The sequence below is a fragment of the Ixodes scapularis genome, unplaced genomic scaffold, assembly GCF_016920785.2.
Source record: "Ixodes scapularis isolate PalLabHiFi unplaced genomic scaffold, ASM1692078v2 PGA_scaffold3__209_contigs__length_174095766, whole genome shotgun sequence".
Lineage (NCBI taxonomy): Eukaryota > Metazoa > Arthropoda > Arachnida > Ixodida > Ixodidae > Ixodes > Ixodes scapularis.
Window position 1 is genome coordinate 28,094,132 of NW_024609868.1, and position 72,089 is coordinate 28,166,220.

The 72,089-nt window shown below is 43.3% G+C and overlaps 1 protein-coding gene and 2 pseudogenes across 3 annotated transcripts; all 3 read left to right on the forward strand.

Moving 5' to 3' along the window:
- The first annotated feature begins 19,440 nt into the window (after positions 1-19,440).
- On the forward strand, positions 19,441-21,528 carry LOC120848331 (annotated as a pseudogene).
- A 5,549-nt stretch (positions 21,529-27,077) lies between these two features.
- Positions 27,078-28,566, forward strand: LOC120848330 (annotated as a pseudogene).
- A 1,738-nt stretch (positions 28,567-30,304) lies between these two features.
- Positions 30,305-33,709, forward strand: LOC120848329. Of its 3 annotated transcripts, XR_005717681.3 has the most exons (6): positions 30,305-32,188; positions 32,257-32,289; positions 32,353-32,423; positions 32,745-32,811; positions 33,160-33,267; positions 33,554-33,709. XR_005717681.3 is itself a non-coding variant. In XM_040220331.3 (5 exons), exons 1-4 carry the CDS (start codon positions 30,355-30,357, stop codon positions 32,796-32,798), a joined length of 1,992 nt encoding a protein of 663 aa, XP_040076265.1. In that variant the 5' UTR covers positions 30,305-30,354; the 3' UTR covers positions 32,799-32,811; positions 33,160-33,709. The 3 variants fall into 3 exon arrangements, 2 of the variants coding, with proteins under 2 accessions (XP_040076265.1, XP_040076266.1); XM_040220331.3 differs by having other exon boundaries at positions 33,160-33,709; XM_040220332.3 differs by lacking the exon at positions 32,745-32,811 and having other exon boundaries at positions 33,160-33,709.
- Positions 33,710-72,089: the final 38,380 nt, after the last annotated feature.

Here is a 72,089-nt window from a genome sequence, read left to right on the forward strand (position 1 = left end):
GAACGCAAAACGGGCGTGTTTTGATGTCCGTTTTTTTTTTTTTTCTTTTCAGATTGTTTCTTGGTGCGCTTCTTGCAGGAAGATTATTGGTTTTTTTTAGATAGAATTACGCCGTACGATTTTTCACAGACATGCTCAGACGTATCAGGCACCCAAATATAGAGTTTTTGAAATACGAACATTTGAGCGATATTTGCGACTTCACGTGCCGCGTCCACCTTTAATTAAAGCTTTATTTTAGGCTGACCTGAAACACAACCTGGACTAAACTTTCCGCAAAGCTGGTTCTTTTTTTATATCTATAAACTAGATTACTTAACACAAACTTTTCTCTCCTTTTTGTTTTTCGTTTTTTGGGTTAATTGCTAAGCAATCGGGTCGTCCGTAGCTCCAAGGAGGTTCGGGAAATCACGGCACTGTTCGGTCTTCGTCAACGTAAGAACTGAAAAACGCATCTTTTTTGCTCCATAACAGATATATTTACAACGAAAACACCGAATATTATGGAAAAACTCAACCCCTAAAAAGCACCTCGAATCGGAAGCGAAAATAAGCCCTGAAAACAAGCCAAAAAAAAACGTCTTTCCGGATCCGAGAAGTGAACGCTCCTGTGTAGGATACTCTGCCTCAAAGATACTCTTATAGAGGCAAAGCCGACCGCGCGTCAGAGCAGGAGCTTAAACTTTCCAGTGAAACGTGTGTTTCGCGTTAGCCTTCACAGTTGGTAGTTTGTTTTTAAACGAAGCAGTCGAGTGTGACACAAAATAAATCTCGTTTCCTTTTGTATAAAAAGAGCACAATACTTGCCTTTCAAATTTAAAGTTTTCAAAAGATTCTGCACACAATTTCAGTGACACCGGTCCTTGCGAACCTTTTCTAGTTCTTTGTTTTTATTCGCTGGCGCGATTTCGACGTCTTTTACTAATTATAACGACGAAGAAAATAATGCGCGATATGCATTAGGTGATTGGAAATTAATGTAGTCACACAATTCGACTAGCTTCGAAACAAAAACGGGATCAGCGGTTTTCTCAGGTCGATTTTGAAAAGTAATTATCGCTTTTTGCGCTCGGATATTTGGGGAGAGTGTTAATGTTACTTGAACATTATCACTTCCAGGAGCACAGGTCAAGATTTTTTTATTATTCTTTTAAATTTCCTTTTTAATAACGCAACATAATTAAAAATTATGCAGATTAATTAGCAACACCATCGAAGGTACCGAAAGACAAAATCTGAGGTAGCGCCGGGATTCAACTTTGGGTTTCTCGATTGCCAGTCCGACATGCTAATTAATGCACCTTTTTTTCCTGGGTCTTGCGTTTTTACAGATAAATAATAGCCGCAATTCTGGTTGGAATATAAGCGACCTCTACTTCTAGACAGGCAATTTTATGCACGCGTCGATATTCCACGAAGAGATTTATTAGGGCCTAAACATTTTATGAACGCGCGAAAAAATAAAAAAGTATACATTTATTTATTTATTTTATACGTGGCAATAATGAAAAACCCAATTAGAGTCCCATTAAAACAGGGCCGTCCTATGGAAAATAAGTCCCCCACCAAAAAGCTCGTTATTATTCGGAGCACGCTACACCGCACAACCGGGGCAACCTATTCGATCGGCATTGCTGTCCTACCTTGTGATGCGAGTAAGAGGAAAACCATTAGACGTAAAAGAAGACAAGAGAAACGGTTTCAATTCAGCGTTCCAAATGACTCCAAGTAACTTTCCTGCAACATTCGGTGGTCTTTGAAGACGCTTAGAGAGATTGTTGTATTGGAACGATCCGTTCATGGGGAGAGTGACCCTCTACGCCGGGTTGACGGATTCCGAGTGAGTGGTGGAGTTTCGATCTTTAAGGCCCCAATAAAGGCTATGCTTGGTAAGCCACCTCTTCTTCGCTGCGAGAGAAAGGAGAAAATAAGAGATCTGAAGATAATTAGCTGTGACAAAACCTGGATACCTGGTGTGGCGTAACACAGAGCAACACACGAGCGAATGGAGAGGAATGCAACGGAGAGAACATACTTAAAGAGCTCCTTTTGGGCTCTACGAAAATGAAGCGTTCGGTAAAGCGTTCGCATCCGGCGTGAGACGGAATTCCTTTTCGCGAGGACCATCTCCAGGGTCGTTCAAAGGACAACAATGATATGACGTAAGCTTGACCTAGATTGAAGGCAAAAATAATTTCGCTAAGCGACGCGCAAGTTAAGACTAATGAAGTGTAGGTAAAGTAATTGATCATTTAAGCCTAACCCTTTAACATAAAACGGGGGTAGTTCTGAATCCAAGAAAGTAAAGTTAATTGTATCGGTACGCTTACAGCGGGGTGCTCGTGTTTCTTGAAATATGGTAACCCTTTCCGTTGTAGTTGCGTACGTAACCTACGCAGTAATTTCGTTATACACAGAAGTGACAATACATTGGCTTGCAGCAAAAACGATTAATTATTAGATAGCAAAAAAACTGAGAGAAGAAAAGAAACAAAAAAATATAATAGAGAAATAGTGATTTCTACGCGAGAACACGCCTAACATGTTAACTACATTTACGGACAAGAGATGAGCATGGCGCCTAAAATGTTCCTAAAGCAAGATGCATCGCAACTACGAGTCATTATTATTCGCGGTAATAAAAAAGGTATAATCATCTCATAAGTGTTCTGAAGATGTAAACTGCACGCAACGGAAGTTATATAAAGGGAGGCAATACTTTTTTTTTAACGTTTACTGGTTTTGTACTGCAACACTGCTGTCGTAGGCAAATATACGTATGTGGGGGGTCGACTTAAACCATACAGTCTGCTTACCGACACTAAACTGTACAAGTAAAATGGAAAAAAAGCGCCAAATTCGCTCTAGCGGGGTCATGGAGTGTAGATCTTCTAGTTGCATAATCTTAGGACCCACATATAATTCTCAGACAAGAACACAAATATACAAATAGGGCTCTTATTCAGCTGGACCATTCATCTTTATATGAGAAACAATCTTTTTGCCCGCCACTTGCAGGCGCTTTTTCCTCATCGGTCAAGCCGCGTCTTCCTGAACATCGTAAATTATGAGAAAAGCCAGCTAAACAAAAAAGATTACAGCACAAATTTCTCAACTGGACACCGTCGTTGAAACAAGACCCGGAAGCTGAAGATTTTGAAGCAGCGTAAAATTGTCAAAATTTCGCAGAGGCTTACGGGATTCGGGGAAGTAGCTGCAATTTATCTTTAATAACCGAAAGCATCAACAACAACCTAGGCGACTCAGTGCCGGAAGGGCTTTTGGTTGTGTAACTTCAGTTCGCTTTGCGGTGATTTGACATTTTCGCAATCAAATGCCGGAAGTTTCTGTGAAGAATGTCCAGCAGGTAAAATAGCGAACTAAACAGCACTGTGACTGAAAACAAATCACCGAAAGGGTTTTTTTTCTTTTTTTTTCATCGGTTTGTTTGCAAAACCAGGAATTATAGAGAAAACGCTGCGAATTTCACAACGTCATAGAAACCTGAAAGCGTACAAAACTGGAAGCTCCACTTAAAAAATTGAGCTTCCCGTTAACAACCTGTAGACGAGTTTGAAACTAGTAAGTCGTTAAGCGTGCTCTGGTGGATATTAGAAGCCGAATGATTACCTACTTTTTTATGTAAGAGCAGTATCACGTTCACACCTTGAGAAAAATAAAGACGTTGAAGGGATACATCGTTCATAAAACCATTAACCTTAAATGTCAAAAAAGGTCGCAATTATTCGTTCAAGCGCTAAAATAGCAAGCAAGGTTTGCTTCTTTTCTTTGTGTGTGTGAAGATCCAAGGACCTGTAACGATATATAGACTCCATAATCTTCATAAAGATTAAGGAGGAAATTACGTCTTCAACATATTTCTTCACTTCTATAAGTAAAACGATATTCTACTTCACTTGTTGCTTACTAGATGGGCATATCATAAAATCAGCGCAAAAAAATCCAGACTTCACACTCCAACTCGATCGAAGCTTAGGAGCGTGCTCGGCCGGTATTCATGCAATATACCTTCTGGGCAGAAGTTTTTCTACAAAACAATGTAAGAAATACGAACTATTTTTATAAGTTTCTCACTTGACAGTTCATTGAACGCTTTGTAGAATATAAATTTCTTACTACATTTATAGTGTATTGTAACTCATCAGGGACGTCAACGCACTTTTGCGCTCGCGTTGACGAAGACAACATTGACCAATAATCAACCATTAGCGGCGAAGCTGAGTTTATGCTTGGTGGTAAAAGACAGAATGAGCTATCAAACGTTTTGGTAGCTAAATAATGCTGCTCGTTTGTATTAGGTATTTTGAAATAATCTGTGGTCGGGTCCATTGTGTGTAACGCATTCTGCGACTCTGTTTGTCGTGTATGCTTGTCTGCCTTAGCTCCGGGTTGTTCTACAAACAAAGCAGTGTGCACGCACAAACAGGATTAAGAAAAAGCACGAATAGCTACAGGAGTTACCATACCCGGTACCCGGTGTAAACGCCGCTGAAGTGAGGAATGAAAACAAAGCAGTGGAATAAAGGAATGTTATTCTAAAAGCAACCCTCTCCGCCTGTCTTGAGAGGGAGCTATAAATGAAGCTTGAGCCGGCAAGGGTAATGCCCCTAGAAAACAATTTCGTCCGCTGCCCCTCGGTGTGCCATTGGGATGTAGGTCCAAGGCTGCTCCATCAACATCAGACCCGAGACGAAAATTGCTACTTCTAGGAGAACAGCGGCATTTGCCCAGCGGCATTCTGCACTCAGGTCTCCGCACACAATGGAAGGCCCAAGGAATCTATTACAAGAGGAAAAAAGCTTAGATCCGAGCGACAAGATTGCACCCACATTGGGCTTTGCCCAACTTTGCGAGATTCGAATTGTTTTATGCTCAGAGTAATTGTTCATTTATTCGATGCGTATGAACAAATTATTGCTGAGGAACCCTCAGAGGAAAAAAACAAACCAAAGCCTGTATCTTCTGTAGTTTGATACTTCTTTTTACCCTTAGTTTCAATATAAAAAAATAATAAAATGTGAAGGAAACATTGACCAAAACCAAATTAAATGCTTCTTTGGTTGACGAACACAATAAAACGCATACCTCAACTTCAACGCTGTGCTTCGCGCACGAAATACGAAATTTGAGTGATTTCATGCCAACAAAAGCGAACACGTTGCGTAGCCTTGCCTCGAATGAACTAGAGGTCTTCAGTGATAGCAACTTGCTCGCTGTCGGCGAGAAGGCCTATACTTCGGAATTTCCCTTATTGCCGATTCACACAACGGACTGGTCCGCGGACGGCTTGATCACGTGACGACATGTCCGCGGTTCCTCAGCCTCCCAAGCCCATCCACACGAGGGAGACCACGAGCAGACACCTGCGAGGGCGGACCGAACCTGTTCGCACCCCGACGTTTGCTACTGCAATCGACGTTTGCTACTGCAATAAAAAATTGTACGCCGCTGTTACATACAGATCGATACAAAACACCGGGATAGGCCTCGTGCGAAGCGCCACTAACTTTACTAACCCAAAGCATGACAGTGACACAAGCGTGGTCCTGCTCGAGAAGGGTTCGGCGCAGAAGCGACGAAGTTCTGGGCTCGCGGAGGGGCGTTTGGAGATGCCTCTACGCACTCCGCGCTCGTGCACAACACTCAAGTAACCCACAGCCACAAGAGAGGTCTTGCTCAGTGAAATCTTGTTTGGAGGTGCACGAATATTTGCGGCGTGCTAGACAAGTTATGACAGGAGCTTCTTGACACGGACCCAGTGGGGTACCGGAACCTTCGTCGCGTCAGCCGGACTAAGTTTCTGCAGTTCCTTTCACGCGTGGAACCAAGAATCTCGCGACAAAATGAACCAGCGAACACACAGAACACAATAATGCGCCATTATTGTTTTAATTGTCCACAAGCAGTAACCCAAGAATACCATGTACCGCTGCAAGACAAAACGCTTTTCAAGTAAATCTCCCGCCCAAAATCCGCGAGTGAAAAAGGCGCTCGACTTCATCAGTCCGCGCGTCCGCGGACGAAGAGCAGATCCCAGGAATCGAGGACGTGCCGCCGGTCACGTGGTACACGGCCCCCGGACGAGAATCGCGATTGGGTTCGTCGTGTGAATCGCCTATTAACGGCGTACACAGACACCACAATAACGGGCACTCCTAGCACAAAGGATAAAACGCAAAAATAAAGCAATACCACCAAAAGAAAGCCAACCCGCTCATCGGCTGGCTGCTGTACATTTCCGTTGTAGATTCCCGTTCCTCGTACAACCTGCTGTACATTTCCGTTAGTCGTACATAAAGTTATTTTCTCCCCATCATCAACTGACTCGACCGCAACATCATCAGCGAAGTCACCACAAATCCGTGGTGCCTCACAAAAAAAAAAGGACCACCATTAACATTATCGCAAGCTTTGTTCGTTTTCAATTCATAAAAAAACAATTATGCGCATGTTCCCCATTCTAAAATTTGAAAAACCCCTCGATAAATATGGCCCGACAAGACACAAACAACATGCGCTTTCGATTGAAAAAAAGGAATTACAGCGGGACACTTAAAACTGCTAACGTGTAGAAATGCCAAAGCATTCGTATACGTGGCGTATTCCTACACGCTGCGCGCCCCGCTATCCTCTGCGGACGCCGGCGGGCCGGGTTCTAGGGAGCGCCGGGTGTGCGCTGCTGCGGCGGTGCGCGGGAGCAGCGCCACTCTGTGGGGTGGTGTTCTTTGGAACTATCCAGCGCGCCGCCCGCGTCGCAGCCATTTTAAGAGCCGTTCCGCGGAGGGAATTTTTCTGCCCTTTTTCGCTGTTACGAATAATGCCGGCTCCGCTCAATGAAACACTTAATGCTCTCGCATTAAAAACAATTGTTACGCGAGCCGCGTGGTGACACGAGATTCACTCTTGGTATACCCTGCGTAGGATGTTCTGGGGGCGCACTTCTATCGTGGCCCCCCGTAAAGAGACCAATAACGTGTATAAAACCATCAAAATAAAAGCTCTTTAAACAAGAATACACAGTTTGAAGTTATCAAGCGTCCCTTAAGACTGGTTACACTGCTAATACATCGATACAAAAAACAGCCAGCAGACAGTGTCTGACGCATGCTTCTTCCTTTAATGACAGTCTTGTCACATTGGCCATGCAAGAACCGTCCGCAGAGATACAGAAATCATAAAACAAGCATGTATCGAACACCGCTTGATGCGTGTCCGCAGGTAATTATGGCATCGTGTCCGCAGTGGCACCCTGTCTTTTTCTGTGACGTATACGAGCACAGCGAATGCACGGCTTTATGTGGGTGTTTTCAATGCGGCGGGCGTCAACACCTTCTAGTGCCAAATTCCATCCGCTCCGGGTCAATTTGAAATTGTGTCGACGACAGTCGCGACGTTCACACTCGTTTCGTGCTGATTAGAACCGCATATAAAAACCTGCTGACGCGCGTTTTCGCAGACCTCGACAAAGTTTACCCTTTCGACGGTGTGCCCGGATTTCTACTGACACGCTTTGTGGAACCAGAACGATGGGACGTATGCGGGTACAAATTATGTGGGCGTGGGGAGTCGTGTTTTAAGGATAATCGCCATTCAAACCATCGGCAGCATCGGGGGAGGGGGGGGGGGGGGTAAGGGCGGTGCTGTTTGTTCAGAAATCGAGTACTATAGTTTACTAGTTTCCCCAGTCGGTACGAGCAATGCGATAACGCACACCCTTTCAGCTCTGCCAGGAAATCGAATTCGGCATTTGAGTCATTCGCCATCGGACTGAGACCGATTGGATGTGTCAAGCTCAGCCGCCTAGCTGTGGTCTTTTGTTTAGTTCGTGGCATTTAATTCTTTCGACAAAAAAGAAGCAAAAAAAGAAGAGAGAACAACGTCCAACACTCGCGAGTGATTCGCCGACGTAAATGCAACGCAAGCAGCCGTTATGACAAAACCTGAAACAAAAAGAAAAAAAATCTGGTGTGCCTAGATTGAGAGCGTCTTCAACTGCTCAATTGAGGTCACGTGATGTTTGGTTCACCTTTGCAATACCAGGTGCGAGGAGAAGACGAATACGTCGGTCGTCTGCTAGCGACTCCAGCTTTTGCTCAGCCTCCATCCTCTTCGCCAAGCAGCAACACACTCATACGCACGGGGATCCAATCCACGGCCGAGGTGTCCACCATTAAATTCCGAAGGCTTCAAGGCTTTGAGATGTTCCCTATTTTAAATCTAGCCTCTCTGAAGAAAATATGACCCTCCTGTCACCCTTTGAAGATTCCGACGACAGGAACAGAAAAAAATAGAAATTAAATAATAATAATAATAATAATAATAATAATAATAATAATATTATTATTATTATTATTATTATTATTATTATTATTATTATTATTATTATTATTATTATTATTATTATTATTATTATTATTATTATTATTATTATTATTATTATTATTATTATTATTATTATTATTATTATTATTATTATTATTATTATTATTATTGAATGGTGCCGGGAGAATGACCTAAAGATAAATAGCTCTAAAACGAAAGTCGTGTCGTACACTCGTAAGACACATAACATTGTATTCCCATATGTTATTCAGACAGACCTTTTGGAACGTATGAACAGAATCAAAGATCTTGGCGTAGTGTTTGACAGCACCTTAATCTTCTCCAGTCATGTGGATCACATCGTGAACGCAGCTCTACGCACGCTCGGGAGTGCGTGCCGCATCACTAAAGAGTTTATTAACCCCTGCACATTTCTTATACTCTACAGTGCATTGTGTCGACCACAGCTTGAATACGCTTCTGTTGTATGGAATGGAATTTGTGCCACAAATTCCTCGAAAATAGAACGGGTTCAGAACAAGTTTCTTTCCATCTATAGACATCGTTGCTCAGCGCGCATTGTGCCCACCACTACTGATGTCCCTGTCCCTGTTCAGCGTAGCGTGGCACTACCTACCCTGCTTCGTAGGAGAGAACTTGCCGATATCTTATTTTTATACAAACTTGTCCACGCCGTCACTGATTGCACGGTATTGACGTCAAGAGTACTCTTAAAAATTCCTCTAAAAACAACAAGGCAAAATGCGTCCTTCTGCAACAGGCGTCTACTCAACCTCCACGATCCTGTGTCCAGACTTGGGCATACTTATAATTCTTCTTTTTCTGAAACACTCGACATATTTAACAATAACACGCTGCAGTTTGTAAAAACGTTAAAGGCCATCACTTAAATTTGAACTGTATGCACTAACTTGCGGCGTTCACGCCGAAATTCCCCACTTTTAATGCATTTTTTTCTTTCTTTCTAGCAATTGGTGTTGGCGGTAGTACCATTAAGCTTATCGTGTGTTGTGACTTTGTGTTTACTTTTTATAATTTTTAAGTGTATTTTTCTAGGGCTTGTCCGTTGTTTGTGTTGTCCGTACTATTGCTTTATACCCTGTTCTGCCTTACATGTTAACACAGTGCACCTGTACCAAGACCGCAAGGTTGTTCCCGGGCACGAATAAAAACATTGATTGATTGATTGATTGATTATTATTATTATTATTATTGTGCAGATGCGGCCCCCACTGTCAAGCGGAACCAAAGACACTTCAATTATATCTAGAACACAGCCTTTGTGGAGGCACCACTCTGAATTGCAACATCGAGAGTGCAAAGCAGAAGTGGTGACCGTGCCGTCTGCGAGTTCAACTGCGAATCGACGATGCAGGAATATCTTTGCGAGCCAACTAAGGCGCCGCAGTGTTACATTTCTGGGAGAGAAAAAAATATAGGTTTTTTGTTTCTATTTATAAACTTTATCTTTATGTAGTCTAGCGCCAACAAAAGTTTCATAGTGAACGTGACTTGAACGTTGCTACGTGGCGGTCTCTCGCCCTTCTTTTGACCTCCCAGAACCTCAAGGTCAATGTTCGCAGTAAACAATTTTAGACGTCGTAAATACACCTTCTGGCAGCTGTCGTCCGGAATATTTTGTGTGTTTGGTACGTGTTTTCATTTATTTGCCGCAAATGTGAGCTTGTATTGCTGGACATTTCACTCGAACTCTACAATGTTCTTCCTTTTTTTTTAACTGTTCAATTGTGGTAACAAGATAGCAACAACTGCTATAAACACCACAGCAAGTATAAAATATTAATAAATCTGAACGCCATGTCCTTTTTGAACACAGGGGACATTAGAAAAAGATAAGAAAAATATATTTGATAGTTTAGTTTAAAATAAATACAAAAACGTTGCCGCCGATCAACTTACATAGTAATGTTAAAATTGAATATGCTCCTACTTTGAAATTCTTGGAGTCGAAAGTTTATAACAAAAGAATACAACGTCAGGTAATGGGGGAAAAACAAAAGACAGCATTGAACAGTGAAAACTATCCAGATGGAAAAGAAAATTTTGAAAGATTGATTGATTGATTGATTGATTGATTTTCCATACTATTAGTCCTGTGTTTAGGACTGTTATAGGAGTGGGAAATGAATACTTCATACGAAATATGCAGAGGTAAGACAACAAAGTCACTTGAATTAGTACATACAGATCTAAATTTCAGAAAGCGCGCTCAAAGTAGAAAAGCATTCCTTAGATTGGCTGCAAGACACAACACTTTCGCGCAGTGCATTCCACTCGCGTGTTGTGCACTCTCTATTGTGTATGTATTTTGTAGATGCCGACTGTGCTTATTTCTTGAAAGTCTAGACTGGTGTGGTGTAACATATGACGCAGTGTTGACATAAAAAAATATCAGTAAGAAGCACATAAAGAAGTTTTAGACGCTTAGTTTTTCTCCTACTGGCAAGCAACGGTAGACCGGCTTGAGAACAAAGCTGTGTGGGGGACTGAAGTCGGTGGTATCTCGAGGATATAAAGCACATAGCAATGCGTTGAACACTTTCCGATTCCTGTTCAAGATTTATTACGTAAGGGTCCCATACCTCGTTTCAATGGATGCATGTCAAAGGGATCTACAGAGAAAACCCAACCTACTATAAGCCTTTTTAACTATATTACGGACGTGCGTATTCCATCCAAGATCGTTTGCTATAGTGAGACTTAGGTATTTATATTCTTTAACACGAGTTGTCAAGGTACCATTAAGACTGTAAAGAGACACTAGCGGCTGACCTTTGTGGATGATGGTCATGCACACTGTCTTTTTAAGCTTCAAAGACATTTGCCACATGGCATACCATTCATCTAGTTTGGCCAGAGAACGATTTAGGTCTTGATCGGAATCCGTCTAGACTTCAATAAGTACTAAACAATCATCTGCAAACTGTCTAGCCTGCACATCTTCACCACATATGAAGTCGTCTTAAAATAATAAAAACAGTAATAGCCCCACCACGGACCCTTGGCAACCCCTGATGTCACGTCACACGCGTCAGAGTTGGCGTTCTGAATACTAACAATATGTCCACGTTTATTCAAAAATTAATCAAACGACCCAAGCCGGGGCTGCATTTCTTTAAAATCAATCAAAATTTGATTATTAACTTTTGATGGCTTATTTTATTGAAGGATTTCTTGAATTCTAGATAGACGACATCCACCCGATCTCTGGCGTCTAAAATAATGTACGACTTCACTTAACTGCGTCACAGTGGATAGGCTCTTTCTAAATTCATGTTGCCTATTATTGAGTATAGAATGATTAGCTAAAAAGGTTTTAATGTATGCTTCTAAACTATCTGTTCAAGACGTTTGCTGCAGCTTCAGGTTAGTGAAATCGGCCGATAGTTCGATACATCCTACCCATCACTTGACTCTAAGATTGAAGGATAAGGAAATGTTTGTTGGTGAGGAAATAACGCTTGCTTATCCTCCATTTGATGAGTGGCGATTATTCATCAATATCGAAGGCACGGATGCTGGATCGCGTCATTCAGAATGTCGGTACTTCTTTGGCACGAACACTTCCGAAACAGAACCACAAGCTAAAGTTCACACTAAAAAAATCCCCGGAGACGAGGGGACATAAAAAAGGAACAAAACAACACCATTTTAAAATAAATAAAATACACACAGGAAAACAGGTTCTAAAATATTTTTGGACAGGACGCGGTCATTTTAATGTGTTAGTTATATTTTTATAAACGTGTTTTTTTGTATTTTTTTATTTTTGTGAAGCTAAGATAACGTGTTGTATTTGTCCCTTTTTTTTTTTTGTGAAGCTATACGGGGTTATTTTCTATTTCCCGGAACGCTACGCCAAACCGTTCAGATTAGGCATTGGGCCAAACTCATAGGCGCTGACCTTTTGGCGTGAATACATAAAGCAGTTCGGGTAACCGCACTCCCACCCGATTCTCCGACACGTACTATCCAAAAGCAGCACAAATAAAAACGATTTACAAGATTCACTTACGTTAACACAACAGACCCTCAAAGTAGACCTATAAAAAATAATTAGGAACTGGACGGACTGAGAAGATTCGGGTGACACTTCCTTTAAACGAGCTCCTCGATCTTGACAAGACATGGGACAAAGAATGCCGCGCGCCAAAATATTATATTAGACCTACACTTAGCGAATGAAGAGTAGTAAGAAAGACATTGGAAACACGCTCACACCAATCTACTGAAGAAGGGAGGGCGCTATCGCTCAAAGACCAATCAATTTACGACAAATTTCAACCTTTGCGCACTTTTATTCGAATTTAGATAACGCCCTTGTTAAGGACGTCACGACGTACATCACAGACACGGTCGGGCGTCGTTTCTTCGCGTCGATAAGGCCTACCAAAGACGAGCCTGTGGCAGCTCCGCTGGCGGACGCTATAATCAAATCACACGGTGGTTGTCGCATGTTTGTGGGGATAAGATAATTAATGTAATTCACTTTTCCGGTATCTTCGAGAGGTATGCCTTTTACTCCGTCGTTCGTTTATTTGAAAACACGGCTAAAGCAACCGGTACTTGTAATTGAATAACAACCTGCGGTAAACAAACCTGGACTACGCTTCCTCTAGGTCGGCAGACCTGTTTTGTTGAATTCGCAAACACGGAGACGACGCGAAAACATTGACCCGTAAGCGCCATTCGTGTACGTCTGATTCAGTTAGGATGTGCTTCAGAGCGGAGGGTGATAAAAAAAAAAATGTAAGCCATACAGTTTATGAAATGCCTGCGCGTCTATTTTCCCGCTAAACACTTCAAGGGCCAATCTCTGAGATCTACGAAATCAGCTCAGCGAATGATGAGGCGAAACATCTGCTTAGACCTCAAATTAAGTCTGCTCTGTGGCATTACGCAACGCAAGTGTGGCGCTTTGCATTGCACAGTGCCAGAGCGCGGACTTCATTTTTAGGTACAAACGGATATTCCGCCTCATCATTCGCTGAGCTGATCTCGTAAATCGCAAAGGTTGGCCCTTCGAGTGTTTTGCGGGTAAGTAGACGCGCACGCATTTCTTAGAGTGTATTGTAGAAATCTTCCCCAACTCGACCGCTATCAAAAAGGCTGCAACTCAACCCTCTATTTGACTGGAAGAGTGGTAAAATTGATAAGCTGGTCCATGTATCTTTAGTGTCATTCAACCAAGAAAGACAGGCTGGAAGATAATAAAATGTATCGCCTTAATTTTTAATATATAATGCGCAAACTATAATTATAAGCCCTCGCCTGTCGTAGGGCCCCTGTATAAGCAAGGTAGCACATCATCACCCTCCTCCTCTGACGGGCAAACTTTTTATCTTTATTTTTTTTTTTTTTTTTACTTTCACACTTACGCATGGACGGTAGCGCCGCCTGAATCGCTCCAGGGTAGAGATGTATCCGCGGACTAAACAGCACTGTCACGGTACGCCCTCTGCGTTCAAGTCGATGAACCGCAAAGAATATACTCGAAGAAAGACGATGGAAGCCGTGACGTTACACTTTTGGCGTTATTTGATTGGAAGGCAACTCCTACTTCCCCGTGCACGCTCCTTTATCTTAATTTTTTGCTCTTTCGCACTTTCGCGCGTCGACGGTAGCGCCGCCTGGATAGCTCCAAGATAGCAGACGGCGTTCTTCAAAGGATGTCGCTACTTTTTCATATAAAGGAGCTTTAGTCTGTTGTTGCGGGGAGCTGAAATTAATAATGTTAGGTTTCACTTTTTAGTATGGAATTGATATTTTCCCAAGAAAAGGCAATTAGAATAAAGAAATTATTCCTTTGGAACAACGGTACCCAAAACGCAGACATTTGACGTGAGAACTATAGCAAGATAACTAGGCAACATGCGCTCATTATTCTGCAAACATACTGGGCATGACGTATGATCATAATAAAGGCTACAGCGCAGACTCCTTTCATTTAAGGTCTATACATAGTTTCAGCACCGCCATTCGCCGAACTTCTACAATAGACAAAGGCACTGACAACTCTGAGTTTCGTTACGGGAATGTAGACGCTCCAGGTTTTGTTTACGCGGAGCGCAATTTTGTACGCTTTTCTTACAGGGGTTGTGGTGACGTCAGAACGCCCAGCTCCGATTGGCGTTCTGACGTCATCACAACCCGTGCAAACGTTGCAGACAAACTTGGACTCCGGATAGTGTGGAATAAATTTTGAGCAATGGACATCTGTCGAAGGCATTTTCCAAAAATTCTTGATACAGATTCGCGCCAAAGCGTACCTTGAAGTCGTGGGCACCGATAAAATAGCTTTGCACAAGGGGTGTGCAAATTCCGGGTTCGAATAGAATATAGCACTGCGTCATTCATAACCTTGACAGTGGAAGCTAAAGCCACAAAAACCGGTTTTCTTAACAGCGTCAAAACTAGGGACGACTCTGGGCTATTCCTTATAAACAGGTACTGGGACACCTCTACGTATTACAGATGAAAACTGGGTAGTGACACAAACGAAATTTGAAGACGAGACAAAAATATGGGCGCGTTTTTTTTTTTTTTTTAACATAAAGGCACAAGTTCGTAGTTTTAAGATACACTAAGACCGGACGTATAGACATGTTTAGGCAGCTCTGCATTGGAACAGCCATAACTCAATTTGACTTTTTATTTCCTTTATTCATTTTGATGCACCCAATAACTAAGGTGTCTTGACAAGTTCTTGTTTTACTACAAGTCTGAAGGCTCTCGCTACAAACGCGAAACTTTTGAGGTATCCAGTCACACATTTTAGTGACTGGTTAGTCTCCGAGGAAGCTTCTCTTAATTGAGGCTCTTCTTTTGAAGCAGAACATTATAGCACGCTTGACTCTGCCGTCCGAATTGAGCGACAGCTGTGAAATCAGTCGACCAGATATGAAGAAAATATTGACGCACAACATTTAGCTTATCTTGGCGTTTTTCTTTTTCTTTTATACGGTACATTCTCACCAAACAAAATCGCCTCGAAAACCAAACCAAAAAAAAAAAAATCTTCGTCGATTTTTTAGTTACACATTTCACAAAATTATTATGTACTAATAGCAAAAGTGTTAAAGTTACATCCAGCCTTTATTTGTACAGTAGTCCTTAAAAAAAGTACAAATTTTAATATATAATATTTTTGTGCGTGTCTTTTTGGGGAGGGGGGAGCGGAGGGGAAGGGGCAGGAGGGGGGGGGGGGGGGACTGCACACTCATCGAGATAAAGCTGGAATGAGGAAACCACAAATCCCCAACTTCAAAAAGTTTCAATTATATTAAACGACAGGCGCCGTTAAAAGTGGTCATTTACATTGTCATGTTCCCGCCGCTCTCACGTTGTGCCTGTGAGTAACGAAGGCAATGAACCTGCCTCGACAATCCGAGAAACGAAATGCCGAGACAGAAGCGTTCGCTTTCTTTCCTCAGACCTAACCCCTTGCGAGCGCGCACTTTTGTATTTCCGGCACGCGACAAAAACTAAATCGCACAAGCGCACACATTTAGGAGGTTTTCACTGGACGCCATGCTTGAGTGCACTGTACACTGCGCGTGCTCAGAACAAACTCACATTAACAGGCTACTAAGGCAGGCAATATTAATGCTGTGGACTCAGCATGCGCTTATCAGCCGCGGTCATCAATGACTTCAGTCACTGAATCCCGGGAACGTAGCGCCAAGCTCCCCATATATGGTCATCATTGTGGTCCATGGAATGAAGAGTTTCTCTTTGGCCCGTTTATTCTTGATGATCCGATTCGAATTCCCGGTGGCATGTAGTAAACGCATGTCTTGTATGCCAAGATTTTGTTATCCACCGACCGGCGAAACAAGTGTGCCATTCGCACCGCCACCACGGGAAGCGTCCGTAGTCAAAGTCATTGCAAACTAATTTAAGTACGCAAGAATAACAATATCATTGTAAGATATGTGTGAATATAATCATGTTTGATGAATTTTTACATGCATAGTCTCAAAGACAGTATGCATTCGGGGAGCGCTTTCTGTACAATGACGTTCCATATTGATATTCGCGCGACTGGTACAGAACCATAGAATTATCATAATGTACACTAGAGTTTTAACTGGCGCTAGTGTCGATGCGACTTCCATGACGCAAATTGAAGCAGACAGCAACCAGTCTACTTTTGCGGTGCTCCTGTGCATTCCTATGGGAAAACGCGCGTGCATTTTGTCTCTTCGCGAGATAATAAGACGAAACACTTTGGTTATTTGGGGCGTATATAGTATGTACCTTGATTAATATTGTAAAAGTGTAATTGCTTTAGTTAGCGCATTTTTCTTTGTCAGTGAACGATGTTTAACTTCGCTACATTTCAATCCCAAACGTGTGTTCCGCAGCACATATGTAAAAACAAGCGTCGATTCAAAGCAAAAATTACAATCGAAAAGAGTATAGAGTGTGTTCAAGGCTCGCGAGAATTCTGATGACGCTTATATATTGCTAATATGCCAGTCCTGTCACTATATCAAAATGACCCCGTCGTGCATGAGCGGATAAAAGCATTCAAATCGCAAAGAATAAAGTCCGCGGGCTATGAAAAGTGCCTATATGCATTGTTTTCTCTGCCGGGCAGCTTTTATCAAGCACTTGTTCTGAAATATTGCGAGCGTGCGGGTGATATTTTGAACGTAGAACAAGCAGCTTCGCTCAGAACAGAAAGAATAAAGCGGTACCTACTTATTTAAAATCGGAATAGATTACGTGGTTTATTCTGAGCGTAAATGCACAAGTACTTACTGATCCAGTGTTACTGCGGCGTTCTTGCCGTGTCCCTTAATTTCCAGATGTTCTTCATTCGTTTGGCATGTATATCCCTCATGCTGAAAAGCGCCGACGTCGTGTTCGCGCTAACGGTGTCCGACGGTGCACATAAATACACGTACGAAGCTGTTTCAGCACCATTTTTAATGCGATTAATTTAAAAGAAAAACGCCGTAACTGACCAATTATTTCGTCGGCCTGACTGAAAAAAATTTATCAAGCTACTTAGTGCGTACGAAGTATTCGAGCTACTTGCTCTTATAATTGAGCGCAGGGAGAAAATGCACTCACTTTTCCCCATAGAAATGCGTTACCGGAAGTAAATTTTCGACTGGCTGCTCTCTGCTTCAATATGCGTCAGCACAATAGCGCCACTTGAAACTCTGGCGTAAATTATAATAACTATATGTACAAAAACCTTTTCGAAGCTCCGAAAATTTAAAAGGGACGACATCGCAATTGTAATGGCGACAAAGACCGACCAGCCAATCTTTTTGCGAGGTTTTGGTTGCCTCAATGTATTAGTATCTCTGTGCGTAAGGCTAGCAGGCAGGGAAGGCCATGGCACTGCTTTCCCAGGATCTAGTGTCTTAATTTAGCCATGACCGACAATAATAACTTTCTATAGCCCTTTGTTTAATAACTTAACTTCCTGATAATTACTTTCATTTTTCTTTAATTTTATTGAAAAAAACAAGACCCCCAAAGGCTCTCAGCAGCGCCATCTAAACAATCAAATAAAATGAAAAATTACTTTTTTCCCTCTTTTTCTCTCTCCTCCATATGAACGCGAGTCCTCCCACGCGCTATAAATGTTATCAGAACTTGCACGTGCGCAGTATTTACGCAAATATTTAACGGGTGATTGCATATTTCGGCCTGAAGAATAAAATATAATATTACTGAGAAACAAAAAGTAACGTTGAAATCGGGAAGCCGTGTTTTCCTTTGGTAGATAGTGATGTTCATAAGCAAACACCAGTCTATGTGAAAGGGAAATAAAAACTCTAAGAACTGACTGTTTCAGAAAAGCAGAAAAAGGGTGATTATCTTTTCGTTTCTTGATTCAGAGTTTGTTCTTCAGTATCGGCTAATGCCACAGTCTCAGTCACTGGGGAGCAATAACAAGATGCCCAAAGTTTCTCGAAGGGGGTACTCTGCCGTTTTCTTTGTAGTCCCCGATTTGCCTGAAAATTTATTAAAAAGGCCGACAAACATCGCTGAAATGTTAATTATCCCAAATAATTGGCCCAGAATAATTTATTTTCGAAAATTAATTCCATTTGCCAATTTTGGCCGTCACCGTGTCTTTGTTTAAGTGAAACTTTCTACTGGCAAGAGTAAAACAAAGTGACGTCAGCGGAAGGCAGGGTTCACGCTTTGGACTGTGGAGTGTGTTTCCAACCGATTATAAGCGGTTTTGGGGTGTCGAATGAAGGCTTTGGAAGCTCGCTTCAACACCCGCGCAGCAGCACAAAACAAATGACTCAACAGAGTCCGTTTTGAGGCTGACTCCTCGACCTGCAAGCCTGCCTTCCGCTAACGTCAGGGCTCTGAAAATCGCAGGTTTAACTCAATGCTGGTTTTCGGCGTCATTTTCACTTGCCAATTTAACAAGTACTATTCTGAATGTCGCGATACAAAATTGCACAGCGGAAAGGGCAAAGGCCGGTGACTCCGGAAGATATGGTTTGTTGGAAAAGCTGAGAAAACCGCAAGAGCACCACTTCGAGCCGTCACCCAAACGTTTTTCTTTGCTTAAAATTGTCAGAGATTACCTATGCTCGTGTAATGAGTATCACAAGGCAAATTATAGGGAGTTGTAAGTAATTCGTTTTATTCAATATTAAAAACCATCGAGTAAAGCGCATTCTTTGTGACTCTCGCCAATCTGCATTCCAATTCCCGTTATTCAAACATAGATAGAACGCTGATAACCCTGAAGACGCCGGGTGTGACCTGTTTTACGAAATAATCTTGCTTCCTAACCGTTCTTCGGCTTTCTTATAGTCTAATGCAGCAATCTCATCAGCTAAGAAGCAATGCTGTATCCTTTAGGATTACCTATAGCGTTGCTTTGTAATGCTCTATGTACATATACTGTGTTTTTCTTAGGTAGAGTTTCTTTTTTTTTTTTTTACTACGAAACTTGTTTATTTGAGTTTGTTCATTATGCGTAGGATTTAATAGGGAAGTTCGCTATGTGGTTTTAATTGTTTTTTCAATGCAATTCTAGTTTTAGTATAGATCTCAATTAGCTTCATAATGCTTTTATTTTTGATGCTTTACGGAGGATTATTACGTTTCTATTGTGTCAAATACGTCTGCTTTTCGCGCTCCGAACCAAGATGGGGCAAAGGCCTCGTGAGGCAGCACATACGCTTTTTTTTTTCCCTGTGCGTTCATTTCCCCGTAAGTCCAGACTCAGCGAAATCAACGAGCTGATGGGACAAATCAGACAGTATCACGAGGGCAACATCATATGGTATTTGTCATATTTCTGTATGTGTTCTATCATCGCTGAACCAATTGTAAACAAAACAAAGACCCAGTGACTTGCACTTTTGATGCTGCACGATTGGTCTCATTCGTTCATAGAGTCGGCTGCGTCTGGACCTAAAATAAAACCAGAAATAGTCGAAATAAAAAATAAAAAAAAAACTTGGAGGACGCTTAAGCTTCGCCTTTAAGCGTGGAACACAATATCGTTATCGGGCCGCGTTCGCATCGCCTTCTCATTCGCTCCTCGTGCTCTCCCTGCTAGTGAGCAGGAAGTGGGGCGAACATGGCCTGGTCAGTGGCGACATTCTGCTTCGGGCGCTTGCACCGTACGACGGACGCAGAAACGAAGTACAGGCCCCCCTCTGCGCTTCTGTACCACCGCAACAAATAAAGAAAAAAGAGTCGTCATTGAGCCCATTCTGCCGGTGCAATAAAAAGGAGAGGTTCTTATTTTGAATTCGTAACTTGAAAATAAAAATTATATCACAATTCAGAAAGACAACAATAACGGCCGAACTACTTTTGTGTGTCAACGCTCCCGAGTAAAACAGTAAAACAGTAAAATACGCATCTTAAGCCATAGGTAATTGAGAACGTAACTGAGATGAAATTTCGTTGGGATTTTGATTTGATGGAATAACTGTTTCTGTAACAAGGAAGCCAGACGCGAGGATGGATGAACGGATGCACACGGGTTAACCATTTTAACCTGGAGGCAGCTCACCCCACCTAATTAGTGTTTTGAATTCGACGGGTAACATATACCGGATATTAGAGTACATTAAGCTTAAGTCCTTAAATTTTACTCATATAAAAATATATAATTCCAATAACGTAAGCGCCTCTACGCAACCCGGCAAGCTATGAAGAAAAATAATATTACGAAAAAATGTATCTTCTGAGTCAGGTAAGCTCGCCTTGGTTTATTTTCAATTTCCGGAGGCATCATTTTATCTCGCGCCACATGAACCTCAATGCTTTTCCTAAATCAGTCGCCTAATCAGTAACTTTTTTTTCACGTTTTGTTTCCAGTCATCTGTGTAGATGTCCGGTACGCGATGTAGTCTGTAGGCGAAAACGCGCGTACTATAGTGCTTGCATCCGGAAAGCTGCCTCCATCGATTTCGTATGAGGCAGAATTGGGACTCAAGTTTAAACACAAGATAATGGGCAAAGACTTGGCGGTGCAGGAAAACATTTACGCATTTTTCATTCTCAAGAAGGTAAAAGTCCGTTACATCTAACGTACAACGCTTACGACGATTTTTACGTCGTCTGCGCCATTGGATAGTTGTTGGTTCAAGTGTCCGAGGCAATCAAAACGAACGAAGAGTACACTGGGTGGTGGTGGTGTATTGCTTTTTTTTTTTTTCTTCCTACCAGGCGATGCAAATGTGTGTGGACGTTTGGAAAAACAAGTCCAGTGTTTGGCGCCACCGACGGATGCGTGTACCTGGGAGATTCGCAAGGCGACGTCACAACCGTATCGTCGTCCGCGGAATCGATTGGCTGCGGTGAAGTGTCTCTTTTGTGCGCAGTGCATTGCGGGCGGATAAGGGAGGGCATGGACTTTGCCGACAACCTTCCACGGGTTTCTATCGAAGTCCCTTTTCCGTCCATGGTGCACGACGACATTCGCCTCAAGATGAAATTCATCGACGCTCATCAACACTGGAGGGTCGAGGTCGGAACCAGGTCCAAGCCATGCGTGCGTTGAATCAAGCGGTGGGTCGTTGCATCCGGCAGTCCAAGGACTGGGGAGGCATGCTGCTCATAGATCATCGCTTGTTTCAACACTATATTTGGAAAGACATGTCCGATTGGATCAAAGAACAAGAAGACAAACACTGATGAAGCGCAGACTTTTATCGCTGAATTAACAAACCACACTCCAATTGAGGCGCCCCTCCACTTCCTCAAGGAAGGCGTGAGGACTTGCACCGTCCAATCGTCACAACGTATAGGCGGCCTATAGGCTGCTTAGCCGGCGTCGCGATTGGCCAACGCCAGCCCTTGCACCTTCCTTAGTGAAGTGGAGGGGCGAATAAATTGGAGTGAGGTTTCTGAATTTGGTGGTTAGTACACGTAGCAGTGTGTGTTGCAAAAGCGAGATCAAGGCGAACTCCGCTGTCTCACTAAAACTGTGCATTGCAGCCAAGCTGCATCGTATTCTTCAAAGTCCTCGGACGGTAGATCTAAAAAATACATTTCGTACAAACAGAACGCCCTAACCCCCCGCTATGAGGAGTTCTGCATCGCAAGATTTGCATTGTCCGTGATAAAGTGCAATGGCTTCGGGCGAAGCGTACGGTACCGTGCTTTTAAAAGTACGAACGCGTTTGTTGGTGAGATGAACGTCACTCCAATCGATGACAGTACGTTTCATCTTGTCGTCTATCACAGCGGTTTCCGCCTTTATATCGCAGTGATAAACATTACATTGTTTACCCGCGTCGTAGAGTATCGTGAATACATGACGAAATACGTTTCGAATGTCCAATTGTACGTTGGAATTTATTTATTTATTTATTTATTTATTTATTTATTTAGTATACCCTCAGGGCCAAAGGCATTAGAGAGGGGAGTGGTTACAATCAAGAAGAAATTAAACAAACAGAGTACAGCAAAAATGGTAATACAAATAAACAAAAAATGGCATATAATCATACAATGTTAGCTAAGGCGTTCTTGAAGTGATGGGAGTCTTCGATAGTGGCTATTGAAGCAGGAAGGCGATTCCACTCGTCAGATGTGCGTGGCAGAAATGACTGAAAGAAAGCGTTAGTTCTGGCTGATGGAATTCCAACCTTATTAGCATGATCAAACCGAGATGAGATGTACTGAGGAGGTAAAATAAGTTCGTCGTGCAGATGTGAATGGTAAAACAATTTATGAAAGAGACTGAGAAGAAAAGCTTTACGGCGAGATGCGAGAGATGGCAGGCTGAGGCTAGACTTCATTGAACTTATGCTCGCGGTTCGGTTATAGTTAGAAAGTATAAAACGAACAGAATTATTTTGGACCATTTCGAGTGAGTTTATTAGGTTTTCTTGGCTGGGATCCCAAACTGACGCGGCGTATTCCAATTTAGAGCGAATTAGTGTGGTGTAAAGCAGTAGTTTTAATGACGAAGATGCTCGGGCAAAGTTACGTCGAAGGTATCCCAACATCCGGTTAGCATTATTAATCACGTATGTGGTATGGGCGGTCCAAGTCAGACCATGTGAAATATGAATGTCAAGATATTTCTATGAGGATACAGGGTCAAGGGGTATGTTATTAAGGCAGTATTTTGGCAATTGGCAAGGTTTTCTGGACACATGCATTAGTTTACACTTGTTAATATTTAATTCCATGCGCCATGCTTCGCACCAGACAGAGATAGCGTTAAGGTCAGATTGAAGGCAGATCATGTCATTATCGCAAGTTATTTCACGAAAAAGTACGCAGTCATCAGCAAACAAGTGAATGTGGGAGGAAACAGTTGACGCGAGATCATTAATGTAAATAAGAAAAAGAAGAGGACCAAGCACCGAGCCTTGCGGTACACCAGAGTGGACACTGCGCGGCTCGGATGTTAGATCGTTAGCTGAAACAAATTGTGAACGGTTAATAAGAAAGAATTCAAGCCACGTGAGAAGTTTGTGATCAAGGTTTAGTTGACGCAGTTTATAGAGCAGCAGCTTATGACAGACCTTATCGAATGCTTTGGAAAAATCTAAAAATATGCAATCTGCTGATGATGAGTGGTCGAGGATGATATTCATTTTATGCATGAAGGACACCGGTTGTGTTTCACCGGAGTAAGTTTTTCGAAAACCATGTTGCGCGAATGTAAAAAATGAATTCGATTCGAGAAAGTTAGCAAGATTGGAAAACAGAATATGTTCAAGAATTTTACAAGGGATACTGGTGAGTGATATGGGTCGGTAGTTGAGTGCAGAGGTCTTGTTACCTGATTTGTGGAGTGGAATCACCTTCCCGACTTTCCATTCCGCGGGTAGAAAACCATTGTCGAGTGACTGCTGAAAGATCTTTGTTAGTATGATAGAGGAATAAACACTTGTGCTTTTTAAGAATTTTGGATTAACTAGATCGCAACCAGGGGCAGAAGAAGGCTTTAATGATCTAAGTAGGTGTTCTACCCCAGCTGGCTCAATCAATATGGGAAACATTACTGCGCAATCGTACGAATGAACGAAGGGTAGAGAGGGATACGCAGATTCTGAAAAGTTGCGTATAAAACATTCATTAAGAGTGGACGCGCACAGGTTAGATGGGATTACATTATCAGTATCATCGATGAGGATTATTTTATTATCATCTTTCGGATTTATAACGCGCCAGAACTTTTTAGTGTCGGTTGTTAGCATTAAAGGTAACGTTTGCTGTTGAAATTCTTCCTTGGCTTTTTTTACTGCTGAGACATATTCGTCGGCAGCCTGTTTGTAAGGTATCCAGCGGTCATCATTTGAAGATCGCTTGGCTGATTTAAAAAGACGTTTTTCTTTTGTTTGACAAACGCTTGATGTGAAGATTGTACCATTGTGCGTTACGATTATGACGAACAGTATAAGTAGGGATGTATTTATTGGTTAGCTCGTTAACTTTCGCCAAATATAGTTTCCAGTTAGCTTGTACGCTACGAAGATTGAAATCCTCCAAAAATATGTCAAGGAAAGCTGATAGTTCATTATTGATAGCTTCAAAATTAGCTTTTTTATAGTTTCGAAAAGTTTTCGACTTTTTAGGAGCTGAAGGTCTCGACAGGTTAACGTGAAATGAAAGGAGGGCATGGTCGCTTAAACCAGGCAAATAAGTAATGTCCGAAATGAAATCAGATCTAGAGGACAATACGAGGTCAAGGGTGTTAGCTGCCGACTGGGTGATTCTCGTAGGCTGCTTGACAACTTGTGTAAATGAAAAAACAGAGCAAAAGTCTAAAAACTCCTTCGCTAGAGAGGAGACAGGGTGCATCAGGGGTGGTTCACTGTTCCATGTTATGTTCGGGATGTTAAAATCGCCAAGCAAAAATAAAGGTAACGTGGGAAAGCGCGATGAAACAATGTTTGTTGCGTCGTGAAGCTCATTCACAAATGTGGAGGACTAAGTGGGGGGACGATAACACGCACCAACAATTAATTTTTGATGAGTTAGCTCAATGAGAGCCCACACAATTTCAAGGTTACTGGAAATATGAATGCATTGCGATGGGAAGTCTTTGGAAATGGCCAGAAGGACGCCACCGCCCTGACGAAAGGTGCGGTCGCAACGATAAATGAAAAAATTATTAGCGCTCGAAAAAATTTCACAATACCGAACATACGAGTGCAGCCACGTCTCGGTTAAAACTATTACGTCAGCATTGCAGGTGTCTATGGCAGAGGTTAAGGAATCGTGCTTGTTAACAATGCTGCGAACGTTAGAAAAAAGAAATGATACAGACGCTAAGTTTTGTCCACTGCCCCTCGCGTTTCCCTACGTGGTGGCACGTGCCGCGGTGCTTGGATGACGGTTCACTTGTGCCAGTAGTGGCGCATGCTCGATTACGCTATCACTCAGCAGATGGTAGACGTAATGCTTGTTGTTGATGATAACTTTGTTGTAACGCAGCGGAAGGTGGGTGCGCCCGGTTGGTTTTTCGCAAACGCGATTAGCTTCTTATGCGCGTGTCGCGTGGCGGGCGAGAAGTCTTCACTGACCGTTACGTTTGTTGCTTTCAATTTTGTACGCGCGGAAAGTATATTCCCCTTTATTTTATAACTTGAAAATTTGACTATGATAGGACGGCATTTACTCGGCGAGTGGGTACCGAGACGATGAGCCCGTTCGATTACATTGTCAGGTAGGACGTCAAATAGGCATGTTGAAACGCTTTTTATCTTCGCCTCGGACTGTTCCCATGACTCATGAGAATCAGGAATACCCCAAAAAAGCAGGTTGTCTCGCCGTGATTGGTCCTCCAGCTCATCGAGGCGTGATTGCAAAAGGTTCTGCTGAGTGGTCATGGTCTCCACTGAACCATGGAAGCTGGACATATTTTGGCCAAAATCGTCAAAGGCGTTAGTTTTTTCTTCAACGGCATCTAGTCGTTTCTGAATGCAGCCAATTTTGGTTTCAATATTTTTTTGCCAGCCTTAATTGACTTTACGTCCGCAACCAACTCAGCTTGACTCTTTGCAGATTGCACTGACCGCGCGTGAAGGTCTTTCAGAAGGTGAAAAGGACAGCCATTTGTTCTGAGGGCTCATCAGGCAACGAATCTAACTCAAGCAAAGCCTCAGAACGGGTGACGGGTCCCGGGTTCATCTCTACGTCCCCAGAGCACAGTAACAATAACATCATTGAGTAACATTCGCCAAGAGTTTCACACATGACCCGTGGGCACGGGAGCAGAAATAAAAAACGGTTGTCGTTTTTTTTAGCAAGGAATGGTATAGAACATTCTGTAACAACGTACTATTTGTGGCCAAAAATGCTACGCACGCAAAATCTTTATTAGACCAATTTTTCAAACAAATTGTAATTCCTTCTCTACGACACTTTGATATTATTTTCAAAATAACGCAAATTCCAGACGGCGATTTATTACTAACTTTGAGAATGATGCTGTTATCTTTCGAAACCCAAACCCTGAAATCCTTAGCCCTATAGAGCGGCGTCCTAAAAGAAATTACGTGATATCGCCAACCGTCACCATCCTCCTTTTTTTTTTCGAACGAGTACATAAATACCCGAGATCCAGCTACATTGACACACACTCATATTATAAGCGTTTGTTTAAAATGACTACCAAGTTACTTGCAACTCTCGAAGTCGACGACGATTTTGCGAATAATTTAACCAAAGAATTTCAAAATAAAATAACCAAAATCGTTTCAATTTTTCGAACGTCGATCGTTCCATTGATTGAGCTTTCCAAGGACGTTTCTGAAAAATACGAAGACTTAATGATAGCTGTAGATAATCACGTGTCGCACGACCTGGTCTATAAGCCTCGCGAAAAGATAGTTCCGGACGACGCTAGATTGGTAGTGGACGTGATGAATTGGTTCAAAACGAATATAGCTGGTGAGACTAGGAGAAGTAAAATGACAATCTGTACGGCAATAAAGCCTGTGTTTATTCTTTTTTTTGTCCGTAGAGAATGAGAATTGTGTCTCTGTTACCAAACGTGATCGGAATCCATCATCAAATTCGAATTACATATTCTATGAGTAAAACTGGTGGCGATGTAAATAAACTTTTAAATGAAGCCCAATTCTAGAACGTAACACTAGAACGTAGAATAGATGAAAACGCGGTTAAAAAAAACTCCTCTTCAAGATTTATTCGTTTCCAAAGATATAGCTCGGGCGTATGAACTGTTCTAACAGCAAGACAACCGTAAAAAATAGTGAATGTCAGCCGCATTTGAATAGGCTCTCCTACATCGAGGCTATGACGTGCCCATCACAAGTAAGTTGGGGGAAGGCGGTTTCGGCATCGTGTATGCTGCTGCACGTCTGGACGATGAATCCCGGACAAAAGCTCACCCATTTTTTAACAGACCCGTACAAAAGCTCACCAGGAGAAAATTTCACGTTGGTCTTATAGAGATACCAAGTTTAGAGAAATCAAGTTTAGAGAAAAAGGCGATGAGCCTCCTTTTAGCGAATTCGTCCACCGCAAAGCGGCGTGTACGGATAAGTCACGTGAGTTAACATTTTTGTAATGAGCCGCCGCGGACTGCCGTCGCGAAGCGGCGGGAGCGCAGCAGGGGTCTTGGGTTAGCGCGCGCACCAGTGATTCACGCGCGAAGTAGAAAAGCCTTTTTTTTTAAATAGCGTCTCCTTTTCGATAAACGGCATTTCTCTAAACTGAGGCTCTGCTTTCTCTAATTCGTGCTTCAATAAAACGTGCCTGTTCTCTAAAACGTGTTTCGACGAAATGGCATTCGATCAACCGTAGTAAACCCTTGCGTGGGATGGGGTACAAGATCACCTAAACATGTTGAAATTTCCATCGCATCCGCATTTGATTTCAGCCCGTGTTTCACCCGGGTAGTAAAAAAAAAATGAGGTGAGCTTTTGTTCGGGTCTGTGAAAAAACAGGTGACCTTTTGGCCGGTGAGCTTCTGTCCGGTTAGCTTTTGTCCGGTGAGCTTTTGTCCAGTTACCCTGAACGATAACAATCCGATAGCCGTGAAGCACATTTATTGTAAAGGCATGTGGAGGTAGCACACCGTTAAAAATCCTTCGTATAAGATACCGATGAAGATACACATAATGAATAGAGTGAAAGACATTGACGGTACAATTAAGTTAAACGATTGGTTTAAATTGATTGATTTGATTTGATTTGAATTGATTTCAGCCCGTTTACGTTTTGATCACAGAACGATCAATAAAGAGCATCTTTTTTATTTCTATTTGATGTCGAACGTTTCGAGCGAAAAAAAAGTCATTCACATATTCAAACGACTCTTCCAAATCATCCACGACTGTTCGGTGAGGTGCGCAACCGTCCATTGTGATTGAAAGGAAAATAACATCTTGATCAACAAAGAAACAATGTCCAGAAAACATCTCGAATTTCGATTTCGCCATCGATTGTTCGAAACGTGCTAGAAGAACGTACGCTGGGATACTATCGTATGCGCCACATGAATGGTATAAAATTGGTTTATATTATCCAGAATGTACTGTAGTATGGTCCTTGGCTGTGATATTACTCAAACTATTGTTCAAAGAAAGTCCGTTCAAGACAGTGGCGGATATTAAGAATTTCGAAAGCTTGGATCCCATTGCAATGTTTGAGACAAGAAAAGCCGAGTTCGCTACAAATGTCATTGTATTGTTAAGTTCCCTCATGAAAAAGAAAATGCAAGATAGGCCTGTTATAGCATAGTGTACAATTCCGCGCTGAGTCTTTGACACAACAGTGGGATGTAATAAATCTTGTCAAAATAAACAAACAAATCCCAAGTCAACTCTACGTTTTTTTTTTTCTCCACAAGCAAGGTACCCAGCAACAACTCTCTAAATGCTACCATGCAAAAAAAAGACACCTTGAAAACAATATTTCTCGGTTACTATGCGATTTCGGACATGTTCACTTGTGAGTAGAAATTCTGAGAATCATTCGGGTGAAGAGAAAGCGTCTGAGTAAAAAGGTTTTTCCTTAGCTGAGACCCAAAAAATAAGCCTCTTACTGGGCTCATCTTTTTCTCTAGATGCAGTGCATAGTAGGGGGCACGTCTATTGAAGGGGTGTGCATTAGAGATGGAGTGTTCGCTGCAACAAATAAAGAAAGGTTCGGTGAAACCAGTTAAAGAAACTCCTTGGAATAAACTGTAAAACGAATGGCTAATTTGTCAATTTAGTCAGTCTTCAATAAGTGGTTTTTCTTAGAAACGATTTCTTTCCACATACAATGTATACAACCGTGAAAGTCTCTAAGCCCCCCCACTTTATGGGGGCTTTATTTATTTTTTCTCTCTCTAAAGCTCAAAAATGAAGAAAAAAAAATACCCCGAGCGAGATGGTCGAGGATAAGCTCCCCTCCTAGTATACAGCGTTTGACAAGGTCACCCTGTGGCCCCGGAGGGGGAGATGGGTTCGAGGCCACGAGACGAACTGCTATCGCTATAAACACATTGAGCGAACACAGGATGTAAGTCAGAACGGAAAGGAGATAAACAAAACTAAGAAAGAAGTCACCTTGAACATGAGCAAAGCCAGTAGTAACCTCTCGAAGAGCGGATGGAAGGCATTGTGTGGAAAGAGTGTGTGTGTGTGTGTGGGGGGGGGGGGGGGGGGGGGGGGTAATTTATCTACTTGGCGGCAGCCGTTAACCCACCGTGGAGGAAGTGAGTGTGAGAGGGAACTGAGTGTGACTGTACTGCTCGACTAGGTGTATCTAGCGAGACCAGCCGGTCGGACTAGGGTGCCTACATGTTTCCGCTCCGCTTTAGGGTGGCGCCAACTTCTTGTTACCCTTTCCCAGATCCTCTCCCACCGCCATTTTGACCCACTTCTTATTTGGCTAAACGTACACAACGTTGAGTTTTCGTAGCTTCGACACACCGGCAACACTGTGAGGCCACTTCCGTTTCCGTTCATAACAGGAGTCGGACGAGTCGGAGGCTCAGCGGGATGACGGTCGGCGTGGCTGTCACTCTCTTTATTCGGGTGTTTCATACTTTGAAGTTGCGAGCAGGAAGTATGCGCTGCGTCTATCGAAACGTGAGTCCCCTCGACAAAATGGAACGCAACAGACCGGCATCGCACGCCAAAACCTCGCCGTCGGAACGAGAGCGGTGGGCGCTCCCTAGCCCTAACGAGGATTAGCGGAGTAGCGCGAGCGCACGACTGGCGAGTGTGACAAAATGGTCGACGAAACAGCGGAGGCTGCCATGGTAACGAGGTAGGCAACACTGGTTTGTCGGCAACAGGTATCACAAACGTTGTCGCCACCCTAAACAGCGGAGCGGCGGGAACATGTAGGCACCCTAGGTCGGACCATATACGGACGTTTCGGGTTGTGTTGAAATATCCTTCCGTTCTTTGCGCAAGCCAGGTCAGGAAACTCATTTGACTATACATATACGCTCCAATTTTATTCAATATCATTCGACGTCCTAAGGTCCCCAAGAAAGATCGCAAGCGCCGAAAGGGCACGAACGTCGATCCTACGATGCAAGACCCAGTGCCGTCGTCGTCGCTACCGCCACCGCAGCCAACTCGCGCTTCTTCAAGTCGACGACGTCGAAGGGTAAATAAGACTTTACCAATCGTCCTAGACGTGAACATCGTCAATGCCATGTTCAGGGCAAAGCGAGTTATCACCAGAAGCGCTAAACAACCGACGAGTACGCTACCGATTCACGAAGAATTGCCGGATGATTGGGACATGTTAACGTTCAAACTCGTGCTACCGGGGAGCGTCATCAAGAAGCTGATTCACTTGACGGTCTTCTACGCAGTACATGCCACCGAATCTGACGAGTTAATCAAACCTTATTTGCCATACCTGGAAGTGAAGGCTGTGAAGGACATTCAGGAGAAACCCGTTGCGCTAGATTTAATCACCCTGCTTAAGAAAACGATCGACGAGCTAAATACAAAAATACTACAGCCACTAACTAGAGAGTCTGACAGGAGTAAATTGTTCTACTATCGTTCCGGAACAGACATTGCCTCAAGAGCGCATACGACCCTACAACCGATCATACTAACCACATTTTCATACGAGCCGACTTGGAGTATGGGGTTCAACCTTTTTAACGGATACACGACTCCGTTGTATTATCCCTATCACTACACCGTTTCCAAGGGCCACGGCCAAACAATCGGCCGCAGAGCCCTACTGGAATACTTCCTCATTCCGGCGCTTACTTCGTACGAAGTTCGTAGCAACATTAGGGACGTACTCATCAAAACACCATCCGACCAACAAGACGCTATCGTCGAGCGAGTAATCAAAACGATTAAAGCGCTTTGCACCTTACCCGTATTCCAATGTGATGTAAACCTCTGGGAGAGTGTGGGTAAATTTGTAGAAAAGCAAAAGGATGATTTGGAAGCGATGAAAGAGCTGATTAGCCGGCTCTGTGCTCACCCTAACATCTGGGAGAACCCACAGGCGTACGCAACGGGAGTACAAACTGCAAATTCTCGTGTGCCACGAGAGACGCTGAGAGAGTTTCTAACAAACATTTTTTTTTCGCGTCAAAACACGGGTAACCAGCATGACACTTCCCTGTTAGAAGCGTCGTTCTTTTTTTACGTTACTTATAAAGTGATTAAGTTCAAAAAACCCATGGTCTGCACGTTCATAATCGAATGTACGAATGTGGACGTGCTCGCCGCGTTTTACATGCGCATGCGCGCTATATTGGACCCATACAACATGAAGTTGAACACCGCAGTTTCATTGTTCATGGTTAGACACAACATCGAAAGTATCACGGACGCAAACTTAGGCACAGTGAACGCTACTATGAAACGCGCACAGGCTGGAAAGCGCACAGCCATAGGGTTTTCCCACGTGAGTCGATACACGCCCCCAAATTCCAAAATTACAAGCCGTGGGAATAGGAAGATCTACATTTTCCATCTCACACACTCCTGTGAATCGAGTAAGGAGGATGCGTTTGCAAATCGATTTCTGAATCCACAAGCATTTGCCGACATGTTTAGCACGCTGCTAAGCATATACAGTGAAAAGAACATGGACATCACAAATTCGACAATACACGAGTGGTCTAATCGATACCTCAGTGAAGTCTTCGATTCGGTCCACATTTTCAACAAAATAATCCCATCGAGTTCTAACTTTCCTGCCACTTCGAACCCCCGACGACGCCGACACTCTGAAATGGACCAAGAAGATGTCGGCGACATGATCGAAGCGAAAATCCAACACATGACTGATTCGACGAATCCATGGGCCAACGGAGAAGAAGCGGTGGCGGCAGAAGATGCGCAATGGCTGAGTACTCTGGACAGCGCAGCATCTCCGTCGCGTCGTAAGTTTGTCTTAAAAAAAAATTAACCGCTTTTTGTTTAATCAAACTGTTTTTTTTTTTATTTACAGAGTACTTCACCCATACCACTACGGTTCCATCAGGTAAAGTTTTCTTTGTGTTTGCGTGTGCGTTTTTACTAACCGATTAACGCTTTTAAAATGCAGAATGCCCTGTCCCCAACGAGCGACAAGTCGTTGCCGAAGACAAAGGCGAAGGGGTGGAGAAATCTGTTCACGTGAGTGTTGACTACACAGTATACAATGGCAACGAAGGCGAGGCTGCGATAACCCAGATTAGACAAAACAACCACAAAGAGTGCGTAGAGGGATCGATACCCACCAATCCCAGAATGCCCCTAGTTGTGATATCCACTAGAATGCCCCTCGTTGTTACAAACTGCGAATATGATGAACATATTGATGTACAATTCGTGCGTAATGGGGAAGCGAGAGTGCATTGTGAACATGAGGGCGACCCGCAAGAGGCCAATGGCAGAAGCAATGGTGATGCGTAATTATCGAATGTGGAAGTGGACACTGTATATCCGCCAATGCAGCTTCAAGATGAACCAGCCTGGCGAACTCCCGTGACGCCAAAGGATGTATCCTAATCCACCCCACGCGGTAATGTGTGTTTTCAAATTTTTTTTTTCGCTGTGTGTAGTTTGTGACCTGACGTACTCGGACGAGGCCACATCGTTAAGGCACGTTCACACTCTTGCAACCGAGTACGACCGAGAGAGACCAGACCGGTTTTTAAGCCTCTTGCGATCTCTTAGGACCAGCTCCGCTCCACCGCATCTGGTCCTAAGAAGTCGCAAGAGGCTTAAAAACCTGTCTGGTCTCTCTCGGTCGTACTCGGTCGCAAGAGTGTGAACGGCGCTTTAGAAGAACAACTTCGACGACGCTGATTTGCGTAAGTTTATATTTTTTTAGATTATCTCTATATATGTATTTACAATTCCTTTGCAGGGACACCCAATCCAGTGATCGTCAAAGAACCCCGGTCTATTCATACATCAGCCGTGAAAAGGAGGAGCACACGTAATAATATATACAACAGCCCGCAGCAATTCCGAGGTATAAATTCAGATACTTACAATTTTGAACCATGATTATTGAAAATGATAATGAGAGCGAAAGCAAGAATGTCCCAAATTATATCTTGTGAATTATGGAGACAATCCTAGCGATAGTGACGAAGCATTTCCACAGTAATTTGTATACGCTGACATAACAACGGATCGATATCAGAGCACTCATTCTCGCGCGATAAACACGACACGAGAGACATTGACGAGTTATTGTATTCTGGATCGGATACTACTAGTGAAACGGTAGACAGTGATAAACCTTTATCTGACAGGGAAACGGACGACGAGAAACCACCTCCTTCCAAGAAAAGAAGAAGAATTATAAGCCCGGGGATTCACGAAGATGGTCAAGTTCCTGGACTTCAAGAACAAAAATGTGTGTCAAAGAAAAATTGCCTGATGTTATTGAACAATAAAAAAAAATTAAAATGTACGACTGGACTTCCTTGCAAATCGGCGAAAATTTCCCAAAAAGCCAACCAAAAGATTTTCGTCATTTAAAGATTCGTTTCTAAAATATTCAAGCAAGATTAGCTCACCTCATTTTTTAGAACTTCGCGTACAATGAAAGTACGAGGATCGTGAATCGCAAATTGCTTTAGAGCGCAATCGTCTTCGTAACTAATGGCAGATGGTGCAAAAAGAAATAATTGTCGCGTTGCAATGTCGACAGTATTCATAGCTTTTTATTGAATGAAAACAAATTGAAAGCTGAGTCGCAATTCTTTTTTTATTTTATAATTATGCAGCTTTAGGACGTTTTCGCGCATATCTATAGGCAACTGTTATTGCCACCAGTGACGCAACGGCTATACTACTGCCGATCATGTATTTCTTCTTTGAAGACGACGGTCTCGGTTTCGGTGATATGAACAAATATGTGACTTTATCTTCCAATTTATCCGCCGGTTTATGTCTTTTAATATTCTTAATATTTACGTAGAATACGTCAATTTCGTGGGTATTACCACTGCCATTGAGTGACAGCAATTTTTCCGCAGTTTAATAAAGCTTGCACTTGGGTTTGGCTAGTTGGTCGTACATTGATAGACGTGCTGCGCTGCAAACTCACGCATCAGGAAACTCATGCATTGAAAAGGAGAAAAAAGAAAAGAATAAACAGTTGTTAGTCTGCGCCCATTCGTGTTCATTGTGTTTCTCCTCATCTCAATGTAAACTCATCCTTTTCCTTTCAATTTTAGTCACGCGTTTGTTCTGTAGAACTTCGCAGCGCAGCACGTCTATCAAATATCCGCAGTATTTGATGGGTCTTCGAGCGACCAGATAAAAAGTGCGTTGAGACCTGCATATTCACCTTCGCCATATTTGGCATTCAATAGCACCTTACGCCACTTATAATATTTACGATATATTTCTGTTTTGTCTACGAACGTCATCAAGAGTACTAGATTTCGTCTAGGCATATCATCTAGTGAATGAGGTCTATACGCTAATTTTTTAACTAATGGTGAATTCCGCTCGCAGATCTCGAGCGCTCCAAAAGCGCTCCATTTGGAGCGCGCATATTCCGCTCGCAGATCTGGCTCAAGTTGGTCATCTTCCGCTCGTAGATCTTTGGCAGCGCCCGCTCCACGGAGCGCCCCAAACTCCGCCGAACTTGCTCTGCGGGTTTTCACGGATCTCTCCGGAAGCTGACAGATCGGCCCACGTGATTTCCGTCTAAATCGGCGGTGCGCATGCGCGGCGAGGTTGGAGAGATCGGCGGGCCGGTCGGGTTGTGGAGTTGGATCTGTTCGGGTGCGTCGGTTGTTTACTCTGGATTGTGACGGCTCGAACGCTTCTACCTCGCGTAGATCAGGGATAAAACGCCGGGAATGTGGAGCGTGGCAAATCGTAAGCGCTGACGTCTGTGATCGTGAGAGGAAGAACGAGAAAAAGAACGACAGAAAAGCCGGAGGCAGACGCCAGGTTAGGCCTATTCATTCTGCAGCCAGTGATTGTTTACCTTTTTACACTTCATTCCGTCGGCGTTTTCCCGTGAAATAAAGCAAGAAGTGGTTAGGCAACGACCGCGCAAGTGATGGTTTGTTACCTGTGTTTATTAAAGTCGTACTACAAATCTGAACTCCACCGCTGGCAATCGCTGCATGTCCGTGCCCCGCCGCTTCGAGGCGGCCGAAAGGTATGTGACGGTGCCGAACGCGGACGTCTTCGTTGTTTGTGACATGGGCGCCGCAGTACGTATAATTTCGCCCGGCCTGTGTCGCGTGTTACTTCTGCAGCTAAGCAGTGACAGTCGTCACTGGTCGTCGGAAAGATCAGCCGGCTGAGGCGTTGGTGGGCTTGTCAAGTTCGAGCAGCGGCCATTTTGTACGGCGGAGGGAGAAGGGGTGGGGAGGGGTGTGGGGGAGGTCGCTCCAAAAATGCAAGTTTATCTTCCCCTCGTCGATTCGGAGCGGGTCCCACGGAGCGGAATTTTGCCTCCCTCGCGGATTTTGGAAAGCGCTCCAGATCTACGAGTGGAATTCACCATAAGTTTTCCAATTGTCGCAATGCACTCATAATAGCGTCCGTATGTCTAAAGAGGATATTCCAGTCTCTATTCACGACTGCACTTTTGAGTTCGTCGACATGCTTGTCATCAAACCAGTATTGGCACATTCTCCAATCGTATTCAGCATACGGTGTTTATTCACTGTACAAATTAATACTATTTCATCAGGTCTTCGTAAATGGCATATTATTGAGGCATTACCACTTCAATCTTTGACTCGTACATTTGGCGCAACTTCGTTGCGGCGGGATGGAAAGCCGCCCACTATTTTCACCATCTTCAAATGTACTCACAGATAAAAAGAAGTATTTTTTATCATTTCCTTCACCGGCACCATATACTTGGTAAATTTCGCGTCGATAAACTTTTGAGCAGCAGCTATTTTAACCTTCCATTTTTTGTAGATTTGTCGCGTTTCGCAGGGTTCTCTACCATCCAATACATTACGTCCGAGTCTCATTTGTCGGACCAAAGCGAACGAAAACTTTTTTTCAAACCAGTAGAAAATATCGGATGGTTGAAAGACCGAGACTCGTGTTTTGCAATGTCTACACACCACCGTTTCAGATCATCGCGATCGTTCTAAACAGAATCTTTTAAAGTTCTCTTTTCTAAAGTATGCAGAGCTTCACCAAAACTTGTCCTTTCTAAAGAATATAGAGCGTTACCATAAATCATCTTATTATTTTTCAAGTACGTAGGGTTAAGCAGCTTTTTGAGATCAAATACTTTTCGTTCAACGTCGTTCAAGTCGTAAATATTTACGTTCAACCATTCCTCCGAAATATCTCGAATAGTCGGATTCTTCTGATCTTGTATTTGCAATTTCAGCGAGCTGTCATCACGAACGAGGTCGCGGGTTCGTATGGTAGTTAAAATTGCGCTTAATAGGTTACATTTCGTGTCGCTGTAATATCGGAAAAACACCGATTTTATCGCCGGAATTGCGACATCGCGTTTACTTTGGATGGCAAGCTCGGGTACTTTCGTTTTTCCAAAATAAGTATGTAACGGCAACGGTAAAACCGTTATTAATCAAATAATTTAGACCCGTCCTATCGCATAAAGTATTAAATACGCAATTTTTTTTTTTTTTTTGTCATCGTCCTTTTTGTAGTTGGTGTGCTCTACTCCGGCCCTCTCCTAAACGTCCGGGTAGTATAATTTAAAAGTCGCGTCTGCTCTGCATTCGACCACCTCGACGAAATTTTGCCGACCAGCCGAAAACGAGTTATAAAACGTTAAATTCATTTTTATTATCAATATTTAAGTACGCGAATAATGTCCACTCAAATTGCTTAATCCATGTCCTTCGGCACGGTGGTTTTACAGTTGCGATAAATAGAGAATACGACGGCTCGACGAGTGCTCGTGGTGAGGATTTTGCGAATTTCTTTCTGTAATTCTTCGTGCAAGTCCTTGGAGACTCGTACGACGCTACCTCGGAGACTTGGGCGTTTCAGTTCGTTTTTACAGGCATCGGTGGCAGGCCCTTTGTGCAGGCCAATAGCACACTCACGTCTTTACTTTAGGCGACTAGCTTCGGTTACTAGCATTGCGTGTGTGTGTGTTTTTTGTTTTGTTTTTTGTTATACGTTCTTAAGATTTATGCGTCAAGTACTTTTTTTTTTCTTATTTTTTTAGAGGCAGTTCTTCCCATAAATTCGAAAGAACGTCCTTAACTATTTGCCCGAACGATTTGTCGTCGTCACCACTGCCTAGTAAACTGACCGAGTTTTTAGATTCTCGCGGCGGGCATGGTACACATAATCGCGGAAATACGATGTATTACTCTCTTCTTCACTTTATCGTACGCGACGCTCAACCAATCGTCTACATCCCTGTCGCCTGACGTGTCTTTGAACGGGGTATATTTACGATCGAGCCAAGCGGTTCCGAGCAACAGTCGACTATTAGGGAGTTGTAGTAGATCGTTTTTCTCCTCCGCTACGGTATCCCCGAAGAAAACGCCGCAGCTGCGCATGCGCGCCGCCAGCCTTGTCTGCATAATTCTAGGTCTTGTGGTGGATTACGGAGCGCTATCCGGGTGCTTAGCGGGCTGCGGGAACGGTCTACCACAATTCCCTATTGTCAAACAACTCGTCGATCTCGTTCACGTCCTCTTGCGTCAAAGCAGCGTCGGCGGCTTTATAGCGTGCGAACATCTCTTCCTCTATAAAGGCATTTGGTGAAAACTTGCAGTCATCCAGCAAACGAAGAACGTGTGCGGCCGAAGAAATCTTTCGGTTACACTGTCGCTTCAACCATTCGTGACCTTCTTTACTCAGAAGAGATGTATTCAGGAAAATGCGGTGCGACATATTTTGTCATAACAACAACATTATTCCTTTGTCGTGTCAACTCGTCTCCGTCATCAAGGGTGCGACGGCGCTGCAGAACGTCACGTCACGCGATTTCGTGCAATTCATCTATCTGCTGGACCAGATTTACATCTACGTGCTAAAGAACGTCGGCAGCCATCTGTGCGTCAGCAACGTGGTAGATATATTTCATTTTGTCACCGACGGTAAGCACCGCGCCCACAAGCCCGTTTGTCTACACGTGGTCAAGGCACAGCCGTGGTATTGCGAAATTCTCTGCAAGTACCTTGACTATAGAACATACGAACGCAGCGAAGTGGTGTTGTGTTTTGTTATACCCACGTACATGCCCGTTTGAAAATCACATAACCTCATCCCGCAGAAAGAATGTTTTGCAAAACGATTAATATTTTAAATGTGAGTGCTACCAACACGTTAACTTTCTTCACGGCGTGCGTACGAAAATTAAGCTTAATGTTGCGTCTACATCCATTGTGCGTGCTAAAGGATAATATATGGCCGTGTTCCTTAGCCAACCTCCAAATACACGGGATGTTTATTCACATATTGCATCACAGAGACGTATATCACAACGTATGCGATTATTTGGAAGGGTTTGAGTTAAAATAACTTTGTCATGCGTAAATAAACTTTGTTAGACAAAAACAGAACAACGGAGGAAGGGGTAAACGTAAATCTAGTAGGAGACGCAGGAAGCACAGTCGTCGACTGGTGTGTCTCGTGCTCGGCAAATGGAACGAGTCGGACGAAACAAAAAAGACAAAGTTTCTACAGGTTACGACCGGTTTATAAGTGTGAAGCGCGAGCTCTAAATCAAGTCATTGAGTGACAATGCTTCGACCAGCTAGCAAGAGCCCGTATTCCACAAAAATGAAAATAGTAAATACCATACTGGATGCGGCGAGTAAAGGCGAGCACGTCATGATCGAGTCGCCCACAGGATCGGGCAAGTCTCTGGCACCGATCAACACTGCGAGGCGCTGGCTTTTGGCAAACCCGACATCGAAAGTGTATTACTGCTCGAGAACGCATCAGCAGTTGGACCAGATTCCGAATACCGTTCGACAAGTGGACGATAAGATACGTACGGTGCGACTCATGGGCAACTGTCTTTGCAAGAATCCCACGGGCCCTGGCAACATGCCTCACGTTTGTAATGGGGTCAAGATTTCAAGCTTGACCCCCTAAAGACTCCGGTCATCGGCATGGAAGACGGTGAAGGAATGTTCTACCTTAGAAATCTGTCCCTATTACACCAATGCAAGTTTTGCAGACGGGGCAATAATACTACTATATCATGACAATCACATGTTTGATCTGTCGATGCGAAAACTAATGACGATAGATTTGTCCGATTCCCTGGTAATAATAAACTAGGCTCGCAATATCGAAAGCGTTTGCCGCAACCTCCTGTCGTTCAAAAGTTCTACGAGCATGTTGGAACCACGTAAACGTAGCGTCTCACCCGGTAGCGTGACACATGAATGCTTCATAAGTTTACTTAAGATGTTGAATTAATTTAGAAAAATCGGCGAGTCGGGACAAGAATTAGTACATCGCCACCGGAACGACGTATTTAGATGTGCTTTGAGAGTACATACGCATGAATACCGTGCCTCCGGAACAACACCAGACTATCGTTCAGTTTATGGACAAATTTACGGCAAGCATCGTACATTTTAGAACTTATGATCCGGAAGGATTTTCAACGACTCGCTTCGAGTCATCTGTCTAGATTTTCGGTACGCGATGAAGTCTGTGGGCGAAAACGCGCGTTCCGCGTGCTTGCATCCGCAACGCTGTTTTCTTCGAATTCGTTAGAGCCCAAATTGGGACTCAAGTTTAAACACAAGATAATGGGCAAACACGAGTTGCCGCCGGAAAGCGTTTACATAAAACGCTTTTCTCACACTCTAGACGGGGAAATTCCGTTACGTCTAACGTACAATGCTTACGACGATTTTAACGTCGTCTGTGCCATCGGATAGTTGTTAGTTCAGGTGTGCGAGGCAATCAAAACGAACGAAGAGTACACTGGGTGGTGGTGGTGTATTGTGTTTTTTTTTTCTTCCTACCAGGCGATGCAAATGTGTGTGGACGTTTGGAAAAACAAGTTCAATGTTTGGCGCCACCGACGGATGCGTGTACCTGGGAGATTCGCAAGGCGACGTCACAACCGTATCGTCGTCCCCGGAATCGATTGGCTGCGGTGAAGTGTCTCTTTTGTGCGCAGTGCATTGCGGGCGGATAAGGGAGGGCATGGACTTTGCCGACAACCTTACACGGGTTTCTATCGAAGTCCCTTTTCCGTCCATAGTGCACGACGACATTCGCCTCAAGATGAAATTCACTTTGAAGTAATCCCTCGTTTGACAACTTTAGAATGGGCTGCGCTGTATGGGAGAATGCTATTCTTGGAGCGCGGCTCGTACGTCCAGCATATGTGATTCACCCTGAGGCTCAGTGTAAGATAAAAGAAACTGCAACTCGCCATTTTTGTTTGCCTCTTTATAGTGTGAACTTAGGCCTTCACCACAGGACTTAAACGTATCTAGTATTTTTGGATTTCACCGCTAGCAGCTGTAGTCGTCTTGCTAAGAACTAGAAATTCATCCACGTATCTGAAGACTTTAAAACTTCCCTGTTCTCGTAGTTTGTCATAGACGTTTCTCCCACACCTACTTAGTAAACTATTGCAAATTTCTTTCTTTTGCACGAACAGTTCTCCTTCAAAAGACGGGAAAGTGTTTTTCAAGTAAATAGCCAAAAACTCCAGGAAGTGGTCCACGTTAACGCCACACGTGCTCTGGAACACAAAAACGTTGCCCCAATCAACTTTTACATATTAATGTTGAAATTTATTGTGCTTCTACTTTGAAATTTCCGAAGTTGAAAGGTTGTAACAAAAGACTACATCGTCAGGTATAATTGGGGATAAATAAAAGGCTGCATCGAACAGTGAAAACTACCCAGAAAGGAAAACAAAAACACTTTTGAAATATAGATATCTAGGAATTGTTTGTTGGTGAGGAAAACACGCTTGCTTAACCTCCATTTTATGAGTGTCGATTATTCATCAATATCAAAGGCACGGATGCTGAAGCGCGTCATCGCAAAATGCCGGTGCATATTGGGCGCGAAAACTTCCGTAACAGTAACACAAGCTTAAGTTCATACTAATTAAGAAAAAAAAACGAACACGAGGGGACACACACAAAAAAAGTGACAAACACAACACCACCTAAAAAAAACTTAAGTCACAAAAACACGTTCTAAACTTTCTTGGACGAGACACTGTCATTGTATTGTGTTTGTCCACTTTGTATAAACGTGTTTTGTTTGTTCTCCTTTTTTTAAAGCTATATAGCCGTGTTGTGTATGATCCCTTTCCTCTTTTTTTTTTTTTTTTTTGTGAAGCAACACAATCGTGTCGTTTTAGTGCCTTTTTCTTTTTGTGTGTGAAGCTATAAGATATATCTCTGTAATTCCTGGAACGCTACGCGAAACTGTTCAGAATAGGTATGGGACCAAACTCATTTTGACGCTCATCTTTTGACGCGAAAACATAAAACCATTCCTAGCCGCCCTCTCATTCGATACTCCGACAAGCATTATCAAAAAACGGCCCCTAACAAAAGATCACAGGACTCATTTACGTTAACACACCAAGCCCTCAAAGTAGAAGTGAAAAGGAAAACATTTTAAAAAGCCGACGGACTGAAGAGGTCCGGGTGCCACTTCATTTAAACAACCTCCGTAATCTTGACAAGACATAGAACAAAAAACGCCGCGCGCCAGAATAACATGTTAGGCCTACAATAAGCTAAGGAAGAGTAGTAAGAAAGACATCGGGGGAAACACGCTTATGCTAATCTGCTGAAAGGCGGGAGAGCGCTATCGCTCAGAAGCCAACCAACTTACGTCGAATTAACCCTTTGAATGGAGCCGTTGGTTCGTGATTTTATTGGTATTAAAAAGCGTCAAAAAGGCCGGGACAAATACCCGTGACGTTTGCGTCTTTTTCTTTTCAGTCTTTTTTTTACCCTTTTTCAATTTGATTCAAATGACGTCCTTGTTAAGGACGTCACGACGTACATCGCAGACACGGTCGGGCGTCGTTTGTTGGCGTCGATAAGGCCTAACAAAGACGAGCCTGTGGCAGCTCCGCTGGCGGACGCTATAATCGAATTAGACGGTGGTTGTCGCGTGTTTGTGGGGATAAGGTAATTGGTGTAATTCACTTTTCCGGTATCTTCGTGAGGTATGCCTCTTACACCGTCGTTCGTTTATTTGAAAACACGGCTAAAGCAACCGGCAGTTGTAATTGAATAACAACCTGCGGTAAACAGACCTGGAGTACGCTCCGTCTTGGTCGGCAGACCTGTTTTGTGAATTGGCAAACACGAAGACGATGCAAAAATCTTGACCCGTAAGCACCAATCGGGTGCGTCTGATTCAGTTAGGATGCGCCTCAGAGGAGAGGGTGATAAAAGATGTAAGCCTAATTGTAGGAATGCTCCTGAACGCGACCGCTATCAAGATGGCTGAAACTCAACCCTCTATTTGACTTGAAGATTGGTAAAATCAATAAGCTCGAGCATGCATCTTCTTTGGTGGCATTAAGCCAAGAAAGGCAAAAACTGGATGTGAATAAATTTCATGATCTTTATATTTAATTTTAATACGCGAACTATAATTATAAGCCCTAGCTTGTCGTTGTGCGGAGTTAAAATGAATAATGTTCGGTATAATTTTTAGTATGAACCTGAATTTTTTTAAAGAAAGGGCAATTAGAGTAAAGAAATTATTACTCCGGAGCAGCCCCTCCCAAAACGCAAAAATGTAACGTCAGAACCATAGTAAGATAACTATAGCAAAAAGCTCTCATTATTTTTCAAACTGGGCTTGATGCATCACCATAATAAATGCCACAACGCAAACTCCTTTCATTTAAGGTCTATACATAGTTTAAGCCCCGTCATTAGCCAAACTTCCACCATAGACGAAGGCAGTTGACACTCCCAGGTGCGTTACGGAAAACTAAACGCTCCAGGTTTTGTTTATGCGGAGCGCAAGTTTGTCTGCTTCTTTTGCAGGGTTTGTGGTGACGTCAGAACGCCGAGCTCCGATTGGCTCTGAATGAACGATAGTGGGTATACATAAAGATAGCTTGCGTTGGGAACACCTACTATCTTCAATCAAAGCCAATAGCAGTTCGGTGTACTGACGTCACCACAACTTCTGTAAAAAGAAGCAGACGATCTTGTGCTCCGGATAGTGTGAAACAAATTTTGAGCAATGGCCATCTGTCGAAGGCATTTTCTTAAAACAGTTTGTACAAATTCACGTCAAAGCGTACTTTGAAATCGTGGGCACGGATAAAATAAGCTTTCTTTTGCGGATGTGCGAATGCTGGGTTCGAATAGAATAGTACTGCGTCATTCATAACCTTTCCAGTGGAAGCAGACGCCACGACAACCGGTTTTCTTAAGAGCGTCCAAGCTAGGGATGACATTGGGCAATTTCATTTTAACCGGTATTCGCAGACCTCTACATTTCACAGATGAACACTGGGAAGTGACCAACCGAAATGTGATGACAGGAAATAAATACGGGTGTGATCAAACTTTATATAAAGGCACAAGTCCGAAGCTTTGAGAGATACTTATACAGGACGTATAGACTCGTTTAGGCAGCTCTGCATTGGAGCAACCTTGTCTTTTTATTTCCTTCGATTCCGTTTGATGCACCCAATCCCTGCGGTGGCGTGACAGGTTCTTATTTTTCTACGGGTCTGAAGGCTCTCGAAACAAACGCGGAAATTTCGAGGTTTCCAGACACATAATTTAGTGACTGGTCAATCTCGGCGAGGAAACAGGTCGGTCTCCGAGAAGGCTCGTCTTGGTTTACGCTGTCTTTTTGAAGAAGAATATTCTGCAGCAATTACTATATTCTGCCGTCAAAATCGAGCACCACTGTGAAATCAGTCGACCAGTTGAAGAGAAAATATTGACGCAAAACATTTTGTTTATCTTAGCGTGTAGCCTTCTTTTTATACGGAACATTCTAAAAAAACAGAGTCGTCTAGAAAACTAAACAAAAAACAAAAAAAAAACCTCCGTCGATTCTAAATACATACATTTCACAAAATCAACATATGCTAATAACGGAAGCGTTAAATTTACATCAATCTTCATTCCAAAAGTTATCCTTAAAGAACTACAAAAATAAAAAGATAGTCGTTTTGTTCGTCCATGTGCATGTGAGAGTGTGCCTGTGTGTGGGGAGGGGTGTCTGCACACTCATCGAAAGGAAACTTTCAGGAGCAAAGCACAAATCCCCAACTTCAGGAAATTTCAATTATAATAAACGACGGGCGCCGTTAAAAGTGGTTATTTGCACTGTCAGGTTCCCGCCGCTGTCTCGCGTTGTACTGGTGAATAATGAAGACAAGCAATCTGCCTCGACAATCGAAGGGACGAAATGCCGAGACAGATCCGTTCGCTTTCCCCAATTAAAAGCCCTTGCGATCGCGCATTTTATTATTCACGGCACGCGACAAAAACTAAAACGCACAAGCGCACACATTTAGGAGGTTTTCAATAGACGCCATACTTGAGTGCACTGTACCTGCGCGTGCTCAGAACAAACTAACATTAATAGGCTACTAAGGCAGGCAATATTAATGCTGTAGACTGCAAGTTGAAAAAGAACTGTCTAAGCACGCCGTCAGCATGCGCTTATCAGCCGCGGTCAGCAGTGACTCAAATCGCTGAATCCTGGGAAAGTAGCGCTGAATCCTGGGAGAGTAGCGCCAAGCTCTCCATATATGGTCATTATTGTGGCCTATGGAATGAAGAGTTTCTCTTTGGGGGCCCGTTCATTCTTGGTGATCCGATTCGACCTCCCGGGGACATGTTACAAACGCATGTTTTGCATGCCAAGATTTTGTTATGCACACACCGGCAAAACAAGTGGACCTTTCCGCACCGCCACCACGTAAAGCGTCCGTGCTTGATGTCTTTGAAAAATAATTTATCTGTCTCACAGTACGCAAGAATAACAATATCATTGTAAGAGGTGTGTGGAGATAATCATGTTTGGCAAGTTGATTGCATGCATAGTGTCAAAAACACTATGCATTCAATTGGCGGGGAACGCTTTCAGTAAAAAGACGTTCCATATTGATATTCCGCGCGACTGGTGCAGAAGGACCTTCCTGAAGCTTCGAAAATTTAAACGGACCGAAGTCGCAATTACAAAGGCGACAAAGACCGACGAGCCAATCTTCTTGCAAGGTTTTGGTTGTCTGAATGTTTTTGTATCTCTCCTAGCAGTCAGAGAAGGCAATAGCACTGCTTTCCCAGGATTCAGTGCCTTAATTTAGCCATGACCGACAGTGAATACTTCCTATAGGACGCCCTTTGTTTAAGATTTTTACCTCCTCATAATCATGTCCATTTTTTGATTGGATATCAACAAGTCCCCGAAAGGCTGTCAGCGCCATCACTACAGTAAAGTAAAATGCTAAATTACTTTTCACTCTCTCTCTCTCTCTTTCCCTCTCGTTAATATGAACGTGGGTCCTCCCACGCGCTATAAATGTTATCAGAGCTTGCACGTGCCTATTATTTATGAAAATATGTAATGAATAATTGCATATTCCGGACTGAAAAAAAAGATAATAATATTGAAAAAAAAACAAGGCTGAAATTTGGGGAAGCTCTGGTTTCCTTTCGTTGATAGGGTTGTTCATAAGCAAACGCCAGTCAACGTGAAAGGAAAAAACGAGCAAAACCGATCAGAACTAACACCTTCAGAAACGCAGAGGAAAAGTGATTATCTTTCCGCCTCTTGGTTCGGCGCTTGTTTTTTGGTGAATGTACCGGCTAATGCCACAGTCTCATTCAGTGGTGAGCAATAATAAGATAACTAAAGTTTCTCCGGCGTTTTCTTCTTAGTCCCCGATTGGCCTGAAAATTTGTTAAAAAGACCGACAAACATCGTTGAAAGGGTAACCCAAATAATTGGGCCAAAATAATTTATTTTTTGAAAAGTAATTTCATTTACCAATTTGGCCCTCACCGTGTTTTTGTTTAAGTGAAAGTTCCTACTGGCGACAGTAAAACAAAGTGACGTCAGCGAAAGCCTGGGTTCACTCTTTGGACTGCGGAGTGTGTTCCCAACCGATTACAAGCGGTTTCGTGGTGTCGAATTAAGGCTATGGAAGCTCGTTTGAACACCCGCGCAGCAGCACATTAACAAAGGGCTCGGCATAGTCCATTTTAAAGGCCGGTTCACACATACAGCAGAGCGCTCAGTTAGCGCTTCATCAGCACTAGAAGCAGCGCTCGTGTGACACATACTTGCGCGTGACGTTGCGCTCAGTTAGCGCTTCAGAAGAGCTCCAGTAAGCGCTCAGTCAGCGCTCCAGAAGCGCTTCATTCGGCGCTCGGTTAGCGCTTCAGTCAGCGCAGTGTAAGCACTCTCGCGCTCTTTATGCCGTGATTGCTGCTGCGGAACAGCGCGTGCACGGCGATTCCGTTGTTGTTGATTTTGCTTTGGCATTGAAAGAAGAGGAAGTGAAAGAGCCGCTCTCCAACAACACTGTACTCCAAGCAAAGGGTCAGGCAGACGATCCAGAGTCATGGACTCAGAGCGACTAACTGTTGGGTACGACTTCATCGCTTTCTATTCGATATGCGTGAACCTGGTTTCAAAGACACGTAGTTAAAAAATAATCGCCTTCAAAAGCGCTCTGTGTCTCGGACCCTCAACCTGGGAACAAAGTTCGCCGGATAACCATCGGTACATCTCAGGGCGAAAGATTTCGCGCACCAAAGGGCTCTTCTGGGCGTTAAGCCGACCACACGCTTATGCAATAATTGCGTATTGAAGAGAATTTGTCGCGTTTATATTTCAGCGTCCCACATGTCCGCCATGGTACAGTTGATGCACACCCAACCAAAATTACTGGAGCAAGCTTGCTTGATCCCGTAACATTAGAGCAAGCTTGCTCCAGTAACGTTGCGCCCAACTACAGGAACTGGAACCGCAGTGCACGCGTTAATCCGCAGCACCGTGGTACAACAAGTGCTACTGAAGCGCTAAAGGCCGATTCACACATACAGCGGAGTCCTAAGTTAGCGCTACGTGAGCGCTCATGTGGCGCTTCCTAGCGCGTGATGTAGCGCTCGGTTAGCGCTTCAGCAGCGCTTTGTTGGTTCTCTGTTAGCGCTACAGAAGCGTTTTGTTAAGGCCGGTTCACACATACAGCGAAGCCCTAAGTTAGCGCTCCTCGAGCGTTCGTGCTCGAGGAGCGCTACGTAAAATAATATTACGAAAACATGTATCTTCTGAGTCAGGTAAGCTCGCATTGGCTTATTTTCATTTTCCGGATGCCTCATTTTATCTCGCTCTACATAAACCTCTGTGCTTTTCCTAAATCAGTCGCCTAATCAGTAACTTCAAAGTGCAGTCAATTGCGAGGGATAATAAAGTGTTCAATCGACTCTTAGATCCTTTTCTTGAACACACGTTCCGCACACTTTCTATGTCCCGATATGTAGCTCCGTGTATCGCAGTTCTAAACACCCCTCCCGTCAGATAACAATCAGCTCCCACTGGAATTCTCGTGAACATTTCAATTGAGGACGGAGAAAGGAGTGAAATCTAGAGAGTGATAGGAACGAAGAGGGGATGAACGAATAAACTCTTGAAGCATGAAAGGGTCCCGTACTATTATAGACATAAGAGACGCGTTCAAAACAAGCGAAGCAACGCGGTCTATGGGCATGCTTCGGGCACCGATACTAATGATACAATGGCAGGTTCTTAGACTGTGAGAAGTAGCTTCCTCCGAACGAGATGGCAAAAGGAATCTGCCTCTCAGACTCACAAGATATTATGTGTCGGCTTAAAAATCCGAATGCCACCATAGAGATATATTCGTAGCACTCGGTCAAAATATGAAGAAACGTTTCGAGACATTATAGACTCTATAATGTCTCGAAGCGTTTCTTCATCACCAAGGCGATACAACTATTAAAGATGCAGACGAATGACACTGAAGTCACGGTAATATCGCAGCCACGTGATGAACGGAAAGCGTACACAAACATAAAAAAAAACATAGCTAGCTCATGCTTGCTAGCCAAAGGGGGTTTTACTTATTCTTTTCTTGGGGAGTTTCAAAAAGAATGGGAAAAAAATCGGATTATTATTGATTTCTTGTCCAGCTGTCCCACTATGCTAATGGAATTCCCAGGGTTCCTCTCCGCGTCTTCTTGTGGGCTTTCTTACTCCAAGACAGCTGTGTGCTGGACTAAGCGTGAGCGTAAAAAAAGATAATTACAGCTGGGCTGTAATTATTTGCGTCTATGTACACGCCGTCCCGAAATTTTTCCGCCAAATTTAGCGGAGAAGCTGCTTTTGTCCGTAAGTGCCGTCACGTCCGGTGACGTGACATCATATCTCCCGCCAAATTTAGCTGGGAAATCAAAGTGATGCATAGGTCATGTGACGTGAATTGAATTTTCCCGCCAAGTTTAGCGTGGAAACTGAATTGGTGCACAGGACACGTGGCGTCAATTTTTCTGCTGAATTTTGCGGGGAAACTGAATTTGTTTACGCTCATGGCGTCGCTGAACCGGGGGGACGGGCCAGTAACAGCTACCGCTGTAAAAGAAACACAGCTTTTCTATAAATTGTCATTTTACGTAAAGAGCTCTACCACAGTCGCTCTATGTTTTACCGCTGGTCAACGCCGCTCGTTGTCACCTGACTACATCTCTCACTGAACCGCGCCCCAGCCTTGAACCTGAGGCTGGAACAACGCAGTTTCTGTGCTTCTCCCAACAAAGCGGCTGGTCGCAGAAACCGATCGGGCGACCATGGCCGAACTCGGCCGAGATACCGAGCCGAGTGAATCCTGCATCAATATTCTAAAAACGTACTCGCTGTCGCTACACGAGCCCGAGAAGGACGACGTAAGGGCGCACAAGCATCTCGCGGCACATTCGAACCTAACCTATTTACCGAGTCGAGAGTGGCGTCTCCGTCGATCCTATTTAGCATCACGCTCTCGCGCACGGTCGGGCGCCTACAGACAGGCACGAGCCGACACATCTGCCGCCCCCCCAACCGTTCAATACAAGTTCATATTGATCTTGACAGGCCCTGCGTTTCGAAAATGGGCTCACGGTCCTTAGCGGCGTCGCTCCCGAAAAGCCGCGTGCGTCGGTATAACTTGGCCAAAATACGAGTACGTTAGCCATCCATACCGGTTACCGCGCATCGTGATTTGCGTGACTACAGAGTTCTTTACTAATGAGAGCTTCCTATACTATTAGAGTTTAATCGTATTATCCGAAACGGTATTTACCGAAATTCGGAAGCCATTTTTCTAGAGCGCAGCTCTTTCGCGCCCGTTTCGGGCTTGAGCGGCGTCGCCGTCGCCGTCGGCGTGACCGCGCGTAGCATTTTGGGACACTTCCTATAATGACGTCACACGTGACGTCATGTGTTACGTCACGAAAGGCGTCACGAAGATCACTCGTGAAGGTCACGACCTTCGCGTGCATTCACAAGTGTCGTCAAGAGGGTCACTAGTTAAGTCACGAGGAAGGGGGGAGGGGGAGGGGGAGGAGGAGAAGAGGAGGAAGAGAGAGGAGGAGGAGGAGCATACCCTCCCCTCCCCCTCCTCAAGAGCTGCACTCTAATTCGCCATTATAGGGAATTGTAAACGTTTTTCATTTTTTTTTTTTTTTATTTTCAATCCGAGGTCACGCTGTTCATAAGCCGTGCAAAAGACACGGTTTTTTTCCTACAGAAATGATCACAGAATTATCTGCGGAAACGCGTCAAGCATAAGGCAGCAATACGAAACGAGAAGACAGTGTTTGCAGACTGCCTTTTTTATAATGTATTAGCAGTGTGATCGCGGCTTTAAAGCTTTCTAAGTTGCTAGCATTTCGGCATCCTTAAAGCCGGGGTCACACTGCTCGTGCGTCATACAAAAAAGAGAGCTTGCAGATGCGACTGCAAACATTGGTTCCAATGCCGCGCGCCAAGTTTTCTCCTTGAACACATTGGTATGCGGCATTCCAGTCACGGATCTCGCGGTGACTGGCGTTTGAATCGGTATTCGGGCTGTCGCTTGTATAATATATAAGCAGTGTAACCACAGCTTAACGAGCCTAATGAGACGCTATCATTATAACACTGGAAGAAAAATCGCTGCGCTTTCAATACTCTTGCTGCAACGTACACTGAGCCTGCAACCGTGAAATGTTTCCTTTTAATATTTTATGTAAAAGTTTAGCTTAGTGGCAGACATAACATGTAAACCATATCGTATAACTGAAATTGAGAGTCGAAGCAATATTGCAAATTATTAAATGTCCATAGGCAATGAAACTAGTCAGTGCAGCGATGAACTAACAACTAAGAGGCAACGATCAGCAAAAGTCTAACAAATATTTTCTTTGCCGTATGGTGTTTGAGTGAGGGCTTCGAAAACTTTCCATTGCTTTCTTTTGCGACATGAAAAAATATTTCCCTTTGCATCTTTCCCTCAGCAGAAGGAGCCTTTAAAAAAAAGTATCACAAACAAAACTAAAAATGTATATGTAAATATATATTCTCATTAGATATGTTGTTTTGCCAACATGGTAGCCGTCTACGTGCTTTCATTTGTTTGAAAGGAGCGCTTTAGAAGTTTACTTGAATCACGATACCACCAGCCAGAAGAGGAACAATATTCAAGTAAGGTTTTAAAAACTCAGCGCTTCCTAAAAAAATAAATGGGCACGACAAGATTTATCAGAGAAAAATATAGAAACAGTTTTTTGATGACCCTCCGAAGAAAACTTCCAACTTCTAGAGAACCTCACTTGTACTGAGCTGATATTTATTTTCTTCAAGGCCAGAGGCCGCACTCGAAAGCACTCCAATATATATATATATATATATATATATATATATATATATATATATATTGCTATCCCCTAAAAGACCCCTTCCAAAAATCGCGGAGAAAAAAGATATACTGAACGAAACCTTAATATGGCAGTAATAAGAATGTCGGAAGACGATCATTGGTCTTCTGGGGCAAACATTTTAAGGCTCATGCACATAGTTACGTTTAAATGTGTTTATATATTTATCATATTTCTTTACACATACTCCCCAGTAGAAATGCAATAAAAGTGACATATTATGAAAATCCCCTAATCACAGAAAAAGCAGATAACAAATGAGGTCGCATACGAGCAACGTGATAGATTGGTTCGCGTTGCAACATTGCGACTGACTGCACTACGGAGCTTAGTCGAGACATGACCGCGAGTTACCCAGGAATAAGTGCTTCGTAGGGATCATGGCCACCAATTTAATAAGTAGCTTGCCACGCTTCAAATCAAAAATTACTTCACAATAGCTCGCACTAATATCTTAACATAACGCTGTCAAACACAATTTAACTCAACTGTGTAAATGGACTCTTATATCCTACGTTGCTTTTACGTTGCCTCACCCCGTCCCTCTTACCAAGGTGGAGATTAAAAACCACCACTATTTAAATCGTAATTTCAATCAGTCTTTAAATTGTGATATAAATCACACCAATTTTACTACCATGATTTCACTGAAATCTTTCCCGCAAAAAAATGATCCGGAAGTATTTTTATTTACACGAGTTTCTGTCATGTCATTCTTTCCATGCGTATTTGTTTTGTAGGTATCAAACAATCAAGTAAGAATGGTCTCCATACGGCTGAACACAAGCAAAAAGAAATGCTCTTCTGAGAAAATTTGAGCTTTAAGCTTGATTTCAATTCTACACTACATTCGTAGGGCTCCGTGTTTTCGGAGTTTATTTTTCGTCAAATTCGGAGGGTGTTTTTCGGAGTTTATTTTTTGCTGAAGATTCGGAGTTTATCGGAGTTTATATTTGTTTGATTCCCCATTCTCCGAAATTCGGAATTTAATTTCGCAGTATTTCCTTTTGAACATAAACATGTAAATAATAACCGGATGTAAACGTATGCCAGATAAAAATAAAACGCGCTTGTATCGATTAAAATTGCTTCAGTTGAATTTGACGTTTGTGCCATTGCCATTGGCAATATTAATTTGTCCCACTACAAAAGTGTTGCTTCGATAAACGTCGATACATTAAAATCAGTAAACTCCCGGGGGAAGTCGCTATGAAGCTCGTAGTCATCCCATCCTATTCCACAATCTAACCCGCGGCCGCGCGAGGTGGAGTGGTTAAGGATGTAATAGAAAGTTTCAACTGTCCCTTTTCTCTATTTAATACGATCTCTATGGTCCATAGCTTTCACTGTTACAAAAACATACCTTTTCCTTTCTCTAAATCACAAATTGCATGACTCAAACTGGAAACCAAAAGAGTGGCTTTTGTCGTGACTCGAATGTACTATGACCTGCTGCCCTGAATCAACCTCAACGAGACAAGCGGCAAGACCCCTTTTGACAACGGTCTGAGAATTGAAAGATAATTATGGTGCCAGTTTCTCAGAACCATTGACTCCGTGCTGATCAAACTGTAAAAAAAAAAAAAAAAATCTTTCACTTTTTTTTTTTTTACTTTTTTTTTTTTTTTTAGGAAAAGGGGGGGGGGGAGGTGGCATGGGCACATAAACATTCGGAGCTTATTGGATAAATCCGAATTGATCAAAATTTTACCGGCGGGTGTTTTTCGGAGTTTTTCGGATTTATCCGAAAACACGGAGCCCATATTCGCCAGCTAAGTAACATTTTACTGCAACAAAATGAGAACGCAAAAGAAAGAAAACTAAAAAGGAATGTCCTATTGCCATTAATCAAAGGGTAAAAAATCAAATAAAACTGAACAAAAACTAGGCTGTTCTGGTTTTACTCTGGTGGGGATTACATAAAAAAGTTGTTAATTAAACTATACTTCACGCTTACAGTAATTCTTTCTTCGGAATTGTCACTGGTGGTACGACTTGATCAACCAGTCTGATATGTTGAAAAATATCTAATGGTAAAGAATCACAATTTTCATACAGTGATTTGAATCAAATTAATCTTATTGAAATAAAATCAGTTTGTATTCTTTCTTTTATTTTACAATTATATGTTTCTTCTATTCTGCATCTCACTCAGCACAAGAGAGGCAACCGGGTAAATTACCCAGGCTAACATCTTTGTATTCTTGCACTCTCCTTCATTTCCTTCCTTTTTCTGATCTTTATATAGGAACATCTAATTATCTATCACAAGGAAAAAAATGAACCAGGACAGGGTACTAAGAGCTAACACGTAAATCTTTTCAAGATTTGAGAAAAACGTATTTAGCGAATTTAGATTGCATTACTATGAACGAAAAATTTTCCTGCGTCGGAAGCATTTTCTGTAACTGATTATCATAAGAACAATCTTGACAATTTTATTCCAAGCTTCTTGGATTCTCAGAACATCACAAGTAACTGTGCCTAAAAAGTGAATACCTAACATTTGAAGAAGAAAAAATGCACGACAGATATTTGTGTACTAAGTTTTTCCATATTGTTCGCTCTTTCTCTCTTTCACATACACAGGCATACAAACTGAAACACACCCCAGAAAGCGATTACACACACGAACAAACAAAAACACACGCATAAATAAGATTCGTAGAGTATACAAAACAAAAACTCCTACGGGGATGTTCGTGCGCACTCCACAAAACAAGCAATAAACTGTTACTTACATTAAGGAGATGATTTCCCCAAGTCCCTAAATACCCTTTCCATTTTTTTTACATTTCAAACAACAACAACGCACGGAAATTATTTTTTTTTACTCAGGCTTCTTGAAAACTTTTTTTGCACGTGAGCTTTTATTCTTTTTTTATTTTTCCCCTCCTTTTTCTTCTTTTTTCTTAGTCTATTCCTCCCCCCATTGCTGTTTTTGTTGTTTTTTTCTACTGGGTAATTTTTTTAAGTATTACACATACCCACGCAAACATCGCGTGAGTACAAAAAACTGCCATGTTTATCAATTTTATACACTATACTTTTTTTAGTTAAGTTCCTTTGCTTCCCGCCGTATACTACTGAGTTGATTTTTATGTGGTACATACTAAGGTGCTTGGTTTGAAGGCAATTTTTGCTGCGTTCTGTTCGGAGTAAGCGGGGTTAGATTTCTAGCCCACTGATTGTGTGCTATCTAATATCTTCAAGTACATGTACGAACTTTCAATTCACTGCCGCTTTGCAGTCGGCAATGAAGAACGGTCAAAGAGCGTTTCAGTTGCTTCTCTCTCTGCCTCCTATCTCTGATTCAGGAATCAATAAAGAATTTGAATTTGAAATTGTGGCGGCTAGCCGGAAACGCGTAAACGAGCCACTGTCGAGGCTGTCTTCAATATGGTTCCCAACAAGCCGCAAAACCATCCAGGTTTCGCTGATGCATCAAATATTCAATGTATATTATAAACTACACTTATTTAAATGCAAAGTGACTTCTTTACGGCGTATAAGCTATACTTCGCCGAGGTGTTTGGGAGTTGCCATCCGGTGAACTTCTGAAATCAAAAATACTTCAAATGCTTTGCCATTGAAAACAATTCCGAGACTACACGTGCTATTCGAAGCTTCTGTGCTCCATTCTACTGTAAGTACGAGCGCAGCGGAAGCTAGAAGAGCGATATTTGCACATGGAGTGTGCCTGCGTGTACACGTTTACTCATGCACTGCAAGCGTCATTCAGGGTTAAGGCCGGTTCAGACACTTGCGTTTGAGTGCGTTAAACTGCGTTGCGTTGAGTACCGAAAGCGAGTCACCGGCACACCTGTGCTTCGTATGAAGCGTGGAATCCAATTTAAGGAATCATCCTGGCACGCGATATAAGCAGCAGGGATGTCCTCGTTTCTCGCTGCAGCAACGCAGTCAAACGCAGTCAAACGCAACTGTCTGAACCAGGCTTTAGGTTTAATGTACTCTCCCGCTTGTTGCTCCGGCAGCTTCGCTCGCAATTACAGCGAAAAAGTTTAGTCTAAGACCTTATACATCAGATCATAAAAAAAGACGTGCATAAACATGATATGTGTAAAAAGCCTCTTCAGCTTCTCTTCAAGCCGGGGTCACAATGCTCATACATCATATAAACGGCAGTCTGCAAACACAAGTCACCGCAATATTCGTGGTTCGAATGCCGCGTGCCAAGTTTTTCCCTTGAACTCATTGCCACGCGGCATTCGAAGCACGGATCTAGGGGGGCTCGCGTTCAAATTTCTTTGAAGCCTGTCTTTTGTATGGTGTATAAGCAGTGTGATCCCGGCTTTCATAAGAGGAGGGACCGAAGGTACTACAATCAAACAAATAGAATGCGAAGTGGGGACACCAACTACGCCTCGATTAACACCACGAAGTTCTTGGCGATTTCGAAGCCATGTCCAGAAGGAAACAAAATACTCGGAGTACACTCGCTTACTGGCACAAAAGAAGTGGCGGAATTTGAACGAACACTACTGGTGACCGCTTGAGTAATGTCTGATTCCCAATTTCCGATTTTACTATAGTGCGGCAACAAAAGCGCGGTGAACGCTCCGGTGCTTACCGTCGCACCATTAGAAATTGCAAATAAAATCTAACCATTTGAATCGGACGTAAAACTATGCCCTGGGAAGCGGAAAACAGGGGAGAGCGCCTCGAGAGCGCACGACGCGAGAGCGCGGGCGATTAGACCGCGCGAATCGAGGACGGTCAACCAGTTTAGGTGCGCTACGAGAGCGATATCGAGGCCGGTGGATAAGTTAAAGTATTATCGCGATTAATGTTTTTTTTTCATTTCCCTCTTTTTTGTTTAACTGGCAACAGCAGCTACATGCAGGACGAAATTGTACGACTCATTAAAAAGACGGCCGAATTCAATCACAGCCTTTAAATTCGTCTGATGCGCAATTGTGTCCGGGTTCATTTAGTACGGGGCGATTTTGGCAAGGATTCTTTTTCCTCTTCTTGCCCGTGTTGTTACAAGGTTATTCCATTGGGCTATTAATAGTCATATTGGGCTATTTGTAATTGGTACCAAAATCTGGTGATGACCTTACCTTGGGCTACTTTTGAAGCATTTTCAAGTCGTCCCTTGGAATCGACAGCGAATACCCTCAAACATGAGACGATATTCGATTTTGAATAGACAATATGTTGTCATGTTCATAGCTTCTGAAATAAGTTTCGAAAAGAACACGCTCGAAATTGTCCCAACAATATACATTGTGCTAAATTACCCAAGCACCAAGGAGCTTGCTGTGAGTGTAGTTACAAGCACTGCAGGTGTTGGCGTCTGCAGTATACTACATTTCACAAACGTCTGCAGTAAAGACAAAGGGCACAGGCGCGTTAGCCAAGCTCGGCAGAATGTTTTTATTTGTAAGAGAACTCGTGTACGGGAGGCACTTTTCAAAACCACGCGTCCGTGCCCATGCTCTTCTCTGCACTGCAAGTGTTTGTGAGAGGGAGTATGGTGACTGTTCTAAAGCAAAAGCTTAAACCAAAGTTAATCTTGCACGAGCGTTCGTCAACGCCTTATTTCGGTTATTACTGGGATAGGTTAGTGGCACACTTCACGGCTTTCGCGCCGACAGCCGCGCTCCATATCGACGAGGGTAATTTTGGGCAGTCAGCCAAAAGATTCCACATTGACGTCACGCCGCTTGACACGACTTTGACGTCACGCCCCCATCACACCACCTGTTACCTGGTGCCAGCTGACTCCATGGCTTAACATTGGCATGTCTTCACAATGACACCACGCAACTCGAGCATGGAACACATGAGCGGTGGAAGGGAGCGCCGTGCGGCGCTCGCCGCTTGCCGTAGGCGCGCCACAGGCGAACCGCGCGGCGTTATCTCTATCCAGACTTAGAAAGTAATCCGTTACTTTTTCAAGTAATTTTGCAATTGTCACGTTACTTTTTTTCGGCAGTAATATGTAACGCAATTTTCTTACAAAGTGTTGGTAACGGATTACTTTAATAACTCGTTACTTTGTAAAAATATGAGCATAATACAGTAACTGCAGGAATGCGAGCAGAACATTCAGCAGCATAAAGAAATCAAAGTTGAACAAAATAGAAAATATCAAGAAGAGGAGAATAGCCGAAACGAATACACGATTTTTTGTATGACCGGTCACTAGAACGACTAGAAAAACAGGAAAGGCATGCACTAATATACTAAAGACAGAGATCAAGTGGGACAATGCCGAGCAGGCTCTCTGTCGCCTTCCATCGTGTTCTTCTTTTTCTCCCGGGCAGAAGAAAGCTCTTCGTGTTTACTTGTTTCTGTCTTTTACACCCTTTCACATTTTTCTACTTCTTCGACGTCTCCCGCCACTTGAACAAACATCAAATGCGGGTCCGTACTCCTCGATTCGCGGGCTCACAACTCACGTGACAGACGATGTAGCCTCGCGCGAAGTGGTCAAATTCTCTTTGTCTTTGATGTGCGCTACTGTATGCTTGCACACTCTTGAGGCAAGGCTGAATAACTCCGGGCGCGAGGCTAAGAGCATCGCCCTCGAGGGTACGGACGATACTTCTTTTGGTTTACTTGTCAGGGCATATGGTCGAGTCCACTCCTCACTTTACAGTGGCGGGGGCGGGCAGGGGGGGGGGGGGGGTCAGGCCAATTAAGGAGTGCTGACAAAGAGAGAGAGAGATAGAACGCGTAAAAGTGGAGTGATCCTCTATCGTTTTGTGAGACCGATGGCCATCGCTTCTCTCGCACTCTCTACCCTCCCCTCCCATGGCCTCTACGAATGGTATGAAACTGAGAACCGATAAACGATCGCAAACCCGTAACCGCCAATTTTTCTTTGACTGGTAGAGTTTTCGGTCATGATGTGTCCTTCATCTCCATTGCCATCTCTTAATGAGATGCTCAAAATTCGGGGCATTAAGGAGAACGGAAACCTACAGTTTCAACGCATACTTTGCTTGCCAAAAAAAACACACACACACACACATTGTCTTCAGCAAGAACAGCAGACTTTAATCTACGGAAACACATTAAGGTAAGCTGGGACACCTGCATTTTCCATTGGCTATACACTGTAACGTTACAAACAAGCTTTTTTTTTCTTTTTTCTTGTGAGTAACAGGCGTAACACCCGAGTCAAAAGGAAGCTTTCGTAGATCGAACTAAGATTTTAAACAGAGGAAGCCAAGGAACGTGCACTAAGTGTATAAAACTATAAATGGAAAAGCTTGCTTGAGAAAAAAAAAAGTTAGAAATTAAAATCTTGAAATCTCTACCGACGGCTGCCGTCTGCTAATTAAGAGCGTCTGATTTGCGCAACAACCGGCAGAGTGCGACACTTAAGGTCGTAAGCGGACACGATGGGCGCTTCCCTCGACCTGGGAATTACAAGACAACGTTTCTGAACCGGAAGCGATGCGCTCGTTTTCTGCACAAATTGTCCAGCTCATGATTATCTTATTCTACCAAAAAAAAAAAAACAAGTTTGTACATTCCCCCCTCCCCCCCCCCCCCCCCCCCCTTCCCGAAAAAAAAAAAAAAAGAACATTATGATAAAGAGCATCAAACGAAGTTCTCTATCACAATGCTTCGCGTCTTTATTCTAGATTCTGTCGCATATCTGTACCACAAAAACGGACAGCTGTTCAAAAACAAAACAAAAAGAAGATTGTTTATCTGTGTTCGACTGCACAGGCACGACTGCTTGATCACTGCCGCTTCCCTGGAGCCTGCAGTTCACAAACAGGTGCGTACGAACAATTATCAAGCTCACTTTTTCGCGTTCGTCGCTGGAGGCGCGAACCACTAAACACGAGCGATGCTTTTGCGTTGCTCACGCATCGAGCCGCTCCCACTCGTTCGCCGCCAGCCACCGTGAAGCCCCCCTTCGTGTGTTTGCGCTTGTCTCGCAATAGACCCTTCTCAAAAGTGCGCGCCATCTCGTAACTAGTTCGTCAATTACCCGAGCCCGTCATTGTTTGGACACTTATTCGGATCACGTATTGGAAACTAGGGCCGCGTCAGCCTTCGGCGAGGACTCAAATCCAACCACTCGCTTTGTTCTCAAGAAATGGCGACCGCCAATGCTGCTTTATAAGTTCTTGAAATGGGCTATATCAGCCTCAAATCTGCCAAAGCGCGAGATAGGGGATCGACGGCCGAGTCGGCTAACGCACCCTAGCTCGGAACACTTGGAGCGAAAGCTCGCGCTGCAGAACCTACGAGTCCCCAGTTCCTTCCCCATCCCTGCCCGTTTCGATCTGAATGGGCATCGTACCGGTCGTGTATCACTATACTGCGTGGTACGCGTTAAAGACTGCAGGCTAGCGGTTGTACTACATTGGCTCAATTTTTCATCTACAGCCGAGTGACAAGTCGCCTGTTGAGGCAGTGTAAGTTGAGGTTGTATGAACATACACACACCCCAATTTCTTTTAAGCACCAGTTTCGTGCGTCGTGCAGTCACTGGAAGCAAATATCCACGCAGCACTGAAATGAGCGGCCCTTGGAAGCCAGTGGTGGCCGTAGCAGTGGAGCTCTGGATCGTGGCACGTGTTTTGCGCGTTCCCTCAACAATGCTTGGCGGTACTTGTAAAGGTTTATTCGTACGGGGGGAAAATTCCTCCCTTTGCCTCTTGGTATGCGCATCACGTGTACAACGTCATGTCTTTGCGCGGAGCCTCGCTGACGAAGACATCCCAGGGGGATAGGGGAGCTTTGCTCGGGCAGCACAAACGCTCCCCGCCTTGGCGTGGGATTTCTTTGCATTTGGCCGTATTTTGTTCAGGTGTCTGGCAACTTTACAGATTTTGATAAGCGAGATATCGGCGGTGACATCGGGATCGCCTAACTTGTTTTGACTTGCGCTGTTGCGCATGTCGTCCGAGGCACCCGAAGCAGTCTTCGATATTCATCAATGCCTTCCTGAGGACGCTCCTCGTACAACTGGATTTTGATCCCACGTTCTTCGTGTTGTGTCCACCCATTTTACGAAGCATCTTTCTTTTAACAGGAAGCAGCTTGTTGTTTATTACATCTAACAGCACTACTGACACAATCGCGTATCACCGTTTCATATATACTCCTCCATTTTTCTACTCTCGTCAGAGCGTACCGAGCCCTCTTGTCGAGTGTGCGCCCGGTAAATGCGCCTGTTAACACTGACATCCTTCTCGGCTCTCCGCCGTTCAAGTGTAAATGCTGGAGTCATGGAGGGAGTCCCGCTGGTCCCGTCCATCAATGACATCACGCACATTCCTCCCCGAAAAGCATCCCCCGTTTAAATACCTTTAAGCCAGGGTCAGACAGCTTATACCCCCCCCCCCCCCCACCCCCATCATACACAAGACAGTCTGCAAACAGCTTCGAACGCAAGTCACCACGAGATTTGTGCTTCGAATGCCGCATTGCAACGAGTTCAAGGAAAACCTTGCCACGGATATCGCGGTGACTGATATCTGGCTGACTGTCTTTTTTTACGATGTATAAGCAGTGTGACTCCGGCTTTAAGGAACGCCAAACGTACATCTTATTAAGAGGCTTTAACCGTGACCGCTGCTCAGCGCCACCGGGCTCAATACCACTCGCTGTGGCAGCTCTAAAACCCTTCGTTTCCCGGACAAAAACCGCCATCCGGCAGGTCGTTCCCAACAGTGCGCGAACAAGAATCGAGCGGTCGTGGCTCAGCAATACGACTGCAGAGAATGTTGAAGTGTTTTCGATCTGATAAAGGTTACGAAAACGCGGGAGAAAGAAAGGAAACCGGTGTTACCAACCATGCACCGTTAAGTACCGATCCCCTCCGGTTATAGAGCTGCAATATAGTTACAATAAGCGAACGCGGATCTACTAATGCTGCACAATGGCTGCCAAGAAAGGAAAGCGAGCGGCAAAGGCCCTCATCAGATGTGATTACACCCCACGTTCCTAAGAAAGCGTAGGAGGGACGCGCTGTCCACATCTCCGAGACACGACCTCAATCTCAAAAGGAATTCGGGACGAGACGCCCACCAACAGTTACATAAGTCTCCTTTGGTGTCTGTACACACAAACACAGACGAGCTGACGCGACTCGGGACACGAAAACAATTCTTCGCTCCTCGTCCTGTGAGCGGCAGCAATATTTCAACTGCGGTCAACAAGCGGAGGATGAAGGGCAGGGAACCACACAAAGCGTTTGTTTGCAAAAACAAATGGTTCCTTTCCTTGCGGGAAAAGAGATCAGATCTCTATAGACGACGAGGAGGTTTCTTTCTATCCGTTTGAGCAACAGAAAACAAACACCGCTAGAGCAGGCATGTGAGTCATGGGTCTATGTCAACTCGTCGAACGCCATCTTGTCGACGGCCAACTCTTCGGCGGCCTATTCACCGAATAGGCTAATTCGTCATAAAGCAAGTTGTAGAAGTAAAACTCGTCGAGGAGGCCGACTGGTCGCCGCTTTTTCGACGCCAAAATGTATCACTTCTGTCCTGAACCTTTAAAGCAAATACTGCCCTATAGTGATTGACAAAATTGCCGCACGTTAATTGACCTGCAGTGTACTGTTTTTTGTCAAAGATGACAGTTCGTCGCTTTTGCCGTTTTCACGGTGCAGTTGGGGACGGCCACTACCTCGCCCGTTTATCACTGGGGCGCGTGTTAACCTTCCCAGCTCACCCGTTCATGCCGCTTCGCGGCGACAGTCTGTGGCGGCTCATTACAAATATATTAGCCTACCTGGCCCACCCATTTACGGCGCTTCGCGGCAACTAGTCAAAAGATAACAAGAAACCACAAACTTTTACATCAGACCTTTATTCAACATATTCCACAACTCGCCTTTCGACAGATTGTTCCTTTCGACATGTTTTCCTTCTACGACTCTCCATATTAGAGTTGGCCTATTCGACAAATCGGTCGTCGACGAGTTGGCCGTCGACGTGTTGGCCGGACCCCGTTAGACATGTAATCCATATAAAGCTCTGCGAGTTCACTTTCCTGCAAAACACGGAGACAGAAATGGATCCCAGAGAATGACAGAGCTTATAATACGACTAGATATTTCATTGAAATGCTATGAGCGCAGGAATGACGAGCATGTGATACGTCATGATCGTTGTACCGGTGCAGATCACTTTCTTTTGTTTTCCCCTAATCGTATTCTGAGCTTCTTTATTCGCTGGTGTGCTTTCATTTTTTCCCGTGAGTCGCTGTCTAGTGTTCTAAAGGTAAATAAACTCACATATGTGTTTATATAGTGTATCGTTAATAATACCAACTATAGGGCGTGGGAATACCATTTCGATTCGAATAGCAAAATGCCATCTCTTGCCTTAACACTGCTAAAAAAAATTTATGTTCCTTTTTCTTTGCGAATGTTATGAATGACGCGGCGCCATTCAATTTGAACCGGTATTCGCACACCTTGATACTTCGTTTCACCTTCAGTATAGACAGAGCCGACGCTACGAGCTGATGGAACCAACCAGACAGCATCACAAGCACACGATCGTGGTGTTTTTCATGCTTTTGTACGGGTGTTTCTTGACGTCGCTCAAACAATAGTAAACAGAAAAAGCCCAGTGACCTGCGCTTTTGACGCTACTTGATTGATCCAATTAGCTCGTAGCGTCGGCTCCCTCTAGACTTAAGCTGAAACAAAGTATGATACCATTTTTTTTTTGTTTCTGGCGCTAGAGGCACCAACCTGTTGCGAAATGATGGAAATGATGTGGTACGAAGAATCGCTGCAGTTTTCAAAAAGATGACGGTGTTTCGTCGTTGGACAGAAACATGTTGCCGCTCTGGTGGGACGGGAGTCTAGTCGCCTTGTATCAGTTAAGTGAGGGAAACCACAACATCTATTGCCAAAATCACAATCAGCGTTTTGCCGACTCGAGATTCTGGCAATTTGACTCTAGAGTAAATATAGCTTTTTTTTTTTTTTCAATATGTCAGACGTTGTCCGATTTACATATCACTATGCTGTCTCCGTTTATTAAAGGAAAGCCAAAGGAAAAAATCATTAGAGTTACCAAACGCTCTACATAAAGGCGTTTGCAGCGTTGGCCGCTCTCTCGCAGATTTGACAGCAGAAAAATAATTGGAGAGGCTGCCAGCAAAAGAAAAACATATTTGACCTGCCCTAAAATAACAATTGCCTTACAAATTAAAAAAAGAAGGTTCTTTTTGTATTTGGTATGATTGTTTTAAATTGTTTTATTCCGCTTTGGGATTACTTTTGTTTGCCTTTCTAAGTGCATCCTTCAACAGCGTTCAGAAATGTAGGAATTAAGATTGCAACCATGTGACAGCGTAAACTCCCAACACCACGAATACTTGAGCGTCTCTTTAAACTTCCGGTCTACTCATAATAAATCATGGCTGTCAGGACAAGTTGTTCTCTACAATGACATTACATAACCTTTCCTTTTAATTAAATACAACTCCGTCTCTTGAGGCCAATGCGGGGGTATTTCGAGCTAAAAATTTGAAACGTTTTATAGGATCGACGTGGATATGTAATGGGACGCAATGTTTATGGCGAGGAAGTGACAAGGCACACGACGTGTAAGTATACGGAGAGTAATAGCTCCGAGTCTAATATTCGTTTACGCGGCGATAAATAATTTAGCCTAACCATGTCACTATGGATTCAAACAAAACACGACAAACAAAAAATAAATGTAGTCTTTTTCTTAACGCTATCTTATCTAGATCATAATGAAAACTGAGAGTAAGCAACTGAGACTAGGAAAGTTTCAATTGCGCGTAAAGACAAATTAAATATAAATAACGCGAAAATATTTTTCTAATTTTATCTGCGTTCGCTTCTGAGTGGTCGTACAAATCCGAAACATTGCAAACAAGAGAAACTGAGACCAGACTCCCGAAACTTGCTTACGACAAAAAAAAAATTTCGTAAATTTATCTTACGACAAAGTGACAAAATTTTGAGTTTTCCCGAAGCAAAATGTTTGTAAGTTTTGAGTAAGTTAGGACGAAATCCGCAACTTACGCAAAACTTACAAACATTTTTTTTTCGGGAAAACTCAAAAGTTGGTCACTTTGTCTTAAGATAAATTTACGAACTCTTTTTTGTCGTAAGAAAGTTTTGGGAAACTGGCCTCTGATATATCTTTTTACGTCTAGAAAAATTCATAAACTGCGCAAAGGACGAGGACCGAGGCAGCAACAAGTGGGACATAAGAAGCGCAGACTTTCAACTGTTTATTTGGCGCAGATAGTGCAGTATAAGTAGTAGTACTCAGCTCGCGACCCTAGAAGGGAGATTAAACATGGCCATCCAAAAAAGCTACGTTTATCTGATAGTGAGACTGATTGAATAATTCTGCAGCCGTGACCTTTCTTTTTAATGAAGAAGTGTTCCCTGAGTTTTCTTTCCGTCACTTCCTTTGATCTTGCGAGAACACGCGTCCTTCGCAGATCAGGTTATCGACCGCACTTATTGCACTGCACTGTCAGATGGCCGCCTGAGTTGTTTTTTATTGACAGAAAGTGTTTCCCGGCCCTTAAATGAAACTGTGGCGCAGAAAGTGGCACTCGCCGGCCGACTGAGAGCCAGAGAGAAAATTGTCAGGTTACAACGCTGGCATCGACTTCTCTTATATCGACGTTCTAAACTCTCATTTCATAACGTTCAGAAAATAAGGCTGCTCCTGCGTTGAAGACGGAACGTTTAGGATTCTAGAGTTCCAACCCGTCAGCTGGGTGCACCGGCAAGCTTCCGTTACAAGGGGTAAAGAGTGCGACACTGTTGGCGCAAACAAGAGGTGTTTTTGTTCTTTTGGGACTTAAGCCTCGAAAGGATAAAAACACATCTTGTTCGTACCAACAGTGTCGCACTCTTTACCCCTTGTAACGAAAGCTGTGTGGTAGCTGGTCAGCCACACATTCAATTCTACTCAAGTTTTTTTTTTTTTTTTTTTTTTATTTTACACCCTGAGCCCAAAATGGGGGCGAGGAAACAGGGAGAAAAGCTGCAATAATGCAGCTTGACTTGTCCCTTGCCCGCTGCTTTGCTCAGTTTGGCAGGTAGAAAAGTTTAAAAATATTTCAACAGAAAATAAAAATTCGCTGTGTCGCCACAAAGCCGGAGCTCTTCCTGAAATGGAGGCCTTCCGACCTCCATTTCACCTACTGCGAGATAGTGTGCTTTTCGGCAACAGTAAAATGTATTGATGTGCTTGCGTTTGCCTCACACGTCTCGTGCTGGAAACGCAACCTCGACTGGTGTGATTAGCGTATTATCCTGCCCGTACGTTCAAAGTGGTTCCGAGGCGCCAACAAATGACGTCACAAAAGCCGCCGTGTCACGCCGCCCGATGTCGCGCACCTAGAGGTTGGGTGCAGAAGTCCCGGGAGAAAATACGAGCGAACGCGAGTGTTGCTAACGTCGCGGTGAGCTAAGTCCTGGCAGCCGAAGCTTCCGGGAACTGTGAAGCTGTGTAGCAGCGACCTGCGGCAGAACAGGCGTCTGCAACATCCACCACTGCTGCTGGGACACCGCCAGGATCGCGGCCGGCGGCAACATGACAGTCCTATGACGTCACCACGTGGAAATCGAGGGATCACTTTCAAGGACGCAGTAAGCACAGCAATTGGAGAACGCGCTCTAGGCACCATATTTACAAGTGGCGATAAGTGCGCCAATGGTACGCTAGAGGTTCAACTGGCGGTAGTGTCAATGCAACTTCCGGGAGGCACATTTGACAGCAACCAGTCTACTTTTGCGATGCCCCTATGCATTACTATGGGAAAACACGCGTGCAATTTTTCTCTTCGCCAAAACCATAAATTAACTGTTATTTGCATCGTACCAAATAGTATGTACCTTTATTAACATTGTAAATGTGTAATTGCTTTAGTTGGCGCATTTTTCTTCATCGGTGAACGATGTTTAACTTCTCTCTTTTTCAGGCCCAACCCCGGTTCCACAGCAGGTGTGCAAAAATAAACAATCGACGATTCTAACCAAAAGAACAATCGAAAGGAATACAGTGTGTGTTCGAGGTTCGCCAACGATGACGCTTTTATATTGTTAATACACCAGCCCTGTCACCATATAAAAATGACCCCATCTTACATCTTTACGTGCGATTAAAAAATTCAAAACGTAAAGAATAAATTACGTGGGCTATGAAAGGCGCCTCTTTTTAATATTTCCTATGCCGGGCAGCCTTATCAGATACTTGCTCTCAAAAGATACCGAGCGTGCGGGTGATGTTTTAAACGTAGAACAAGCATCTTTGTACAGAACAGAAAGAATAAGGCAGTACTTACTTAATGGAAATCAGACTATATTGCGTGGCCTTCAATTTATTTTGATCGTACATGCGCAGGAAGTTACTGATCCAGTGTTACTGCGTAGTCTGACGTCTCTCTTAGTTCCCAGATGTCCTTCGTTCCGTTCGCACGTATATCCCTCATGCCAAAAAGCGCCGACATCGCGTTCGCGCTAACAGTGCCCGAGAGTGCACAAAAATACATGTACGAAGCCGTTTTAGCACCGTTTTTAATGCCAAGAATTTGAAACAAAACGCCGTAAATGACCGATTATCTTGTCTGTCTGACCGAGAAATTTTCCAAGCTATCTAGTACATACAAATTATTGGAGATCTTTTTTTTTATTATTATCGAGCGCAGGAAGAAAATGCACTCGCTTTTTCCCATCGCAATGCATTACCGGAAATAAATTTTCAGCTGTTTGCCTCAACTTGTCACAGCACACTAACGCCATTTGAACCTCTAGCGTACATTCTCATAACTACATGGTACCAAGTGCGCGCCTCCTGCTGTTCTTGGAAGCAAAAGGCGGTGCAGCACTCGCTCGTTGCGCATGTCTTGCGCGTTCGCACAAAAATGGTTGTCAGTACTTCTACGAATCGTCAAAGCGAGAATTTGTAAAGAGACTTTACCTGGCGCTGCTGGAAGAAAGCTCTTTACCCATCAAATATGGAAGACGGTTCACTAGAAAACGCACAGTGTCTGTTCCCCCTTGACGTCGGCGTAAGACTCGTGCAAGTGAAGCGGGGTGCGCAGGTGTGCTGTTTTGATGGCTAACGGCGACTGGTGCGATAGGTTTCGGTCCGTGGGTACGGCCTAGCTCCCTGTGAATAGCGTCGCGCGGGAAATTTATCATACCTCCGTAGTTAGCCCATGTATTTTCTGTAGAAGAATTCTCGCAATAAAAGCGTTTTATAAGGCTTTCTTTTCGAGCCAGTTCCTCCCGGAACGCTGCGATCTCGGGACGACTCGTACCATCGAAGAGTCGTTGTGTTAATTAAAGACAGAAGCCTTTTTTGAAGGAGCTTTATCACGCATGAATGTCGTCTTTGCCTAAAATACCAAGATATGCAATAAGAGGATTTGTTATATGCTTTAGAAATATATAAATAATGACCGTAATTCACCATATCGATCCGAATCTATAGGCTTCGTTTGATCTTGACGTGGGTACTCACAAAATAATAGAAGCGCTGGGCTCGTAATTGGTTTAAGGAGCTCAGGTATCAGGAGCATTACAAGCGTATGACAAAGTCTGGTTTTCGCTCGACCGAACCCGAAAATTAAGTAAGCTGGTTTCCGTAAGGAAAAAAAAATATTTTTTTTTCTTTTGTGTGCTCCGTTCCGGGGGCAAAAAACGAAGCGCAGGACACAATCAATGCTCGTTCATTTGAAAAACGTGATTAACCTACCGCCTTTAAAAAAGCACACACAAGGGAAAAAGGTGGACTGAATAATAAAAAGGAATAATTGATTTCATCAAATAAACACTGAACAAAATTGATCACAAAAAGAAAACAATTATGGGAAAAACACAACGGGGGACACAAAAAACCTGGAAAGCTAAAAACAGGCAAATTTACTGCAAAAAAGTGAGACAAAGTGACAAACGAATAAAACAAGAACCGTGCAGGCAAATATAAAAAAAAAAAAGAAACATCAAAATTAAGGAGACACACGAGAAAGAGGCAGAGAAAGAAAGACAGAGAAAAAGAAAGAGAAAGAAAAGTAAGGCCTAAAGAGATTTCTTAGAGAAAGTTTCTGTCTACTTGACAGCGAATGGACGAGGGGCCGATAAGAAAAAAAAAAAAAAAAAACACTGAACCGCGGAGCAGAAACGAATCGCCGGGCCCTAAAGTCACTTTAGCGGAAATTGCAGTGGTACCCCAATGCCGTTTCTCTCTACGGGTACATTCTGTCGGTCCAGATCATTGATTTTAAGCTGTAAAAAGGGCAATTAAACAAACGTATGAAGGAAGAAGAACAATAAAAAAACATTTATATATATATATATATATATATGTGTGTGTGTGTGTGTGTGTAGAAAATATGATTCATATCTCTCTGAAGATGCTGCATTTTTCAACTGATGGCCTTTGGGTTTCTTTCCGACATTGGGCCATAGTGAGTTTATGTCGGCTATTGTTACTGCCGTGCTTATCGTCATAAATTAAACGCGTTGCATGCACAGGCGCGTCATATTTTCCACTTCGAGATTTTAAGAAAATTCAATGTGAACAAGGCTTTCGTTGGGGCTAACACAGAAAACTAACAGTATTGACTTTTTTTTCTTCTCAGGAGATTGACCAAGCTGTGGCCATGGCGCGAAGTGCTTGAAATTATGACGAGATGCACCAGTCGTCTTACCCCTTTTTCTTTAGTATCCACTGACAGATTTGATATCAGCACAGCTTTTTTAGAAACGAAACTTTTCATGGTCTGTTGGTGACGCTTCAGAATTCAAAATCCTCACTATGACGTAAACGAAAAGGCCAGATCATATGAGCTCTGATTTCCATTGAAGTCACATAGGGCTGCGACTCCAACTTTGCATCTAACCATGGACAGCCAAGATAAATTTCCCCGAAAGATTAGTGGCTTATCTTCGAAAGAAAACAGTATTAACTAAAACTGAAATAAGCCTAACGCAACCTTGAATAACGCTCTCGGGGAAAACAAAAGAATTTTATAATTAGTTTATCTTCCTTCCTCAGAGAGCAGTCATTTCAAATTCTGTCTATTTAGAAATATATTGATGTGGCAGCCTCATATTCAGATAGTTCGGATTTGCGCCCGTGGGGTTGTGCCCACGGTCGCAAATCACTTGCCATCACCCAAATAAACCAACGCGCTTTTCCTTGAATCTACGTTCCTGGTTTACAAACAAAGGAAGCCATGCCCAGATTATTTATGCAAAATGTTCCGATCCGAGACAACGACAATCGATCCTTCTCATTTACGCCCGCCTGCTTTGTTTAAGCTAGCATCCTTAGCCTCGATTCAGTTCGATATTTGAAGCCGGGCTAAGAACGGCACGCTACGTTTTGCTAATGGATGCGTAATGAGAAGCAACGAGTCAGTTAAATAAGGAGACAAATAATACTTTCAATTAATCTTCTGCTCTTGTTTCTGCGTTCCTTTTTTGTGTGTGTTTGCGCCTGCGCAAAAAGGAAGGTAAGTGAAGTTATCGGGTTTCCTGCGTAAGGTTTCTGTAGTACAATCGACTTTTTTCTGGGTCCATGCCTCGATGGAGTTTCTGACACACACGCAAAAAGGCTCAAAAATTAAATCTGTCGGAAGTTTATAATGAGACTTTCCAGGTCAAACTTCAACAAGAAAACCGAGGCCTTATCTATTCATGCGTGCTCTTTTTACGGCATTGATATTCTTACTTTGTCTGGTAAAACTTCTTTGTCAAAGGTAGTCGTAAAAGCTGAAAGAGCCCCATCACTTCACCCCGTGAAACAGACGCAAGATATTTAACGAAGAGATAAACCCCTGCAACGCAGGAGGTTGCAATGACCGACATCAACAGTGAAATTTACTATGTCACTTAGTACTTGTTTTATATCAGCCCTTAATCTCCATGCGGCTTCAAAAAAAGGTGATCGGGATGGAACCCGACAACTTGCGTTCGTGCTCTTGTTTCCTGTTTAATTGCGTTGAAGAGATAAACTGAGCGGGTTCGGTTTGGCGTGTGCTTGCATTACAATTTTGAGAGTGCAAAACAAAACAAAAATTAGATAACTGTCATTCTAGCATTTACATCATTATTAACTATTGACCTCGTCTTATTGTACATACCTAAATTAAAATTTACAGGCTTAATCTAACATATATCTTTTCTGGGAGAGCCGCCTCTTAAGTGATGTCGAGAGTTTCCTTACTTCAGAAGGATCTGCAGTGAGTTATAGAAAAACATAATTGTCTCAAACCCATAGATAAAATAATATACCCGATACTGCAAGAAGGTCACAAATACCTTTTGACGCAAGCTACAATTAACCTGCGAAAGTGAACACGTCAGATAAAAAAAAAAGTGAAAACATAGAGCGTGGTACGTACGTTTTAAATTGTAACAAGTGCATTCTCCATTAGTATTGCTGAATGCCAAATGTATATATTTTGTTAAACTTGTTTTAGCTGACAAGCTTCTCCGAGGAAAAGAAATAGTAACACACACAGTCGGTCTGAGTTAGCGATCATGTAGAATCACCTTGAATCTGCGTAAAACTTGCAAAACTGAACACACCTGCAGTGGCGGTACGAAGAGCACCGATGGCAAATGTCGACGCTTTATGATGGCGGTGGTTCAGAGGAACGCTGTTGACTTCTTCGGTGAGACAAAGGCCCTGACGCTCGATGAATCCTTCCTTGCATCCAGCGTTGTCGACGCCAAACTGTTGTGGGGAGGAAAGGAAACACCTTTACTTTGGCGCGGCACTTTCGAGCTACTATTTGCGTTATTTATTCGGGTTATCTCGCATCACCCAAGTGGCATACTTAGAGGAAGGGGATTGCATCACGATATTTGCTATTATCGTAAATATTGCATTCTGAGCGGGGTTGGAAGGTATCGCGACACGAATGTCTCGCGATTATATCCTAGAGACACTTTTGAGTATCTGCTACTCAATATAGAGAAACCTTTCAAAATTGCAATTGTATCTCAGTATTAAAATAGATTTATCATGCATCAATCATATTGCAGTACTCTGCATGGTTTTAGCATCACGTTACATTGTCTGTAGACAATTAACTGTCGGGTTTCTACTAGCAACTGAAAGCCATGTTGTTGTTGTTGTTTTTTGTGTTTTTTTTATCAACCCGCCGAATCACCCCCTCTACAAGAGAGAAGTCTAAGTATAAAAAAAAAACAAATTCAACAAAGAGGATGAATAGAAGAAAGATTACTTGTAAGAATAGAAAAACAAGTTCCTACCACTTCGCCATTTAATTTTTTCCACTTTAGCGTAGCAAACGCTGGAAAGAAAGCGGAGAGGAGGAAACCGCCAAATATGGACGTTAAAGAACTGCAAGTGCTTCTTTTGCTCTTTTGTTGCAATAGCTTTCCTTCAGACTAGGCAGCCTTAGTGCGGACAGGTTCGGCTCTGTTGTTCAATCTCCCCATCTTGCGTGACTCGGAAGCACTTAGATGACAGTTTTAGACGCTCCCTCGGAGCAAAGCGTGCTTCGTTTCGGGCAGACGCCGTTTGTCATGCGTGGCAGGCACTATTCGGGGTAGTAACAGTGAGTGTACGACGAGCCTGAGGCAAGGAAAGGTGCGTTAAATGGCAGAAATAAAGAAAAAAAAAAAGCCATATCAATAGCATTCGCTAGGAATTTCACCCTCCACACCCATATGGGGGGAAACATGCATTCATGTATGTATCTGTATCTGTATTCCAAAATACTTTTTTTACCGTTTTTGCGGAACCATCTTAGGGATATCCTATTACATAATAAAACAAATATATCTTAGTTTTTGTATTTTGACGATAAACTACGTGTATTTCACTGTGTGTATTCGGAAATACTTTTTTTGGGAATATCTCTGCCCAGCCGTGGTTCTGATGTGTACGCAAAAAATAATCGTTTTGTTGACTACCACAAAAAAAGAGAGTATACACTCCGTGCGGGAACTATAGGG

Coding starts and splice junctions, on each gene's coding strand:
- LOC120848329 (XM_040220331.3), top strand. CDS start 30,355: ATGCAAGACCCAGTGCCGTCGTCGTCGCTACCGCCACCGCAGCCAACT. Junction 32,290..32,352: donor TACCACTACGGTTCCATCAG/GTAAAGTTTTCT, acceptor TTTAAAATGCAG/AATGCCCTGTCCCCAACGAG. Junction 32,424..32,744: donor GGGTGGAGAAATCTGTTCAC/GTGAGTGTTGAC, acceptor CCGCCAATGCAG/CTTCAAGATGAACCAGCCTG.